Source organism: Triticum urartu, chromosome 1, assembly GCF_003073215.2.
Source record: "Triticum urartu cultivar G1812 chromosome 1, Tu2.1, whole genome shotgun sequence".
Classification (NCBI taxonomy): domain Eukaryota; kingdom Viridiplantae; phylum Streptophyta; class Magnoliopsida; order Poales; family Poaceae; genus Triticum; species Triticum urartu.
The window spans coordinates 478,504,747-478,576,458 of record NC_053022.1 but is presented as its reverse complement, the minus strand read 5'-3'; the positions used below and the strand labels follow the sequence as shown (position 1 = coordinate 478,576,458).

General features: G+C 46.8%; 2 protein-coding genes across 2 annotated transcripts; one reads left to right on the top strand and one right to left on the bottom strand.

The window, feature by feature from the left end:
- The first annotated feature begins 27,645 nt into the window (after window positions 1-27,645).
- LOC125520402 (delta-1-pyrroline-5-carboxylate synthase 1) lies at window positions 27,646-40,599 on the top strand. Its single transcript, XM_048685323.1, has 20 exons — window positions 27,646-28,047; window positions 28,723-28,794; window positions 28,877-29,083; window positions 29,173-29,334; window positions 29,493-29,770; window positions 30,377-30,527; window positions 30,642-30,806; window positions 30,929-31,006; window positions 31,086-31,175; window positions 31,285-31,371; window positions 31,463-31,549; window positions 31,621-31,717; window positions 31,836-31,939; window positions 37,697-37,772; window positions 38,610-38,760; window positions 38,874-38,942; window positions 39,094-39,160; window positions 39,242-39,312; window positions 40,239-40,318; window positions 40,400-40,599. Exons 1-19 carry the CDS (start codon window positions 27,988-27,990, stop codon window positions 40,315-40,317), a joined length of 2,151 nt encoding a protein of 716 aa, XP_048541280.1. The 5' UTR covers window positions 27,646-27,987; the 3' UTR covers window position 40,318; window positions 40,400-40,599.
- A 5,507-nt stretch (window positions 40,600-46,106) lies between these two features.
- Window positions 46,107-48,273, bottom strand: LOC125520391 (transcription factor ILR3-like). Its single transcript, XM_048685316.1, has 5 exons — window positions 47,885-48,273; window positions 47,675-47,752; window positions 47,038-47,115; window positions 46,748-46,910; window positions 46,107-46,659 (listed from the first exon to the last, which is right to left on the bottom strand). The coding sequence occupies exons 1-5, from the start codon at window positions 47,992-47,994 to the stop codon at window positions 46,366-46,368; spliced, it is 723 nt and encodes a 240-aa protein (XP_048541273.1). The 5' UTR covers window positions 47,995-48,273; the 3' UTR covers window positions 46,107-46,365.
- Between the last annotated feature and the right edge of the window lie 23,439 nt (window positions 48,274-71,712).

The window sequence follows — 71,712 nt, the reverse complement described above, 5'->3', positions numbered from 1 at the left end:
GTATATGGAGTTGATGTCCTACGGACTACAACCCTCCAGTTTATATAGACACCGGATAGGGTTAGGGTTACATAGAGTCGGTTACAATGGTAGGAGATCTTGAATATCCGCATCGCCAAGCTTGCCTTCCACGCCAAGGAAAGTCCCATCCGGACACGGGACGAAGTCTTCAATCTTGTATCTTCATAGTCCTGGAGTCCGGCTGAAGGTATAGTCCGGCTACCCGAACACCCCCTAATCCAGGACTCCCTCACTCTTCCCAGCTTCCATGGAGCTTTTGGGGAGGCTTTTAAGCCAGTGCCGAGCGGGCCCTTTGAGCTTGAGGGGTAAGTACTTGATGGCATGGAGATCGTCTCCTCGAGCCATATGGATATGGAGGATGTAGTCCTCAATCCAGACCCCAGGGTCTGTTGTTCCGTCGTACGCCTCTACGTTTACGGGTTTGAATCCCTCTGGAAATTCATGGTCCAGCACCTCATCGGTGAAACATAGGGGGTGTGCGGCACCCCTGTATTTGGGTGTACCGTGGTGTTCGAATGTTTGTTGTGTTGCATTGCATGCCGGAGCGCCCTTGCGTGGTCCGTAGATGGATCTGGTTGCGCCGTCATTTTGATGCGGGCCCTCGCGTGGATCGTGTACTGGCTTAAGTGCGGCATCGTTTGCCGCTCTATATTGGCCACGAGGTCGTCTATCCGACTGGATGGCCGTTTTATTTTTTAGTTGCGTAGGATCTAAGGCTTCCTCATCGAATTCAGGTAGCAACTTTCGCTTCGGGTAGCTCTTGGTGTGGCGATTACTGCCATATTTCGCTGCAGTGTTGAGTACTTCACTCCATCTGATTTTGAGTGTGCCTTGTCCAGCCCTGAGCCTTTGCTTCTGCTTCTTCAGACTCCTCGCAGTGGCAACCAGCCTTTGGTGGGCATTCTGTTGCTCCGGGTGCCTGTCCGGTGTGATGTTGTTCGGACTGCTATCTTCGACGGAGTCGGGTTGTTCGGTTTGATTCTCCGTGTTGCCCTGGCCGGGCGATGGTTCACCCTGCTCTATCGCTGGGTCTATATGACCATTGTTTCTGCCGAGGTGGGACTTGGAGCGGCACTTACGTCGCCGCTTTGACTGCTTCTCGAGGGAACAACCCTTCGTTGTGTCCTTCCGTTCCTCGTCGTCGTTTTTTTTGGGTGTGTCCACCATGTATACATCATATGATGAAGTGGGCGTCCAGTGCCCTGTGGGCAGTGGTTCCTCTTCGTCTCCCGTGTCGTCGTCCATACCGTCGATGTCTTTGGAGTCGAAGTCGAGCATGTCGGTTAAGTCGTCGACATTGGCTACTAAGTGGGTGGTGGGTGGGCGGCCAACTTCCTCGTCATCCGCATCCCAATCCTGTCGGACATAGTTCGGACAGGACTCTCCTGACAAGGGGAGAGACCTTAATGATTTCAGTATGTCGCCAAAGGGCGACTGCTGAAAAATATCTGCAAAGGTAAACTCCATGATCAACGCCCAGCCGGATTCGATAGGCACGGGCACAGGCGGTTTGGAGTCCGTGGCCGGAGAAGGATCCGGCAGTTCGGCAACACAGATCTCGTGAAAGGTAAGGTCGATGCTCGGCTCGATCGCTGATGAGAGTGCGGCCTCCGTGGCGGGGTCTATCCACCCGTCCATGGATGGCGCAACCGGTTCCGAATTGATGGTCGGAGCGGTTGCCGATGCGATCTCCTGAACACTGTTTGATGGTAGAGCTAAATCATACTCATCGTGACCATGTGGCGCACAAGGCAGGGGCTCGAATCCGTTGAAGATCAAGTCTCCGCGGATATCGGCCATGTAGTTTAAGCTTCCAAACCTGACCTAGTGGCCAGGGGCATAAGTCAGTTGGCCTGCAGTGCAAAGCCGCCGAATACAAAGATCTGTCCGGGGAGAAAAGTCTCACCCTGGACTGCATCGCTATCGGTGATTGAAGGAGCCATCAAGCCTAATGGAGACAACACAGAGGAACTCTCAATGAAAGCACCAATGTCGGTGTCAAAACCGGCGGATCTCGGGTAGGGGGTCCCGAACTGTGCGTCTAAGGCGGATGGTAACAGGAGGCAGGGGACACGATGTTTTACCCAGGTTCGGGCCCTCTTGATGGAGGTAAAACCCTATGTCCTGCTTGATTTATTCTTGATGATATGAGTAGTACAAGAGTTGATCTACCACGAGATCGGAGAGGCTAAACCCTAGAAGCTAGCCTATGTTATGATTGTATGTTGTCCTACGGACTAAAACCCTCTGGTTTATATAGACACCGGAGGGGGCTAGGGTTACACAAGGTCGGTTACAAAGGAGGAGATATACATATTCGTACTGCCTAGCTTGCCTTCCACGCCAAGTAGAGTCCCATCCAGACACGGGACGAAGTCTTCAATCTTGTGTCTTCATAGTCCAACAGTCCAGCCAAAGGATATAGTCCAGCTGTTCAGAGACCCCCTAATCCAGGACTCCCTCAATGTGCCTGTTGTTGTTGCCAATGTTACTATTTTGACTGACTTTGTTATACTTAAGATGCCCGAGGACGACAACATATCGATTATCCTTGGTAGACCCTTCTTGAATACTACAGGGGCTGTTATCGACTGCAATAAAAGCAAGGTCACTTTTCATATCAATGGTAATGAGCATACGGTGCACTTTCCGAAGAAACAATTCCAAGTGAATGGTATTAATGTTATTGAAAAATCTCTGACAAACACTACTGGAAGTTTTCAGCCACCTCTACCTACTGTTGGGGACATTCATATCCCCATTGAGGTAACTTAGTGATTTATGAAAGTTCTTCGGTTTCATGCTAATCGAAAGTGGTTGTTAATAAGACTTGATCAACCGTATTAATTGATCATTTTTTAGAGGTATGAAGTTGATGAATTTAGTGAGCACTACCTTCTGTCCCTACCTTTTGTTTTCTGTTTCTATTAGTTAAATAAAATAAAATGCCATGGTTTGTCTGTTTTTTGAATTTCCTATGCAATAAAAAAATGACCTATAAATAAAAGTTCTCAGAATGCTCTGAAAATTTAATATGATTTTTTCTGAATATTTAAGAATTTTTGGTGCAAATAACATCAGAGGTTGGTGCACCAGGTGGGTTGTGGTCCCCACGTAGGCCATGTCGGTGTCAAAACTGGCAGATCTCGGGTAGGGGGTCCCGAACAGTGCGTCTAGGCGGATGGTAACAGGAGACGGGGGACACGATGTTTTTACCCAGGTCCGGGCCCTCTCGATGGAGGTAAAACCCTACTCCTGCTTGATTGATCTTGATGATATGAGTAGTACAAGAGTTGATCTACCACGAGATCGAAGAGGCTAAACCCTAGAAGCTAGCCTATGGTATGATTATTGTTCTTGGTCCTATGGACTAAACCCTCCAGTTTATATAGACACCGGAGGGGGCTAGGGTTACACAAAGTCGGTTACATGGAAGGAGATCTACATATCCGTACTGCCAAGCTTGCCTTCCACGCCAAGGAGAGTCCCATCCGGACACGGGACGAAGTCTTCAATCTTGTATCTTCATAGTCCAACAGTCCGGCCAAAGGATATAGTCCGGCTGTCCGGATACCCCCTAATCCAGGACTCCCTCAGTAGCCCCTGGACCAGGCTTCAATGATGATGAGTCCGGCGCGCAGATTGTCTTCGGCATTGCAAGGCGGGCTCCTCCTCTGAATACTTCATAGAAGATTTTGAACACGAGGATCGTGTCTGGCTCTGCAAAATAAGTTCCACATACCACCGTAGAGAGAATAATATTTCCATAAATCTAATCTGCTGACGTACCCCCCAGTGTGACATCACACCACAGCCAGGTCTTTATTCGAATCGTTTTTCATAACCAATCTCAGCGTGTTTCGCGAGGCGGTTTCCTTGGCACGTCTTGTCGAAGCAGAGATCGTGTCCCCTTTATTACGAGATTCTCATCAATACGGACGTGGGTAACCCAACCGTGCCTATTGGTAGGACTCCTAGATCTTAGGCAAGTCCCAAACGGCCACGAGGAGGACGCTTGATATTCACCCTCTTTATAAAGGGGACAAGGCTTTTTCTTTTTTCCCTCTAGTGCTCAATCAAATCCTTCCCCCGCCTCGAGTTCTAACACCCAAAACTTAGGTCAGGTGCTTCGGACCTTCAACTATGTCCGGATCCAACCTTCAAGGTCGGTGGATGCCTTCCTCCGTCATGGAGGAGGACATCAAGAGGTTGAGAGAGGCCAGATATCTGACCGCCAAAATTTCGCATCGGCTGCCCGCCCGTGGGCAGATCGTCCCTACTCCCGAACCCAACGAGAGCATCGTGTTCGTCTCCCACTTCCTCCGAGGACTAGGCCTCGCTCTGGATCCCTTTGTTAGGGGCCTTATGTTCTATTATGGGCTAGATTTTCACGATCTGGCCCCGGATTCCCTTCTTCACATTTCGTCATTTATTGTCGTATGTGAGGCCTTCCTCCGCATTACCCCTCACTTCGGCCTGTGGCTCAAGACCTTCGATGTGAAGTCGAAGATGATCGAGGGGCAGCACGCAGCGTGCGGAGGCGCTTTAATAAGCAAAATTGCTGACACCCCATGGCCTGAGGGTAGCTTCCCAGAGGTGTCCGGATTGTGGTAGCGGGAGTGGTTCTACATCACAGCTCCCCGAAGTGCCAAGTGGGTAGCTGCCCCCACCTTTCGCTCAGGCCCCCCCACCACAACTGACGTCATGGATCAGCAGGGGCTGAGCTGGGGTCCAGCCAAGGACGTGCCAATACTGCAAAGCCGTATCCGAGATCTCTTTGAGAGAGATTTCAGTCTGGTTATGGTGTTGCAAGTTATGCTAGTTCGTCGAGTCCAGCCTTGCAAACGCTGGCCCCTCCGCATGTGGGAATTCAACCCGGAAGGACCGCAAGCTATTCAACACTTCCTTAGAATGACGCCCGATGAGATGTACAAATTGTTCTTCGAACCACAAATAATGTGTCCGAACATCACTAAGGATGCAGGTCTGAGCTGCAATCGCCCGGATACCCAAGTAAGTAGCCCCGCATCCGAACACACTGTCCGTTTGTTTATCGCAATGTCGCCCTAAAAAGCCGCTCTTTGAATAGGATTGGATAGTGAAGGCAAAGTTGATCAGGTGTCCGGCCCCCCTCCCTGAGACATCACCAAATCCCGTGCTAACCAGGATGCTGGAGATCGCGCCTTATCAAGCGCCCTCAGGAGAAGATAAAGGGGGGACAAGGAGGCTAGCGCCTCCGCGAAGGAGGTTAACCGGGGAGGAGGAACTGAAACTTCCTCTCCCCAGGGAAGGAAGAGGAACGCCTCTGAGGACCCGGAGACCATGGTCTCCAAACAGGGGAAGAAATCTTCGTCGGAGGGTCCTGCCCTGGGGGATACCCCGGCCGCACTATGCCCTCAAGGGGATCAGCCCTCCACCAAGCTGTAAGTAAAAGGGTACTTAATAATGAAAATATCTCGCCTTACTTCTGAGGAAAATAACCGAAGCATTTATCTTGCAGTTCGGATCTTAGCCCTTCTTAGCAGAGCTCGTCTTCAAGGGATCTTCTTCCAGAGATGATGGAGAGCGAAACGCCTCCTCCTGCCATACCGCCTCATGAGGCGGGCGACCCTGAGGTGTCGTCGCGGAGGGTTTCTCCTGATCCGGCAAGGCCAGAAGGTAATCCTATGGCCACCCGAAGTCCTCAGTATCCGGCTCTTGAAGAGGACAATCGAAAGAGTCCGGCACCGTATGGTGTACGGTCGGACGTACTGAGGGATCTGCTAGAGCAAGCGGCTATCTCAGAAGAGCACCACACATTGATGGGTACGGTGATTGAAAGGATTTCGTCCGCCGAAAGCGGGTTGCATGAAGCCTTTATGAGTCTACTGATGGGTTTTGAGGTACGCGAAATGGTGTACATTTTTTACAGTTTCGCACATTTTTTTAGATGTGCCCTGTGTAGATAGTAGCCCCTGAGACTCTGGGTGCTGTCGAAGACGACAGCGCACAGAGGATCATAGTCCCAGGAATAATCGTGCCGCCTTAATATGCAGGTGGCGGAGGGTCTGGTGGCCAGCCAGACTGATGAGTTTGCCGAGCTAAAGCGACAGCTTGACGTGGCAGACGCCGACATCGTACTTGTCAACAAGTGGCTTGACGAGGCACAGGGTATGTGATTCCTCCGGTGACACATGGGAAGAGGAGCATGATGCTAGTATCTATAACATGTGTGTGAATGCAGATGAAGCTGCGGCCATGGAGAACCTTCAGGCGGAACTTGCCCAAGCCAAAGAACAAGCCAGGAAAAGCGATGCGGCTGCCCTAAAGGCAATCGAGGAGCTGAAAGCCGAACAGGCTGCTCACTGCCAAAGCAAGGAGGAAATAGCCAGGATAGCTGTAGAATTGAAGAACGCCGCTGACCGTTATGAGCTTCTTGAAAAGGAAGATCGAGCGAAGAGGACAGACCTGGAGAAGGCCACGATGGCGACCAAAGACGCCCGCTCTGTAATGAGACCGATGAAGGAGGAGCTGCGTCAAGCCGGGGATATCGCGGCTGGGAAGCCCTTTATGCTGCGGATGAAGTTTGGAGATCCTCGGTACGCCCCTTTGGACCGGCTGTGGAGTTCTGCGGACGCATATCTGGACTTAGCGGCGAGTGTTGCCGATGCAGCCGAATACTTCCGAGATAAAAAAGATCGCGAAGGGGAAAAGCTGTTCTGGTCACAATTTAACGTTCCAGAACGTCCACTTCCATTGACTGATCGGTTGGCCGAATGGGCCGAGCTGAATAGATTGTCCGGACTCGCCATGAGGTCTGTTGTGGATCATCTGTGGCCGGAAAGGCCAAAGCCGAACAGTTATTTTAGTTTGGTGCAGTAGTTCCTTGGTGCGGTGCCGCACATCAACACGATGAAGAGGTCGGCGTGCGTAGAGGGTGCGGATGGCCCTTGCCCATGTGAAGACATACTGGGCGGAGATGGAGGCCACCGCCATTGCAGCCCAAGATTCGGACGAGAGCCGAGTACCTGCCGAGCACTACTTTCGAGAAGTTCTTGAGGGCGCTCGTTCGATATAAGCGCAGTGCTCGAAGAATATTATGTTCTAATGACATGTATTCCCATTGTAAAAACAATGTTTTATTGAGTTTATCAAGGCTGTATTTATACTTTTGCCCGAAAGTACTATGATGCCTCATGTGCGGCCGTTTATGTATATATGTATATAACCTGAAAGATGGTAGTCGTCGGCTTCAGCCCCCACGCATATAATGTGGGGGTGCGCGCAGAAGACGCATGTTCACACTTGATCCAACGTCTTGGTCCATTAAGGAGGTGATAGCGCAGCGAACTAGGCAATCGGACTATAATGCTTTAACACTTTCACTTAGCCAGAGGAGTTTGACAGTGGGGCTACTATATAGCCCCTGGTGGCTCCGCGCTCATCCGAATTCGGGGCGCGTACATGCCTGGCCGGGAAACGGCCCTTCGTTAAGGCGGAAGAATCCCGAAGATTCTGCTAGGTCATCGAGTGGTTGACCAGTCTCACGCTATATCATGATAGTCAGTTTTCGGCTTTCTCTACTGAGGTGCTCATCCGGATGAACCAGGGCACAATCGCAGTAGTTCTCCTGGTGCCGCCCTAGCCGATAGAGCGGAACGTAAGGCAGCAAAACACAGGAGCCGGGCAAACGCAACATTTCACCAAAGACATGATTCGGAGCTGATGCATATAAGGCCAAACTCGCGACGTTGAACACTCCCTAAGGTATCCGGTCTTTATGATGTAAACCGGGCTAAACAATGCCCTTTGTAATAAGCCCCCGGTGTCCAGGTACGTGCAATATTCTGACATGGCCACATGCCAATACGTCAGCATCCTTCTTAGTTGTACTGAGAATCTGGGGGATGTGTATCAACAAGAGACAGTAAAAAAGGTTTACGCAGGGTCTTAATCTAAAAAGAATCCTTGGAACGGGTCCCTGCTGCATGTTTGTGCCTGTGTCTCCATTGTGCCATATCCTGGACGGGTGTAGCACGATGGTCATCTGAAAAAGAGAGGAACTTAGTTGAAAAGTTGTCGTGCAAAAGGTAGGTTATACTAAATAAACCATGTATAGTTCTAGATGAGTAAAGTTGAGCCTAATTGTCACTTCTTCACACGCGTTGAGCCCCTTGTATTGTTGTAGGGGTATGGCCATCAAACCTGTATCAATTATATATAGCTACACCGGACTCGTCTAACCGTGTCCGTGGTCTTAACGACCTGTCAGATGCTCTAGTTGGTGAGGTCGTCTAGCATGCGGCTGCCAGCCGCACGGTCTTTCGCGCGCAAGGAGCGCTCAATATTTCCATTTACTATAATGATGCCACGTGGACCGGGCATCTTAAGCATGAGAGAAGCGTGATGTGGTATTTAAAGTGAGCGAAAGCTTCGCGTCCGAGTAGTGCTTGATGGCCACTTTGGAACGGAGCAATGTGGAAGGTTAACTTTTCGTTGCGAAAGTTATTGGGAAAGCCGAATATAACCTCTAGTAGCAGGGAGCCCGTACAATGGGCTTCTGGGCCTGGCGTTACTCCTTTAAAGGTAGTATTGCTATGGCTGATTTTTGTTGGGTCTGTCCCCATTTTGCGGACTGTCCTAATATATCATGTTTAAACTACTGTCGCCGTCCATCAGGACTCGTGTGAAGTGGTATCCGTCAATTATCAGGTCTAACACCAAGGCAGCCCATCCTGCATGCCGGATACTTGCCAAGTAATCCCAATGGTCAAAGGTGATCGGTTTGGACGACCAGTGGCAGAACTCCGCAGTGATAGGCCCTGGGGCATGTGTCTCTAGGAGTGCCGCTTTGTTTCTCCCCTTCATCACATGTAACACGTTTACTGTTTTGACTTTTGGTGGGAATTTCTTTTGTTCCCCAGTGCTTTGCTTGCGAGGCTCGTCCTCGTCTTTGCTTGGTGTATCCTGCCCCTTGTGTTCGGCGTTGAGTTTGCCGGACTGCTTGAAGACCCAACATTCTCTATGGGTATGATTTGCAGGTTTATCGGGGGTGCTGGATCTGACATAGTTTGTCCAGAATCTTGTTCAAGCTGGACAGTTCATCTCTGTTGCCTTTGGAGGGCAGCTTTTGCTGACCTGGCCGAGAGCTTATGAATCTGGCGTTTACCGCCGTGCTCTTCGGGCTGTCTTCTTTATTCTGGCGCTTGTTTTTGCTGCATTGTGGCTTCCTGTTTCCGTCCCTGACTTCGAATGTACTTGGGTCGCTGGTGTTGCCTCGGGCTAACCAGTTGTCCTCGCCCACGCAAAAGCGGGTCATGAGGCTTGTTAATGTTGCCATTGTTCTCGACTTGTCTTGGTCGAGGTGTCTGGCAAGCCATTCGTCTCGAACGCTGTGCTTGAAAGCTGCTAAGGCTTCGGCGTCCGGACAGTCGACTATTTGGTTCTTTTTAGTGAGAAACATGTTCCAAAGCTTTCGGGCTGACTCTCCGGGCTATTGAGTTATATGACTTAAATCGTCTGCATCCGGTGGTCGAACATAGGTCCCTTGAAAATTTGCCCGAAAAGCGTCTTCGAGCTCTTCCCAGCTTCCAATGGAGTTTTCGGGGGGGCTTTTAAGCCAGTGCCGAGCTGGCCCTTTGAGCTTGAGGGGTAAGTACTTGATGGCGTGGAGATCGTCTCCTCGAGCCATGTGGATATGGAGGATGTAGTCCTCAATCCAGACCCCAGGGTCTGTCGTTCCGTCATACGCCTCTATGTTTACGGGTTTGAATCCCTCTGGAAATTCATGGTCCAGCACCTCATCGGTGAAACATAGGGGGTGTGCGGCACCCCTGTATTTGGGTGTACCGTGGTGTTCGGATTTTTGTTGTGTTGCATTGCGTGCTGGAGCGCGCTTGCTTGGCCCGTAGATGGATCTGGCTGCGTCGTCCTTTTGATGCAAGCCCTCACGTGGATCGCGTACTGGCTTGTGTGCGGCATCGTTTGCCGCTCTATGTTGGCCACGAGGTCGTCTATCCGACCGGATGGCTGTTTTGTTTTTTGATTGCGGGGGATCTAAGGCCTCCTCATCGAATTCAGGTAGCATCTTTCGCTTCGGGTAGCTCTTTGTGTGGCGACTACCGCCGTACTTTGCTGCAGTGTTGAGTACTTCACTCCATCTAATTCTGAGTGTGTCTTGTGCAGCCCTGAGCCTTTGCTTCTGCTTTTTCAGACTCCTCACAGTGGCAACAAGCCTTTGATGGGTACTCTGTTGCTCCGGGTGCCTGTCTGGTGTGATGTCATCCGGACTGTTATCTTCGCCGGAGTCGAGTTGTTCGGTTTGATTCTCCGTGTTGCCGTGGTCGGACGGTGGTTCAATGCCGTGTTTGTCATCCGCTGGCTCACCCTGTTCTATCGCTGGGTCTATATGATCACTGTTTCTGCCGAGGCGGGATTTGGAGCGGCGCTTATGCCGCCACTTTGACTGCTTCTCGAGGGAACGATCCTGGGCTACGTCCTTCTGTTCCTCGTCGTCGTTTTCTTTGGGTGTGTCCACCATGTATACATCATATGATGAAGTGGGCGTCCAGTGCCCTGTGGGCAGTGGCTCCTGTTCGTCTCTTGCATTGTCGTCCATACCGTCGATGTCTTCGAAGTCGAAGGCGAGCATGTAGGTCAAATCGTCGACAGTGGCTACTAAGTGGGTGGTGGGTGGGCGGGGAATTTCTTCGTCGTCCGCATCCCGATCTGGCCGGCCATAGTTCGGCCAGGACTCTCCTGACAAGGAGAGAGACCTTAATGAGTTCAGTATGTCGCCAAAGGGCGAGTGCTGAAGGATATCCGCGGAGGTGAACTCCATGATCGGCGCCTAGTTGGATTCGATAGGCACGGGCGCAGGCGGTTCGGAGTCCGTGGCCGGGGAAGAATCCAACAGTTCGGCGTCACGGCTCCCGTGAAGGGTAAGGTCAATACTCAGCTCGATCGCCGCTGAGAATGCGGCCTCCGTGGCAGGGTCTATCCACCCGTCCATGGATGGCGCAATTGGCTCCGAATTGAGGGTCAGAGCGGTTGTCGGTGCGGTCTCCTGAACACGGTCCAATGGTAGAGCTAAATTATGCTCATCGTGACCGTGCGGCGCACTCGGCAGGGGCTCGAATCCGTCGAAGATCAAGTCTCCACGGATGTCGGCCGTGTAGTTAAAGCTTCCAAACCTGACCTGGTGGCCAGGGGTGTAACTCTCGATTTGCTCCAGATGGCCAAGCGAGTTGGCCCGCAGTGCGGAGCCGCCGGATACAAAGATCTGTCTGAGGAGAAAAGTCTCACCCCGGACTGCATCGCTATCAATGATTGAAGGAGCCATCCAGCCTAACGATGACGACACAGAGGAACTCTCAATGAAAGCACCAATGTCGGTGTCAAAACCGATGGATCTCAGGTAGGGGGTCCCGAACTATGCGTCTAGGCGGATGGTAACAGGAGACGGGGGACCCGATGTTTTTGCCCAGGTCCGGGCCCTGTCGATGGAGGTAAAACCCTACTCCTGCTTGATTGATCTTGATGATATGAGTAGTACAAGAGTTGATCTACCACGACATCGAAGAGGCTAAACCCTAGAAGCTAGCCTATGGTATGATTGTTGTTCTTGGTCCTATGGACTAAACCCTCTGGTTTATATAGACACCGGAGGGGGCTAGGGTTACGCAGAGTCGGTTACAAGGAAGGAGATCTACATATCCGTACTGCCAAGCTTGCCTTCCACGCCAAGGAGAGTCCCATCCGTACACAGGACGAAGTCTTCAATCTTGTATCTTCATAGTCCAACAATCCGGCCAAAGGATATAGTCTGACTGTCCGGATACCCCCTAATCCGGGACTCCCTCAGGCCCCCTCACTTATCTCTTCATCCCACATCACCACCTACCTCTAGAAAAAATCACCATTGCTCTCTCTCTCTCGTGTTCTTGCTCCCGAACCCGCGGATTTCGATCTCTTTGCACAAAGCTCTGTTTCTGAAACTGTTTCGGGGTATTGTTGCTTGATATGTGACTCCTCCGTTGGTCCAATTAGTTTTTACTTTAGTGGTTTGTATTTTGAATAATTAGCTACTCTTGGTGCTGATGTAGATGGGCTTGCATGTTGAATTCTTAGAGTTCTAAGTAGTTTGAATGCTTGATATGGCCTCTATGCATACCAATGAGTTGTTGCTACCAATCTTGTAAAGTTTTGTTAACAATTTTTTGTGACCCAATTTTTTAGAAAATTGTACGTGAATATGATGAACCTCTTTGGAAGGAGTTCTTCGAGGAGGAGATCCTTGGAGGCATCTTCTAGTAGCAGCTCCGCTCGTCGGTCTTATGTTGAACCAAGTGAAAGTTCCATACGAGATGCCGCCACCAAAACATGCTTATGGCCATGCAACAATTATATGGTGCGTGTAGGCACTAAGGAAGAATTTTGTCGGATTACGGGTTCCGGCAAACCCTTGTGAGGTTCGAACTCTGGGGTGCGCACGAAGAACACTCTCTTCCTAGCTCGCTCACTCAACGATCCCACGGCCTAGCTTGACGGACCCAAAGAACAAGAGACACAGGGGTTTATACTGGTTCGGGCCACCTTGCGGTGTAATACCCTACTCCAGTGTGTGGTGGATTGCCTCGAGGGGTAGAGGATGAACGAGTACAGTGGATGAACAGCCTCAGGAGGTGAGGTGTTCTTGGGCTCGATGAGCTGATGTGTGTGAGGATGATCTCAATGCTCTCCCTTCGCTACGGTGATGGCTAGGTCCTATTTATAGTGGCCTTGGTCCTCTTCCCAAATGTTAGGCGGGAAGGGATCCCACAATGGCCAAGTTTGAAGGGGACAACTAGTACAAGCTATCCTGATGAAAGGTGGTCTTCGCATGCCAAAGGCTCTGGTGGTGATGCTGTTGTGGGCTCCGCGATGACCTCCGTCCTATCGTCCTGGCGGTCTTGGTCTTGTTGCACTGATATGGAAACCTTTGCCTGATGCCTCGGGACACCGCGCCTGTGCTTGCCTCCTTAGCACCAAAGAGCAAACTGGTACACTGCGCCCCCACATGGCCTTGGTCGTCATGGCTCATGTCACGTGAACCTCGCGAGATGCCCCTTGCATAGATATCTTCGCTCCTCGGGAGCCGGCCTAGTGAGGCCACCCCCAGGGAGGTCTTGGTGTCGTCCTCCTCGTGAGGCCTGGCCCCTCGCGCGGGTCTTGGGTGGTTGCTTCTCAAGTTGGGTCGTACCAGGCCGTTGGTGTAGCCACGCTTTGGGCCGCAAGCAGGCAAGTCTGGGCACCCCCGGTCCCAGAACGCCGACAAATTTGAGCAGTATGTTCACAATGCCGAACTCGGTCCCTACATTTCAGATAAGTGCAACCAACACCTCAACCTCACTGAATCATTTACCAAAGGGTTTAAATTCCATCCCCGTGAGTCTAGGGTGTCATTTAAACAGTATGAAAATCCATTTACCATATCTCTAGAGAGATTTTCCCACTGCTGCAAAATCCCATTCTGGGGTTCGCTTGACGAACCACCAAGGTCCGAGTTTGAGATATTCTTGACTAGTCTTTGTTATGGTGAGACTAGGGGAGTGATGCAAGGTAGAATAAAGTGCATTCATTTTCCCTCAATCCAGTACTTTGCATTATTTAATGGAAAATGCATTGTAGGCAAACAAGATTGTAGTACAATTTGTGCTCTAGACTTGAGCCTCATACGCACCGCTCTCACCGGTGACAAAAGTTATAACCTTGGAGCTATTGTTGCATGCAGGTTGCAACACCACGCTGGTAGTGGATATTTTTATGATGGAATTTGTGCCACACGCTTAGCAAGAGAGTTGGGTGTTTCACCTTGTTCTTATGACCCTATTTTACCCACGTAGTACTTGAACTTTGATGCTATGAAACGTCATAAGATCCTTAGTGGTGAACCCCATAATTTCACTTATAACTTGTTGTTTAATAAAAGTTCCATGGTGGACACATATTTGTCTGCACCTGATCTCTTTGATGTTCACAGTAGGGGAAGATATTATGTTCTTGAGAGCGAGGCCCGAGCTCATAACACGATAGTCATGGCTGCACGGCGGGCTGAGGCATCCGCACCGAGAGCCTCCATGAGCTATCACTCCGACCATTATGCAGGCTACCGACTGATTACCAAGTTAGGCCAAAAGCCTAAGCTTGGGGGAGTACCTATTTCCACCAACATTACATTCATGTTCACAAATTTCATTCCAGTTGTCGGTGTCCACACTTTTTCATTGTATTATCCATGCTGGATTTATTTTCTCGCCTTCTTCTTGTGTGTTTGAAAAACTTTGAGAAAATACAAAAATATTTCCTACTTCTTTTTTATTTTTCTTTCTAGTGTAGTTAGTTGTAGTATCTAAAAAGAAAACTCAAAAAGATTTCCTTATTATTCTTTTACTTGTTGGGAGCATTCCCGGGTAAATAGTCTTTCTCGTTTTTGTTTTTCCTTTTTATTTGCTCGTTCAAGAAAAACCAAAAACTCCAAAAACATTTTAGTGTTTCTCATGCCATGCATAAGTATCTAGGAGTGGATAATGATTTATCTTGGATGTCAACATTCCGTTAAAATGATTGTGATGTAGTATGATGATATGGTATCCTCCTCTGAATGTTCGAGTGGCTTGACTTGGCACATGTTCATGCATGTAGTTGAATCAAAACCAACATAGCCTCTATTATATTTATGTTCATGGTGTCCATATCCTACTCATGCTCGAGTGGCTTGACTTGGCACATGTTCATGCATGTCTATTATGCATAATGTATGATCATGACCATCGTTGCTCTCCAACTGGCCGCTTCCCAACCTAATTGCTAGTCATCGCATGTACTAAGCGGAAATACTGCTTGTGCACCAAAATCCTAAAACCCAAGTTATTACAGATGAGTCCACCATACCTACCTATATGCGGTATTACCCTCACGTCCTAAGTAAATTTGCATGTGCCACATCTAAAAACTTCAAATAAATATCCTTTTTGTGTGCTTGGATTGTTCACAAAGTGATAGGAGGTAGTTAGTATCTTCCATGCTAAACGGGTTATTCTCATGACGAGTGTTTATTCACTTGTCCTTGCACGAGAGGGGCGGTAATATGGATCCCCGGTCCCAAACTGCAAAAAGAAAAGAGCTTACAAATAATCAAACAAAAACTCCTATGGAGTAATAATCTTTACTTTATCGCTTGGGAACTGCTACTAATGTGTTTAGCATGGAAGATATTGATAACTGATGGTCGCAAAGTAAATATGAAGGGTGCATCTCTCAAAATTTCATTCACCTATGTTTTAAAAACCTGATCTCTGGCACCTCTGCAAATCCCTGCTTCCCTCTGCGAAGGGACTATCTATTTACTTTTATGTTGAGTCATCACCTTCTCTAATAAGCGCCAGATCTGAGAGCATGGTTGTCATGCTCACGCATTGTGTGTAGTGAATGTTGGGTGTTAGCATGACTGGATTTTTTAGACCATGAATTACAATGTTTAGTCGTTGCTTGAACTTTGGAGGTGCTCTACATTTATGTTTTGCGGTCTCACAAAGGGCTAGCGAGATACCACTGTTGTCATATTATATCATGGTTGCTTTGACAAAGTGTTGATATTTGATATATCTTATTATTGCTCTCTAGTTGTTTATGTTATTGATATGGGTTAATATAATTTCTAAGAGTTATTGTTGACATGGTTAGTCATGATCTTTGCTGAAAACCTGGGTGCTACTTAAGCTTATTTATGTAAACAAGAGAAAAAGAGTTCGTAAAAGTTTTTCTTTTTCACTTCCAGTTTATCAACTGAATTGCTTGAGGACAAGCAAAGTTTTAAGCTTGGGGGAGTTGATACGTCTCCGTCCTATCTACTTTCTCTAACGCTTTTCCTTTTGTTTTGGACTCTAATTTGCATGATTTGAATGAAACTAACCCGGACTGACGTTGTTTTCAGCAGAACTACCATGGTGTTATTTTTATGCAGAAATAAAAGTTCTCGGATTGGAACGAAACTTTGCGAGGATTTTTTATATAAATAAAGAAAAATATTGGAGCCAAGAACCACCGGAGGGGGCCTCCTGGGTGAGAACAACCCACCAGGGCGCCCCCCTCCAAGCGTGCCCAGGTGGGTTGTCCCCACCTGGTGGCCCCGCAGACCCTGAAACCGACGCTATAAAACCACATATTTCTAGAAAAAAACAGAGAGGAAGAATTATCTCATTTCACGATACGGAGCCGCCGTCACCTCCCGTTCCTCATTCGGAGGCCCAGATCTGGAGTCCGTTTGGGGCTCCGGTGAGGGGAATCTTCGGTCTTCATTATCACCAACCCTCCTCCATCACCAATTCCATGATGCTCTCCACCAGGAGTGAGTAATTCCTTTGTAGGCTCGCTGGTCGGTGAGGAGTTGGATGAGATTCATCATGCAATCGAGTTAGTTTTGTTAGGGCTTGATCCCTAGTATCCACTATGTTCTGAGATTGATGTTGTTATGACTTTGCTATGCTTAATGGTTGACACTTTGGGCCCGGGTGCCATGAATTCAGATCTGAACCGTTTATGTTATCACCATTATATCTATGTTCTAGATCCGATCTTGCAAGTCATAGTCACCTACTACGTGTTATGATCCGGCAACCCCGGAGTGACAATAGTCGGGACACTTCCCGATGATGACCGTAGTTTGAGGAGTTCATGTATATGTGTTAATGCTTTGTTCCGGCTCTCTATTAAAAGGAGGCCTTAATATCCCTTAGTTCCCAGTAGGACCCTGCTGCCACGGGAGGGTAGGACAAAAGATTTCATGCAAGTTCTTTCCATAAGCACGTATGACTATTTACGAAATACATGCCTACATTATATTTATGAACTGGAGCTAGTGCTATATCACCCTAGGTTATGACTATTATATGATGAATATCATCCAACGAATTCACCGATCCAATGCCTACGATTTTCCTACATATTGATCTTGCTAAGTTACTACTGCTGTTGTTACTATTGTCACCGCTACAAAACTATTACTATCACTGTTACCGTTACTGTTGCTGCTACTACTACTATCAAAACTATCATACTATTTTGCTACTGATCACTTTGCTACAGATAATTAATCTCCAGGTGTGGTTGAATTGACAAATCAACTACAAATACTTGCAAGTATTCTTTGGCTCCCCTTGTGTCGAATCAATAAATTTGGGCTGAATACATTACCCTCGAAAACTGTTGCGATTCCCTATACTTGTGGGTTATCACACCATGGCAAAATCCCCTGATTTCGTTTTGAGTTGTTTCTACAACAGATTTAGAGCGATATGTCATCCCAAGATTCGGAGGGAGAGAGCCATGTAGCTGATTACATTGCAGACCCCAAGGTCTATGGGGACGTGGAGCATTATGGTTGGACCACGGAAGAAGAAGAAGACTATGATCCAACGGGAAAGGAGGAGACAAGCTCAGATGAAGATGAAGCCCCATTACCCCAACCTGGGGACATGCACGTGGAGTTCAAAAAGTCAAGTCTCCCTAATAAGACAAATAAACCTAAGATCGAGTTTATCCCTTTCCGTCTTTTGCAGGAGAACAAGCAAGAATTATGCAAAAATATATTAACTCTGGAACAGGAGACTGATGATTTGAGGGGGGGAAATCTCATCCTCAACTGTAAGATGAGAAAAAGGGATACGATTTCATCGTTAACAACTCCATCATCACCACCACTAAATAAAGAGACATAAATACTTGGGTATGGGCACCCCCCTTGGCAACTGCCAAGCTTCGGGAAGGTACCCCGGTATCGTATCACCATCATACTTTTACCCTTATCATTTTTCTTAGTTCGATCCTTTTGGTTATATTTTGATCCAGTAGAATAAAGTTTTAGTATGATCTAGCTTTGAGTTTTGCTGTATGTTCCCTCTATGTAATCGAGTCCATGAGTTATATATAATAAAAAGTAGTTTTGAGTTGAGGGCTTTGCTTTCTTGCTATGATCTTGAGGGAATAAAAATAAAAAGAAATAAAAGGATCATATATTGATCTTATGGAGAGTAATGACTTCACATATAAAGAGTATGATGAATAAAAGTTATTGAGAGTTGAGAAACATAATTTTGGTCATTGTTGCAATTAATAGGAAGTAATAACGAAAGAGAGGCTTCACATATAAATATACTATCTTGGACATCTTTTGTAATTGTGAGCAGTCATTAAAATATGATATGCTAAAAAGTTGATGTTGGACAAGGAAGACAACATAGTGGGTTATGTTTTCTTATATCTGAATAGAAGCTATGTTGTCATGGATCCTACAACATGTTGAGCTTGCTTTTCTCTCATATGCTAGCCAAATCCTTTGCACCAAGTAGAGATACTACTTGTGCTTCCAAACATCCCTTAAACCAGTTTTGCCATGAGAGTCCACCATACCTACCTATGGATTGTGTAAGATCCTTCAAGAAAGTTGTCATCGGTGCAAGCAATAAAAATTCCTCTTTAAATATCTATGATCTATTAGTGTGAAGAAAATAAGATTTATACGAACTTGTGATATGGAAGAAATAAAAGCGACCAATTGCATAATAAAGTTCTTTATCACAAGCGGCAATATAAAGTGCATCCAACCATAAAAGCGCATGACCACCTCTGCTTCCCACTGCGAAGGGCCTATCTTTTACTTTTATCTTCTACCCTTATACAAGAGTCATGGTGATCTTCACCTTTCCTTTTTACACTTTTTCTTTTGGCAAGCACTATGTCTTGGAGAAAGATCTAGACATATATATCCACTCGGATGTAGGTTTTCATAAACTATTATTGTTGACATTACCCTTGAGGTAAAAGGTTGGGAGGCAAAACTATAAGCCCCTATCTTTCTCTGTGTCTGATTGAAACTTTGTACACATAAGTATCATGTGAGTGTTAGCAATTGTGAAATACTAAATGATAGTTGAGTATGTGGACTTGCTGAAAAGCTCTTATATTGACTCTTTTTGATGTTATGATAGATTGCAATTGTTTCAATGACTGAGATCATAGTTTGTTAGTTTCCAATGAAGTTTCTGATTCACACTTTACCTTGTGAATGAATTGTTACTTTAGCTTAAGAAATTATATGACAATGTATGTTGCTATTCTAAAGATGATCATGATGCCCTCATGTACATATTTTATTTTATCGACACCTCTATCTCTAAACATGTGGACATATTTTTTGATTTCGCCTTTCGCTTGAGGACAAGCGAGGTCTAAGCTTGGGGGAGTTGATACGTCCATTTTGCATCATTCTTTTATGTTGATATCTATTGCATTATGGGCTGTTATTGCACATTATATCACAATATTTATGCCTTTTCTCTCTTATTTTATAAGGTTTGCATGAAGAGAGAGAATGCCGGCAACTGGAATTCTGGACTGGAAAAGGAGCAAATATTAGAGACCTATTCTACACAACTCCAAAATTCCTAAAACTTCACGGAGAATTATTTTGGAATATATAAAAAATATTGGGCGAAGAAAGCATCAGAGGGGGGCCACCTGCCATCCACAAAGGTGGGGGCGCGCCCTACACCCCTGGGCGCGCCCCCTGCCTTGTGGGCCACCTGGCAGGTCCCCGACGCCCATCTTTTGCTATGTGGTGTGTTTTGACCTAGAAAAAATCAAGAGGAAGCTTTCGGGCTGAAACGCCGCCGTCTCGAGGCGGAACTTGGGCAGAACCAATCTAGGGCTCCGGCGGAGCTGTTCTGTCGGGGAAACTTCCCTTCGGGAGGGGGAAATCGAAGACATCGTCATCACCAACGATCCTCTCATCGAGAAGGGGTCAATCTCCATCAACATCTTCACCAGCACCATCTCCTATCAAACCCTAGTTCATCTCTTGTATCCGATCTTTGTCTCAAAACCTCAGATTGGTACCTGTGGGTGGCTAGTAGTGTTGATTACTCCTTGTAGTTGATGCTAGTTGGTTTATTTGGTGGAAGATCATATGTTCGGATCCTTAATGATAATTAATACTCCTCTGATTATGAACATGAATATGCTTTGTGAGTAGTTAAGTTTGTTCCTGAGGACATGGGAGAAGTCTTGTTATAAGTAATCATGTGAATTTGGTATTCGTTTGATATTTTGATGAGATGTATGTTGTCTCTCCTCTAGTGGTGTTATGTGAATGTCGACTACATGACACTTCACCATGATTTGGGCCTAGGGGAAGGCATTGGGAAGTAGTAAGTAGATGATGTGTTGCTAGAGTGACAGAAGTTTAAACCCTAGTTTATGCATTGCTTCATAAGGGGCTGATTTGGATCCATATGTTTCATGCTATGGTTAGATTTATCTTAATTCTTCTTTCGTAGTTGCGGATGCGTGCGAGAGGGTTTAATCATAAGTGGGAGGCTTGTCCAAGGAAGGGCAGCACCCAAGCACTGGTCCACCCACATATCAAATTATCAAAGTAACGAACATGAATCATATGAGCATGATGAAAACTAGCTTGACAGTTATTCCCATGTGTCCTCTGGAGTGCTTTGCTATATATATGAGTTCGTCCAGGCTTGTACTTTTCTACAAAAAGGATTGGGCCACCTTGCTGCACCTTAGTTACTCTTGTTACTTGTTACCCGTTACGAATTATCTTATCACACAATTATCTGTTACCGATAATTTCAGTGCTTGTAGAGAATACCTTGCTAAAAACCGCTTGTCATTTACTTCTGCTCCTCGTTGGGTTTGACACTCTTACTTATCAAAAGGACTACGATAGATCCCATATACTTGTGGGTCATCAATAACCTTCACTGCCGTGCAGGGAGATTATCTTCGTCATTTGCATCAAACTCCTCGATGCTTCAGGGACCTGTTAATCTGTGTGCACTGGCAAACACATAACTCTCATATTGTTTATGTCAACCAACCCCAAAACATAAGGGGCCTATCATTGCACCAACACTAGGGGGTGCTAATCACGTCAACCCCCCAATAGTGGGCAGGGCCGAGGACCCCCGGATAATCAACAACTGGGCCACGTTTACCATACCCCATGGCGTGCTCAAGATGGAATCCTCTGAAGACTTAGCACATACTCCAAGACATGTTTAATCATCGACATGTTTATCCATATGCAATAGACCTACATGTAACCCTTGGTTCCCCCATTGTGTATATAAGGTGAGGGGTTTTAGACCATAGGGTAGAGAATAATCCATTCACATACGATCTCGAGGTAGATCATCCTGTACTTTGTACTTCATCGCAATCAATTTAATAGAAGCATGACGTATGGTTTTACATATTTGAGAGGGCTCAAACTTGGGTAAAACATCGTGTCCCTCTTTGTCTCGTTACCATCTAGCTCAGGGCCCCCTACTCGAGATATGTCAGATTCAACTCCGACATTGGTGGCCCATGTAGGTCCCGCTATGCTCGTCTTCGGATCGATGACACCATTGGCTGTGGGAAGAACTTATTTCTCGAACAACCTTTTGTTTCCAACAACGTCACGCTCTAAGTCGATTCGACTAGCCACCTCGGCCAGATCGAAAATTTCGCTCCAAGCCAGACCATCGGGTTTGAAAACATGGAATATGCTACGAATGCCCGCGACGAACTTACGTTTTTGGGCTAGTTTCAAACCAGTCCGAGCATCTCGCCAACACCTTCACTCCGATCTCAGATTCAATCTCGGATCAAGACCACGACAAGGATCATGCCTCAGATCTGGCTTCGAGCTTGGAGCCGAACACTACCTTGTCAGATCAGACGTCAAGTTTGGCCAACGAAACCCCCAAGACCATGTCAGATGGGACATCAGGCAAGCTTCAACTAAGCCCAACCTTAAGTCAGGATATGGGCGAGGCCGGCAAAGTGCTTCTAAACGAGATGTTAGAGTGGATTCAGAGCCTCGCAATCTCGGGCGGTCGGACCTCGGTGTACGATTAGATCTAGGATAAATCTGGAGGAGTCGGAATTTGCAAACCCACCCTCCACCCACCTAGTCGCTACCGTCTAGGACTTAACTGACGTTCTAGTGTACGCATCCGACGAAGAAGCTGACATGGATGAAGATGTCGACGAGATGTCAGACACAACCTCACCGCATGTCGCTACTCAAACAACGGTCTCATGCACCGAATCAAACAACTCGTAGGGCGACCAATTTTCTACGTGCATCAGCCGACTGACGGGTAGTGTGCACAATTTTCTATGCTTATTTGCACTAGTTTATTTAATGCATAGCTGGCCAAACGGGCCGCCCGACACGACACAGCTGATAGAGGCGAAGATGTCCCGATGTTTCGATGAGATATTTATCGTTTTCTATGGGAGTCGTCTTTGATGATCCGACTACGAACGTGCGAAGACGTCGTGCCTTAGCAATCGCTAAACCAACTTCCGAGGGGTTATTGGTCACGCCGGAGCACGATCGACCTGACCATGAGGGTCTATTTCCTGGGAGCAAACAAAGAACAAGCAAGAAACTGAGATTGTAATCGGGATAATGCGAATATAAGAGGAAATCTTTATTGATGAAAGTGGGGTCCTATGACGCCTTGGTCTGGTCGTTGAACACAAACGAAGTACGCAAAGTTGCAACTATGACGAACTTTTAATATAAACAAAACCCAATGTCTAAATGGTGCCCTAAGGGCTATGTATATGAAGAAAGAGGGGGGGATTTCGTGGCCCTTGGAGGAGGGGTCCGAAACCAACTCTATGTCTTGTTTCCCCACACATACGGATTCTAAAAACAGCCTATACTCAAGTATTTCGAAATTACATAGGCCTGACCCAATCATAAGGTGACGCAACACCTATAATAGTCTCTGAACAAAATTTATGAAGTGACATCTTGTATATATTTCGTCCAAGGCTTCATGCACTTATTATGGTGGCTTCAAAGTCCTGAAATTATCACTTGTAACTCCGTTCTTATTCCTCTTCTGCATGCCATCATATCCATGCTTGATCTTGCTCCAATGTCCATCCTTCTTGTCCAAGCTAGGCCCTTCATTTGTAAGCAAGACAAATATATATATGCAATTTAGACATCATCATATTCTCATGAGTATTAGAATCATTACCAAGAAACGAAAGTACCTGATAATTTAATTGGCATGCGCGAGCTCTAGTAATTGGTCCAGTATGTATAGCAGCAGGGGTTGTGGGTGTAACAATGGTATTAATGTCCTCATCAACAGCCTGGCCGATTGTAATCATGTCTGGCCCGGTCTGACCCGCTGAGGCACGATTACTATACGGACCGTGTCGTGCCAGCCCGTATCCTGCACCTTAGAGCCCAGGCACGACTCAGCTGCTAATCGGGCCGGCCCATTGGCATGCCAGGCCCACTGGCCCGCATGCTGTTTGGCCTACGGGGCGTTTTTAGCCTATTTTTACTTACTGAGCTAGTATTAGGCCTTATATAGGTATATAAAAAAATTAAAAAAAATAATCAGGTCGTGTCGTGCCGGCCCACGTGCTCAGCCTAGCAGCCCAAGCACGGCCCAAGGCGTGCTGCGTGCCGGGCCCGGCCCGTTTAACCCGTGTCGTGTCTAGCCCATGGCGGGCCGTGCCGGCGTGCTCGCGGGCTCGGCCCGTTTGGCCAGCTATAATTTAATGCTAACATTACGACATCTATTAGAACTTGTTTTTTGAAACATAGTACAGACATAGGCGCTCATATATGCGCACATACATTCATCTTTATAAACGCACGCATGTACACGCTAACCGAGCAGGCGAGCACCTTTGATAGACTAAACTGACACATCATTTTGAGATTGACGAAGTCTCCAACCATCTAATCACATATTGGTTCGTAACATCTATTAGAACTTGGCATTTGTTTTCAATTACCACGCGCTGAGAAAGCAAAGAAAGTGTCCGACACTTGAAATTTCTGTTGCGGCGGCCGTACCAACTGCCATGTGCGCTCGTCGCTACCGTGACAACCACCACGTATACAAATGTAGAGTATAATCTTATTGATCTAATCCTCACTCCACACTCATCAGCCAACCAAGGAAGCAAAGCAACATACGTGTGTTGATCAAGCACAAATTAAGCTCCCGCTGGTTACGGCTGGCGCTCTCAGAGGTTGCTTCAAACGATTCGCCGCAGCCAAGCTCAGATGGTTATCCAGTGTGACGGTGGAGTCGACTTCTACGACGGCACGACACGGGCCACAAACTGCACAAGATGGAAGGCCATGGCACCACCCTGAACCACACGAACGTGTTGGTGGCGTTACGCAATCATCATCGACAGTTTGTTGGTGTCAGACGATATACGATTCTTGATTGAGTACGTAGCGGAGCTACACACTATCCATGATCTTTTTTCCTTGTAGACACACTTCTTTGTTCTCCATTCACGTGTGTTTGAGAGGGAAAAATGCCGAGCCTAGCTAGGTGCGTGCTACTCTGAGCCGAGCACATGCGAGCTTGTGCCTCCCCCGCTACTGCCAACCAACTAGATGAGCCGTGCTGCCCTTCGGGTCTTCAAAACCCAAAAGTCTTGCGCCAACTTTGGTGTGTCTGCCACCTGTTCGGACGCGAGCGAATCCTGCGAGCCCTGTCGAGCTTTACGCCGGGAAGGGGCCAGCCCCCGCCGCGGCCGTGATGAGTGGGCGGATATCCTTTCCTTTCCGGCGGGGTGTCAGCGGCGCACGAGCGTGACCACGATCGATGTCGATCAGAGCCGCATCGTCGGGTTGCACACCGCGACGGATCCCGCCCGACCCGACCCACGCGATCCCAATAAAATGTTTGTCGCGCGCACAGCGAGGCACGGCCCGGCGGCCTCACACTTGTCGCGCCGCACGGGGAGCCAGATGTGCGCGACAGTCGTCCACTGACGGCGACGATCCACGTCGCCGGCCGCGGCGTCACCGCGTCCAGATCCACTCCGCCGCTGTCACGCCGGACACACGTTGCAAGTACGGTGCGTCCAACAGCGACCCGCCCATCTAGTTCCGTGGCGCTCACTCGGGTCGGGTGAAAAAGATGCCGTGCACGCTGGTCACTGGTCACTGGTCACTGGCTAAGGGCAACTCTAGCGAGAGTCGCTGTATTATCACGTGTGCGAAGTGTGTTTCATACTACTATGGAGGCCTCGAGACGAAGCGCAAATTTAGAGCCGTCGTAAACCAAGCATTCAATTTTGTCCATACAGGATCCATTTGACACTGGCCACAAGATCTCTTCCTTTTCCATCTCAGCGATAGAAGTTTTTCTAATGGATTTCGACAAAAGTTACAACTAGAAGTTCGACAAGCATTTAAACTACGGCTCTCTATTAGAATTTGAAATGCATGCTCTTCCTCCGTCTGGAAGTGACCTCGCAGACGAGAGAGGCTACGCTGCCATGACTTCCGCCACTACGCGGTCGACGAGTGCATGGGCGCCTTGATGCAGGAGAAGCCCAAAATTTTGAAGGTCGCCGTGACTGCGAGATCCATTTTGTCAAGGCGGCCGCCGACAATGGTCAAAGGAGCGGAGGATGACGGGGAGGCACTCTAAGCCAATGGTTGACCAAACCTTATATAGCGCACGCTCCTCGACCCACTGGGAGTAGTCTTATACCCTTCCCAAAAATCTCTCTCGGCAGTCCGACGGGGCTGAATGTAGTGACGAGAAAGGGATGATATGGTGGCAGAGTGGCGCATGTGAAGGGGTGCGATGGGAGTGAGTGTGGTGGCGACGAGGAAGGGGAGATAGGGGTGGAGTGGCGTCGCCGAGCCGGGTGCCCAGATTTATATACGCGCGAATGGGCGCGCTTCGGCAAAAGAAGGCCCGAATTTGGGGCGTCGGGTTGGGAAAAGGGTGAGAAAAGCGGCGACATCTATTAATTGACGCTCTTCCCGGTGAAAAAGCGAGTGCATCATAGGTAGTGGGTAAGCAACAGTCTTGTATATGACAATGACATTAACCAAGCGACGCGCGAAAGGAAGAGGTTGGACTGGAACCCTCCTCCCATGTGAGCGATTGCTTCTGGAGGCCATTACATATCAGCGTCCCCCAACCTTCAAATATGGAGACTCGCACGCTTAGTTTGCAGCGGCCTCCGTAAATTATGCAGTCTGAGGGGCGTATAAAGACTCTGCTAAACCGCCCATTTCGGTGGCAGTTCCCATACAAATCGTTATTATGGCGATCAATCTGATATGGCGACTCTTGTATAGTTGCTCTAACTGTGCGGTTGGCTGCATGTTGGTAAAGAGAGCGTATGAACCTTCAGGTGGCGGCCTTGTTCGCCACGCTGATCTGTGGTGGCATACAGGGGATGTATGACAATATTTATGAATTCGTGAGCATGAAGGAGGCGTTCTTGATCGAGCCCATACAGGTGATGGCAACAACGTCGTGCCGCCAGAGGCTGAGGGGCACCATGCCATGTGGATCAACTTTGACTTCTTGTATCCGGTTTCGACGACAACATGAAGAGTCCGACCTCGAGTTCGCTAACCGCCTAGCTTAGCGTTAGTTGAGGACACATGGCACCCCCTAGGAGATGCCAAAGTCCTCACCAAGGTTCAACCACTCTCGCTCCACCATCTTCTCCATCAGCTTTCATCACGTGATTGCCCATGGGCGTGTCAAACATGTCGTACTTGTACGTTGCACGCATGTGCCCTTGCGAAGCCATCGAATGTCGACTTCCTGTACTCGCGTCGATCAATGTCGTCGAGGAAGTTGAGACCGTAGAGCAGCATGCCCCATACCTTGATGTGGAGAAGGCTACATTTTTTAAGGTCAGCGTGAGTACTCTGTGTCGACAATTATTCATCCTTACGCATCCTCCTCAACCCAATGGGAGTATTGCCATACCCTATCGCAGAACTCTCTCTCGACGCGATTCTCTTGTGGCCGAAGGGCACAATGGCCATTTGGATCAACATCGACTTCTTGTACCCGGTCTTGGCGACAACGTGGAGAGCTCGGCCTTGGCCCGTTAACCGCCTAGCCCTGCATTAGTCGAGGGCACGCGGAACCCATTGTAGGAGATGCCAAAGCACACAGTGAGGTTCAACCAGTTTCGCTCCATCAACTTCCATCCAGTGCCCATGGGCATGTTGGACACTTATGTTGCGCCCTTGCGACGCCAAATTTCATATGAAGCCGACGAATGCCATGTTTTCCCACCAGTGTTGATCAACGTCGACGATGAAGTTGCGACTGTAGAGCAGCATGCTTCATGCTTTGACTACCAGCGGGACTAGTAAGGCGCGTTGGCAGCGGCGATGCGGCCCTCGTCGAAGGCTGAGTAGAGGGCGGGGCGGCGCTGGTCGGCGACGACAGCCTAGGGGCCCTCGAGGTGGCTGAATCCAGTTGGGATCGTCCTTTTTCTCGGTGCGCCAAACATGTCTATAGGTTCTAAAGAAGTGTAGGGACCCGCTAATCCAAGGTTTTCCCGACTCACTCGGCTCGTCTCGTCACTCGACATACGTTTCCCCGTGCCAGGTGTGGACCCGAACCTGAACCTGGACCCAGAAGAGATGATATACTCCAAGAGATACACGCCATCTCTCAGTCAGGAGATATACTCCAGCGACCTACCAAAAAACTCTATACGTGCTGCATCGTGCGCTCCATCCCACAAGAGATCGGACGGCCAGCGGCCTCCGTGGGGCACTCCACCCCGCGTCTCCTCCGTCGAAGGTGGGGTGACGCGCGCGGCACGCACGCCAACGGGGCACGGGGCGGCGGCGGCGGCGGACGCAGAGGATCACGGGGGGGTTCGTTGGGCAAGCAGCTGGAGCTGGGGTTTCTGCGCCCCTCGCCACGCTCACGGAACCAACCCCCCCTTTAAAACCGCTCGGCTCTATCCCCCTCCCTTTTCTGACCCCCCCACACATCGCGGCTGCGGCGACGAGGCGACGAGGAAAAAACTCACTGCAGATAAGAGAGGGAGGGGCGAGCGAGAGAGAAGGGAGAGGCGGCGCGCCGAGCCAGCCCACTTCCGCCCGCGGCCATGGCCGGCGCCGACCCCAACCGGAGCTTCATGAAGGACGTGAAGCGCATCATCATCAAGGTTGATTTGTCTGTTTGTTTGTTTGACTAATTTATCAGCCCGTCTCTGCTAGATCTAAGCTGCTGCTCTGCGCCGCATTGCTGCGTCTCTCCGAGGCCTATCTGCATCGAATCGAGGAGTAATCGTGTAGAGTTCTCGTGATTTGTTCTCGGGGAGGGCGGGGGGCGGAGGGGTTATGCCTGGGGTTTGGGTTTTAACTCTGACGCGTTGATGGCGGAGTTCTCGTCATGAATAAACTTTTGAGGCGCCCAGGATGTTTGGGGCCTTCCGTAACCAGGCATCGGAACAGCTTCAGGGGAAAGGTGATTCGCGTCAGATGGGAAAAGGTGATTTGTGTCAGATGGAAATGGATGATAGAAAGGCGGAGAGGAATTTTGGGATGTTTCTCAAATTTCGTTAAATGGGAGGACCTCTTTAGTTCGTGATTTCGTTGTTCAGATACGTGTTTTCATGGAAATCTATGGTGTAAAGGGTAGAACTGTGTTTCCTTGTTATGTTTGGAAAAAAGAACAGTACCTTTGTCAGTTTTGCTGGCTCGCCTCAAAGTGGTCCATTCTGGGAGAGCATCTTAGATACGCTTAAGGAATCTAGTCAAAGATGCAACACAGGAGACGTAGATGGAATCCTTGTCCCTATCACTTTTATTTTCTATTAATTCCTTTTTTTGGATGTCAGGTGGGCACTGCAGTTATCACCAGAAATGATGGAAGACTGGCTTTGGGCAGGATTGGAGCCCTGTGCGAGCAGGTAACATTCTCATCTCCTACCTTCTCTACTCTGTATATATGCAGTCTGAAGCGAATCCTGAATCAGCTAAATGGCAATGTAGGTCAAGGATCTTAATGCTCAAGGATATGAGGTGATTATGGTCACCTCGGGCGCTGTTGGTGTGGGGCGACAGCGGCTCAGGTACCGCAAGCTCGTCAATAGCAGCTTTGCTGATCTGCAGAAGCCACAGATGGAGCTGGACGGGAAGGCCTGCGCTGCTGTTGGTCAGAGTGGGCTGATGGCACTCTATGACATGTTGTTTACCCAAGTGTGTTTATTTAGCCTGGCATCAACTTTACTTGGAAGAAATTGGTACCTTGTGTGTCTGTTTGTAACATCAAACCTCTCATGTTGCAGCTTGATGTGTCATCATCACAACTTCTCGTGACAGATAGTGACTTCGACAATTCAAATTTCCGGGAGCGACTCCGCGAAACTGTCGAGTCATTATTAGAGCTTAGAGTTATTCCAATATTTAATGAAAATGATGCCATCAGTACGAGGAAGGCTCCATACGAGGTGCGTATTGTACAATACATTACCCTGTAATAGCGATATTGTGCTTACCTGTACAGTTTGAGCTTGATTGTTTGCATACATAAAAATCCATGTCTTTCCAGTTTCAATACCTTCCATCATTTTCATTGTGATGTTCATCAACAACAATTCTGTTACAGGATTCATCTGGTATATTCTGGGATAATGACAGTTTGGCAGGTCTACTGGCATTGGAACTGAAAGCTGATCTCCTTGTTCTGCTTAGTGATGTGGATGGCCTCTACAGCGGTCCACCAAGTGAACCTTCATCAAAGTTAATACATACTTATATCAAGGAAAAGCATTATCATGAAATTACTTTTGGAGACAAGTCCCGTGTTGGTAGAGGTGGCATGACAGCTAAAGTCCAAGCTGCTGTGTGGGCTTCAACGGGTGGTGTACCTGTTGTTATTACAAGGTAACTTGAATATTTGCCTTTTTTATTGCATGTGAAATATTGATGCCTAGCATTGCTCATATATATACTTCACACATTCTATGGTATTTATTTGTGCATCATATGCAAGCAATAATGTGCCATTTGGCTACTTGCAATTCTGATTCCATAGACACCAGATCTTATTGAATCAATTCACTGCTAATATTACAGTTAAGTCATATAATTTGACACTCATCAAGGACCTTAAAAGAGTCAGTTGAAAGTTTAAACCATGTTAACAATAAATCTGAAATAACATATGAAGTCCAATATTTAGTTATTTTTATATTAATGACGAACAGTTCTGATTATAACACCATGATAAATCTGCCGAAAATGTATTTGCTTTTGAGACCCATGCACCCTGCATGCTATTGTAATTTTTCTTGTGATGCTTACTGTCTGAACATGGTCTGAAATTATTGTTAAGTAAAGAAGCTTGATAATTGCATTTCTGTTTTTTTTTCTTAAAGAGCTACCAATGCTTCAAACCCAAATAATGAGTAGTAAACTCCATTTTTTGCAAGCTATTTTTGTTTTCCCGGTGAATGGCAGAGTAATTTGACTTGTTTACTGTTCTTGAAGTGGATGTGCATCTCAGAGCCTTGTTAAAGTTCTCCGTGGGGAAAAAATTGGTACCCTTTTTCATAAAAATGCAAGTTTGTGGGAACCATCCAAGGACACCAGTGTCCGTGAAATGGCTGTCGCTGCACGGGATTGTTCAAGGCGTCTACAGGTATATTTTTTTCTCGTACAAATTTCCTGCTCATTGAACGGTCCATACTGTCTTTTCGCTCTTTTTTGCCTGGTTCGTGATACTGATTCTATATTGTATGGATACCTGAAACAGAATTTGTCATCAGAGGAGCGCAAGAAAATGTTATTAGATGTTGCGGATGCTTTAGAGGCAAATGAGGATTTAATTAGATCCGAGAATGAAGCAGATTTAGCAGCAGCACATGAGGCTGGGTATGAGAGTGCTTTGGTTTCTAGATTGACTCTGAAACCAGGAAAGGTAGGCAGTTGGATAGTCTTGCTTGTTAGAACTAAATTGATTTGTTAGATAGGTGACACTTGCTTCTTTTCATTTTTGGATATTATTTATTGGTTGATCCTGCTTATATTCATCATTTGTAGATAGCAAGCCTTGCCAAATCTGTTCGCACTCTTGCGAATATGGAAGACCCTATTAACGAGATACTGAAAAGGACAGAGGTGAGTGCTTATATTTGAACTACACATTGGAACTCTGGGAAAAGCTTCCATGTTTGAACGCATCGGTTTATTTTTTCAGGTTGCTGATGGTTTAGTTCTTGAGAAAACATCTTGCCCTTTGGGTGTTCTATTGATTATTTTTGAGTCCCGACCTGATGCCTTAGTCCAGGTATTGTTTGTTGTTGATGTACTTTAGTTATTTTTTCTATAATCCACATGCTTGCATTTGGTTTGTACTCAAGTATATTAAGCAGCTTGGTTTGAACACCATTGTTTAGATTGCGTCTTTAGCCATTCGAAGTGGTAATGGTCTTCTCCTAAAAGGTGGAAAAGAAGCAATGAGATCAAACGCAATATTGCATAAGGTATTATCTTTTCCTATGTAGTAGCTTCCTTTTGGCATGGTATACTATTGTAGCCTTTAGTGTCCTTAAAATATCTATTCATTGTTTACAGGTTATAACCAATGCTATTCCTGACAATGTTGGTGAAAAATTGATTGGCCTTATTACAACTAGAGATGAAATTGCGGATTTGCTAAAGGTGAGCATTCGTTTCTATTATCTAAATAATTATTCTACCAATATGCCTAATAAACATATAACACCATACAGCATGATGATGTCATTGATCTTGTCATTCCAAGAGGGAGTAATAAGCTTGTTGCTCAAATCAAATCATCAACAAAGATTCCTGTTCTTGGCCATGCTGGTATTCTCTTAATGAACATTATTGTTGCTGCTACTACTGCTTTCTAAAATGTTAAATTCTTAGACTGCTGTTTAAGATTTGAGTTTGTATTGAATAAGTCTTTGCATCCCCTGTGCAGATGGTGTTTGTCATGTATATATTGACAAATCAGCAGACATGGATATGGCAAAACGTATTGTGATGGATGCAAAAATTGATTACCCAGCTGCCTGCAACGCAATGGTACTTGTCTAATTTGATATTCCCTCCGTTGACAAATATAACATGTTTTGGATATTTCAATATGGGCTACATACAGACTGAAATGAGTGAACAAAGACACTAAAACGTGTCTATATACATCCAATTCAGGAAAAAGTTGGAACATCTTATATTTGTGAACGGAGGGAGTAGCATATAATTGCATTGGATAGCTTGTTTTGTTGGTTTGAGGTTTTAAGTACTTCATAGAGCATCTTTTACCGTGAAGCAATGAACTATATATATATTCTTTAAATTCTGCTTGTTGATAATGGCTGCAGTTTTCTGTTGCCAATAAAAAACTTATTTAAATTGTTGATCCTGTCAACTCGACCAATCTGGGGCTAGCCTCTAGTGGCATTTCCCGAATAAGGAAAAACATGAGTACCCACCTGATGGAGTTTGAGCCTCAAAAGCTGGTGGGCAGGCCTGCAAAGCACATCAGCTTGCTCCAGCTAGCAACCTGATCAGACGCTCACTCACGTGTTCTGATATACTCCCTTCGTTCTGTTAAGTATATATGTTGTGTTTGTCTTGTACAGGCCCAGGCCCATAGTCTAGAGTGAGGCCCAGGCCCATAGTCTAGAGTGAGGCCCAGGCCCATGTAACCTTGTATATATCTCTCTCCTCAATACAGAAAACTGTTCGGTCATTCTCTCTTCCTCACGTTTTCTAACATGGTATCAGACCAGGACCAAACCCTAGTCCCTCTTCCAGCCGCCACCCATGAAATCGCCGCCGGTGAGGTGATTCAGGCGGATCTGTCTGGTGAGGAGACATCCACATCGCTGCCCCATCCCATCTTCGTCATCAACCTGTAGGAGCTGCTCTCCAGCAGCTCCTCTGTGTGTCCTCACAGCTACTCTGTGAGAATACTTCCCCTGCTCTCCAGCAGCCATCTCCAGCAAGCTCTTGGTGCCTTCCCTGCTCTACAGCAAGCTCCAGGCGTTCCCCTTCTATCCAGCAAGATCCAACAAGCTCCACCTTCTATCCAGTGAGATCCAGATCCAGCTTCTGTTTGTGGCTGTCTGCTGCTCTTCTCTTGTTGCTGCCTGCAGCTGCTATCAGATTGGGTGTTTCCAGCTGCTGACCGCTCACCACTATGGCAAGAAATGATTTCGGATTTGGTTCTTTGATCATAGATATCAAGCTTGATGGTTCAAACTACAGGGAATGGGCATTTTCTGCCCGGACTGTCTTGAGGACAGCTGGTTTTGTTTCTCATCTGACAGATGATCCACCTAGTCCAAATGATGATGCAGCAAGGAAGTCTTGGCAAAAGATCAATGATCGTGTGATGGGAGTTTTAATTCTGGGTGTTGAACCCTCACTCCGAATGAGTCTTGAGCATCACACTTCAGCTAAAGAGATATGGAAGTACTTTGAGCAGCGCTACCTTCAGCCCAGCAGTGCACTTCATTTCTCCTTGTTGCAGAATTTACACAACACTCGGCAGCCAGAAGACATGTCCATAGAAGAGTACTATGGAGCTTTCACTCGCATCACTGGGCAGCTAGGTTCCATGGTTCCAAAGGGTAATTCTGGTTGTGAGTCATGTGCAGCGAAGGAAAAGTATGACCATCAGACTCTCATGTTTCAGTTTGTGATGGGTCTCAAGCCAGACTTTGAGAACATTCGCACTCAATTGCTTGGTCGTACGACTCCTCCCACCTTGACAGAGGCACTTGCTAGCTTGATCGCTGAGGAGACTCGTCTCCGTTCTCTTGGGGCTACTTCTGCGCAGACTCTACACGCTAGTGTTCTGGCTTTTCCTCAGCGGCCAGGTGCCTCCAAGGCCACACCTTCAGCTGTCGTCTGCTCGTTCTGCAAGAAGGCAGGACACCACAGAGATGGTTGTTTCAAGCTTCATCCAGAGCTGTTAGCTGAGTTTCAGGCTAGACGGGCCCTCAATCAGCAGCGTCGTGCACCCCAGGCTCCTTATCAGCAGCAAGCAAGGGGTGCTTCTGCATCTGTTCTCTCTCAGCCCGCTGTTGCTACAACCTAGCCTTGGGTTCTGGACTTTGGAGCTTCTTTCCATGTGACCTATGATCGCTCTCAGCTTGTGTCTTGCCAGCCAGTGCAGGATGGTGCCTCTGTTCAGACTGCTGATGGTACACCTTATTCTATTACTCATCAGGGTTCTCTTTGCACATCCAAGTTTTCTGTTTCTGCCATCTCCTTTGCTCCAGAGCTATTGTCCATGAATCTTATGTCTGTTGGCCAGCTTGCTGATATGAACTACTTTGTTGGTTTTGATGACTCATTTTGTTATGTGCAGGACCGTCAGAGCAAGAGGGTCATTGGAACTGGCCATCGCCGTAGAGGATCCACATCCCTCTACATCCTTGACACCTTACACCTTCCTTCAGCTTCCACCACATCCGCGTTCCGGATGGCTGCATCAACATCAAGATCCACTTCGTCGTTTTCTTTTGCCCAGTGGCACCATCGCTTAGGTCACTTGTGTGGTTCTCGTTTATCCCCTTGTCAAGGTGTTTTGGGTCGTGTTATAGATGCTGGTTTCCACTGTAAGGGTTGTAGCTAGGGAAACAATACAACTTCCATACTCTTCCAGCACTACTTCATTCTAGTCATCCTTTTGATTTAGTGCACTCTGATGTATGGGGTCCCTCTCCCTTTGTTTCGAAAGGTGGTCACAAACATTATGTTATATTTGTTGATGATCACTCTCGAATACTTGGGTATTTTATGAAGCATCGTTCTGAGTTGTTTTCTATATATAAGGCTTTTGTACATATGGTCCATACTCAGTTTTCCAGTGTTGTTCGTGTTTTTCGTTCTGACTCGGGGGGGAGTATCTATCTACTGCTTTTCGCGAGTTTCTCTCATCTGAGGGTACTCTCCCTCAGCTTTCGTGCCCTGGTGCCCATGCTCAGAATGGCGTTGCTGAGCGTAAGCATCGCCATATTGTTGAGACAGCTCGTACCCTTCTGATTTCTTCCTTTGTCCCCACTCATTTTTGGGGTGAAGCTATCTCAACTGTTGTTTATCTTATCAATCTCCAACCTTCTACTCGCCTTGAGGGCAAGTGTCCTGGTGAGGTTTTGTTTGGTTCTCCTCCCACGTATGACCACCTCCGTGTCTTTGGTTGTACTTGTTATGTTCTTTTAGCACCTCGTGAGCGTACCAAGTTGACTGCTCAGTCTGCTCAGTGTGTCTTCCTTGGATATAGTCTTGAACATAAGGGCTACCGTTGCTATGATTCTTCTGCTCGCCGCATTCGCTTTTCTCGCGATGTCACTTTTGTTGAGGATCAACCCTTCTTCTATTCCCCTTCCACTAAACCATCATCCTCAACTTCTTTAGAGTCTACCTCGTTTCTTTCACTTCCACCTATCTTTTTAGATGAGTCCATAGCTGAACAACCTTCCTCTGTCCTAACATCAGAACCATCTCCACCACATGTTTCATCTCCTTCCTCACCAGCTCCTTTCTCTCTTCCACTAGCTCCACCTCTAGATAGTCTTCCTTTCCATTACACTCGTCGTTATTCTACTCCTCCAGTCAATACTTTCCATTACACTCGTCGTTCTAAAGTTCCATGTGACACGCAGTCATCTATGCCTTTGTCTTCTACTCCTCCAGCCAGTACTGTACTGATCCCTTGCACTGACGGCTCTTCTGCTAGCAACGCGATACAAAAAGGACTTATATGCAGGGGCTGTTTCTGAGCCTAGTACCTATCAGGAGGCAGTTGTGTCACCTGAGTGGCAACTGGCTATGTCTGAGGAGCTTGCAGCCTTAGAGCGTACTGGTACATGGGATTTGGTACCATTACCTCCTCGTTCAGTCCCTATCACTTGCAAATGGGTGTATAAGGTTAAAACCAAGTCAAATGGTTCTGTGGAACGCTACAAGGCTCGCCTTGTTGCAAGAGGTTTTCAGCAGTCTCATGGGAAAGATTATGATGAGACATTTGCTCCTGTTGCTCACATGACTTCAGTTCGAACTCTAATTGCTGTGGCTGCTACTCGGTCATGGAAAATTTCCCACATGGATGTGAAGAATGCCTTCCTTCATGGTGATTTACATGAGGAAGTATATATGCAGCCACCTCCAGGTATCAAGGTTCCATCAGGTCATGTTTGTCGTCTTCGAAAGGCTCTTTATGGGCTTAAGCAAGCCCCTCGTGCCTGGTTTGAGCGGTTTAGTTCTGTGATTCAAGCTGCCGGTTTTTCTCCTTGTGAACATGACCCTGCACTCTTCATTCATACATCTGAGCATGGCCGTACATTGCTTCTACTTTATGTAGATGACATGTTGATCACTGGAGATGATGTTGGGTATATTGATTTTGTTAAGAAAAAATTGAGTGAACAATTCCAGATGTCAGATTTGGGGTCTCTCAGCTATTTTCTCGGGATTGAGGTTGAGCATACTGATGATGGTTACTATATCCCCCAGCAAAAGTACACTCACGATTTGATTCTTCGCTCAGGTCTCACTGACACGCGCATTGCTGCTACACCTATGGAGCTTCATCTGCAGTTGCGTCCTACTGATGGCACTCCTCTTGAGGATCCCTCTCGCTATCGTCACATTGTCGGCAGTCTAGTGTACCTCACAGTGACCAGACCTGACATCGCACATGCAGTCCATATTCTCAGTCAATTTGTCTGTGCTCCCACCTCAGTTCATCATGGTCACCTATTCCGAGTCCTTAGGTATTTAAGGGGAACTACATCTCGTCGCTTGTTCTATGCTAATTCCAGTCAGCTCCAGCTTCATGCTTACTCTGATTCCACTTGGGCGAGTGATCCTATTGATTGTCGCTCGGTCACTGGCTATTGCATATTTCTTGGTACATCTCTCATTGCATGGAAATCAAAGAAGCAAACTGCTGTGTCTCGCTCCAGCGCCGAGGCAGAGCTTAGGGCTCTCTCTACTACTACAGCAGAGATTGTATGGCTTCGCTGGCTATTGGATGATCTTGGTGTCTTATGTCATACACCAACACCTCTTCTTTGTGACAACACTGCTGCTATTCAGATTGCTAATGATCCAGTCAAGCATGGGTTGACCAAACACATTGGTGTGGATGCCTTTTTCACTCGATCTCATTGTCAACAATCCACTGTCAAGCTACAATATGTCCCATCAGAGCTTCAAGTCGCAGATTTCTTCACCAAGGCACAAACTAGAGATCAGCATAGGTTTCACACTCTCAAACTTGGTGTATCAGATGCTCCTGACCCACCCTAAGTTTGAAGGGGGGTGTTAAGTATATATGTTGTGTTTGTCTTGTACAGGCCCAGGCCCATAGTCTAGAGTGAGGCCCAGGCCCATGTAACCTTGTATATATCTCTCTCCTCCTCAATACAGAAAACTGTTCGGTCATTCTCTCTTCCTCACGTTTTCTAACACGTTCCAAATTACTCGTCGTGGTTTTAGTTCAAATTTGAACTAAAACCACGATGAGTAATTTGGAACGGAGGGAGTACATTCAGTGTCAGGACATAAAATGCAAACAATATATTTTATGTTCCCAATGTTGAATGTAAAAATATTGTTTGCAATTGATAATCATATGTTTGTGTCATGCCTGCTTCACTGTTAATCTCTTGATATCGCAATGTATTCCCATCAATCACCCTTTTCTTTGCCGCAGAAGATTTACCTACTAATCTTGGTAGTTTTTTCTTCTAACATTTTTTGTCTTGATTGTAGTTTTCCATTCTATTTTTATATGTTGACTGATTTTGGCTGTATTGTCTGTAGGAGACGTTGCTTGTTCATAAAGATCTTATGAAGACTCCAGAACTTAATGACATACTAGTAGCACTCAAGACAGCAGGTTTATCTTTTGCTCTCATTCACTGTAGTTGTATCTTTTTTGGTTGATTCATATATAGTGTCCATTCAAGAGTTGACACTATCTTTCACTCACTTTTAGTATTCAGTTGAGTGGAAATGTTACATTCACATTTCACAGTATTATCATCCGCTTATGATTATGTTTGTTATTAACAGTATCGTGTAGAAGGAATTAATTGCCAAACATTAATCTTGTAGAACCTGACATCTACAATTGTAGTTTGAACTTCCAAGGTCTGTAGGAAAGTTCAAACTAGGATGCTATTGTCCTGTGAGATTTTTGTTACATAGGTAACTCCTGAACCATGGCTTCACAATGGGTTTCCTGGCAGTGTATTGAACTCGATTCTCCCATTTCTCTCTCTTTTTTTGCGCTCTTGAACCGCTCGTTTCTAGTATGGAAGTAACGGAAAACAGGATTATACCAGTTTGGGAAAAAATGTATTCTGAATCAGAATAACAGCTACCTTCACTGTGCTTGCCAAATCTAATAATCCACTTAGCAAGTACGACCTCCGTCCGGAATTAGTTGTCGCTGAAATGGATGTATCTAGATGTATTTCAGTGCTAGATACATCCAATATATGCAATTCCTTAGCTTTTTGCATAATTGCTGCTTGCTAGCAGAGTACTAGATGATTGGTTGTAGCTTGGTAAATGTTTGTAATTTTAGGTGCATCATATTCTATTAGTCCTTGTGATTTTTGTTCTTCCACTTAAAGCATGTGAGGTTTGGTTCAGTCAGTACAGTCAAACAAAATACTTTAGAGACATGTGGATTGATGATTCTCCTGTTTTAACTAATGATATATCGCAGGAGTTAATCTTTATTGCGGGCCTGTTGCGCATAAAGTATTGGGCTACCCGAAAGCAGATTCATTACATCTGGAGTACAGTTCTATGGCTTGCACAGTTGAGATAGTTGATGATGTACAATCAGCAATTGACCATATACATCGCTATGGAAGGTAGCTTAAGAGTTATTCTATAGTCTGTCTCCCCGATTCGATTTCTAAGTATATTCAGGAAAACTGAGATTTGGTTTTAACCAATTTCTCTCTGTTGTTTGTCCTATTTTCAGTGCACATACAGACTGTGTGGTCACTACAGATGATAAAGTAGCAGAGACCTTTCTACGTCAAGTTGATAGGTATTTCTGAACAAGTCCATGTCTTCAATTTTAGATCTTGTACAGTTTGAGGCAACAGATACCTTATTTCATTGTTTGTGCTACAGCTCACTTTGATATTCTGTGATGATTAAGTGTCTAACGATACTTTTTACTTGTAAAATTTCAATAGTGCTGCCGTATTATACAACGCGAGTACAAGATTCTCTGATGGTGCTCGTTTTGGACTCGGTGCTGAGGTACTTCTAACATTATATGTTATTTTTTTGATAATTTACTACTATGTCTGCATCTTTAATCCTTTGGAATATCTTAAATAGGTTGGCATAAGTACAGGCCGTATACATGCACGTGGACCTGTGGGTGTTGAAGGTCTTTTAACTACACGATGGTATGTTGCTAACTGGCTATTCTATGTAGTCCCTTTGTTATGTCCATTGCTGTATCTTCAAAAATTGATAGTCCAATCAACCAAACTTTGTAGGGATAAGATTATATGTTAGACTAATCATGTCACTAAGCTACTGAACAGACATGAAATATATTTGCTATTGAACAGTACAGACCTACTCCAAATTAATCCGGGAAGTTGATGCCTAAGTTCTGAAGTAATTTAAGAACATTTTAATAACTGGACTCCAATTTTGATATTCAAGTAATTTAAACTGTCCATCTATAGGAATTTAGGGGACTGCAAATTAAATAGTTATGGCTATTTAGATCTACTAACAAATAGATAAACTATCTGATTTTTTAATTGCATTTAGGTTTTAATCCCATCCATGGCTAGTATGATCAACATGTCCTCCCATACTGCTATGTCTTCTGGGAGATTGTACATCCCCTTAGCTATGTCGTTGTTCTACTGTGCAGTGCAAGCTGTTCATCATTTGAATCTTCGCTGGTTCTATTAGATTTTGAATCTTTGCTGGTTCTAGTTAGATTTTGCTCTTATAGCTGCAAAAACATTACTTTTAACCAACTGCAATACTGCCATGTTTTGGTCAATTTGTAAATCTTAAGTAGCTTTCTAATTATCTCATAAGCATTGTAATGAAGAAACTGTCATCCTTGCATCTAATGTAGTCAACAGGTGGCAATCACAAATCATATAGCTAGAATAAACCTCCCAATTAAATAGGAGTAATTAGCTTTCGTGATAGCAAAAGGACTACATATCAATACTAAAACTGCGCTGGTGGTTCAGTCTTTTATTACTTGTTCTACTATAGCTAATAAATTTTATTATTTTTGAAACAAAATGCAATGAACATGAAAGAATACTGATTGTTGGATCGATTGATTTTTGACATGTAGGCTCTTACGAGGGAAAGGGCAAGTGGTGAATGGTGACAAGGATGTTGAATACACCCATAAGAGTCTTCCTTTGCAATGAGGTGTGCTTGTGATCTCACATATTCTGCTTTAAGAATTACACTACTGTACTTTCTAATTCTCATGTTTGGTTAACTCTTCAGAAAATGGTGTGGTAAGGATTCCGCGAAAACCCTCTGAAGTATGAGAGTCTCATCAGACTAAGGAAAGAAAACCAGTCGATCAATTAATTTGTGTACAAACCATCTTATTGTGGTGGATCGGTGGATCAATTTGTATGAGCTTGGAGGCTTCGGCTCTCCGGTGTTATAATAAAAACAAATCAGCAATTCTAGGAGTGAGAGTACTAGTGTGCCGATACTATAAGCAGTATGTTTGTTGGTCCCGGTAATCCAGCAGATTGGTCGTTCTTGCTATTAAAGTTGTGCATTGAGGCCACCTCGGACGTGCCATCCTTCACTCGTACTCCCGGCCTGGTTACATTGACTGAAATGTCAGTTCAAATAGAACATGGCTTGGGCTAAATCAAATCAAGCAGACAGACAAAAATCTTGGCCCAACCGCTAACGCAAATGGACGTGTCTTTTTTTGCCTGCTGGCGATCCATTTCTGGCCCAAATTTTGGTTGGGTTTGTGTCGGTGTGGATGCACACAACGCCCACCCTTATCCTTCCCCTTTCTCGTCCATTAGTGACATGATGCCCATTCTTCCCTCTCGCTTCCTCCACAATCGACCCCTCTGGCCATGTTGCCATCTGCGCCGCCTCCCACTTTTGGCTGCTTGGACACTGCCCAGGCCGCCGCCCGCATCCACACTCTTCCCCCACCTTCATGCTGCATTCGATGCCTGTTGTTGCCAATGTTGGTTACTTGTTTTCGATGTCGTCTTAACACCTCCATGTCTGCGTCGCCCCCTCACCTTCTGTCTCCACGGTCGCCTCCACTTTGACAGACCAGCTGCTTGTATGGGGAATAGGCCCGGGGCACTTCACCGCCCTGTTTTTCCACCACGCCTGCAAGGTGTTCGACGTCTCGCCCGCAGGGTATCATGGATAGTGGGATGAGTTCTTTTTTCAAAATTTTCATGTGTTCATCGAATGATAAGGATTTTGTGGATACAACTATGGTCGTCAGTACCACATTGCTAGGCAGTGGTTGAGGTTTAGGGGATCGATCCCGGGCCATGCTCCGGCGTTGAACTGCAATAGAGAGATCGACCATTGCCTACTCTTCGCCGATTACTTTCAGTGCACGTACCCATTATTCAACCCCATGCTTTTGCGGGGCCGCTTCCGGATGGCGAGACATGTGTTCAACCATATTTGGGAGGGAGTGATGGCGCATGATGATTATTTCGTATGCAAGGAGGATGCCCTTGGAAAGGTTGGCTTCTCCTCTTATAAAAAATGCACTGCAACTATTCGGATGTTTGCATACGGAATTCTCGGTGATTTTATTGATGAGTATGTCCACATGCCTTGCATCATTGTACAAGTTCTGCAAGGTTGCGGTAGTAGTGTTTGGGCCGAGTACCCGAGACAGCCAAATGTTGCGGATACATCCCGGTTGTTGGTGATCAATGCAGATAGGGGCTTTCCGGGATGCTTGGTAGTATAGATTGTATGCAGCACCAAAGGTGGAAGGACTGTCCATCTACTTGGCAGGGGCAGTACAAGGGGCATGTCAAAGGTTGCACTGTCATACTTGAAATTGTGGCTTCACAAGATCTCTGGATTTGACACTCTTTTTTCGGCATGGCTGGTTCTCACAATGATATCAATGTGCTTCAACGCTTTCCAATATTTGGAAGGCTTGCATAAGGAAACTACCCAGAGGTCAACTTTGAGATCAATGGCCACCATTATAACAAAGGATACTATCTAGCTGATGATATATACCCTCAATGGTCAACTCTTGTGAAGATAATCTCCAATCCGGCAGGAGAGAAGAGGGCTAGGTTTTCTCAAGCACAAGAGAGTGCTAGGAAGGGTGTGGAGCATGCTTTTGGTGTGCTTCAATCTAGATGGGCCATCATTCCGTGTACTGCTAGAACTTGGAGCACCAAGAAGTTGCGGGGTGATGACTGCTTGTGTGATCATGCACAACATGATCGTAGAGGATGAGCGTGAGGACAAAATCTTCGACCAAGGGTTTCACTTTCAGGGTGAAAATGTTGTGCCTGAGAATGGACCGGCAACGTTTGCACAATTCACTCAATTTCATCATGAAATGCATGATTGGGCAACTCACATTCAACTCAAATTATTTGGTTGAGCATATGTGGAATCACCTCGGCAACCAATAGATGTATCAGATTTTTTTTCTATGTATTTGTGACAATTTAAATTTTATTTGGTTTGTAAACTATACATTTTATTTGGTTGTAAACTATTTATTATTGTGGTACTACATGATTTATTTGGTTATAATAAAACTATGTGCAATGTTGCTTATATATATATATGCACATTTGCCAGTCGGCTAGTTGGGTGCACCGTAGACACAAATACAGAAGCACACGGACGGCGCCCATTTGCCCTACCCAAACGAACGAAAAACGGACAACAACCATATCTATTTGCGGCGGCCGGTTGGAGTTGCCCTTAGGCCATAGACACGTGGGTCATGACCGCATGCAGTACCGGATTTTTTTGTTTTGTTTCATGAGAGGTGTAAAATTAAGGAGTTTGTTCTCTATTCATGAAGTGTCATAAATATTGGCGATAAATTTTTTTTTGGCATAACTTACTTTTCAATTTTTCCCTTTCAAACAACTATATTATCCGTGAGTTCAACATGATAAACTCAATTATATTTAAATATCATTTTGTTAGATTTTATACCTTATAAAAAAATAAAGTAGACGCAAATACTTTGTATTGATTTAAAACAAAAATAAATGAAATTTTGAGTAGCTATTTGAATTTTAAATACCACATGCTAGTTAATTACAAATATTTGAATTTATCGATAACTAACAATGAACATGTTAATTCTGGAAGGAAAAAGATATTTAAATTTGAGTTCAAAACACATATATTTGACAATATAATTAATAGTTAATTTTATATTTTATGTCTTAGTTGACTACAAGGACCAGTGAAAGCTCATTTATCAACTATTTGACTCTCTGCCGAAAGTGTTGTATATCCACACTTATTTTTATCCCACAAAAAATAATAATAAATTTACTCTCGTTCTAATACATGTCCAAAAGAACAATATTTTATTTTCATAATTCGTCATTAAACATTTTATTTTAAATAACACTGATATCTATTTATCCATTTTGATTAATTCAATTATATTCAAATTCATACTTGTTAGATTCTCGCATAAAATAAATCAAAATTTCCAACTTTTTTGTTTCTCTAATATTTAGATTCGTAATTTTTTTAAATTCTGAGCATGCAAACATGTGCCTAACTACTATTACTCCATCTGATCCATAAATAAGTGTTCTGGTTTTCGTTAAATTTGAACTAGAACCGCGACGCTTATTATGAATCGGAGGGAGTATTAAATATGCCCATACGTCATGGTGTAAACCTAATTGTACTTAGGTGCAAAATTATTTAATCTTTGGTGTGTTTAAGGGAAGTGTTTTGTTACAACAGAATTATCCAAAAATCTAAGCAAACCAAAGCATCATATTAATAAAAAGTTTAACCATGCGCCCTTAATGTATTATGGTGCATTGTATGTGTCTTTTGTCCATTGTATATTGAAATATCTATTGAACTTGGTAGAGCATTCTTCACTGTATTAATCAAAGAAATAAGCCGATATATGGGGATCTTCTACATGAGAAAAACTTTTTAACAAAATAGAGAATTCTAGATTACATTAACAAACAGTTTGTTCTCTTTGTTTTTGCGAGAACAAACAGTTTGTTCACGAAACCCCTCATCTTCTCTTGCTTGTTGGCAGCGGTCGTTTATTGGTCTTTTTTTAGAAATCATACCATCCGTAACATGAATGATATTCAGAATTCAAAGGAGCAGAATCCTTTTTGTGTACATTTGATCATTATAAATTGTTACTATCTATTTTTTTATGCACATGACACATTTTCTCCCAAAGGGCATCTTGTAACTGATGTTTATTAAGGAAAAATGGCAATTAATACAATGAAAAGATAACAACACATAAACAGCCAGAAAAATAAAATAAAAATATGACCGAAATCACACTAGCCGTCTTGTTTCTTTGATTGTACGCCACATACCGGAGCTTGAAAATTGCACCAAACCGACAGTTTAGGAAAGGGACACTGACAAACACCATCATCATATAGAAAATTAAGTAAAACGTTTGTAATTCTTTGAAGGTCTAGCATTATTGGGCATTACCCCATCTAGTGCAGACTTGCAATCCTTCACCATCTGTCTAGAGAGTTGAAGGAACTAGATCATGTTGCAAAACAAATCAAAAGAAGAAGTCAAAGCTGCCGCACCAAAAGTCAGCCAATTTTGATTTACACAACAACTATCCAGATGCGAACAGAGCCAACAAATCTGGGCACGCCTACCCTCATGGGACCTTAGTCAGCGCCGGATCGGACATCGTCGAGATAGGGAGAGGCTGAAGAGACCTTATTTCAACACGCCATCATCAGGACCACCTCACTAATGCTGCTGACGCGAGGGTACCAAAACATAAGGGAAAGAATGATCTACTAAAACTGAGGAAAACAAGAGGCGCCATCCCCACAAGGCCGCAACACAATTGTTACGACACGCCCACAAAGGGCACCTTCGGCCGATCTAGCTACCTACAAGACCCACGCATGCCATCGAGGATAGAAACACTGCCAAGGCCGTCCACAAATGTCATCGCTATTACTTCTCCCCGAGCAAGTGACTCCAACTTCAGTGCGAATAGCCAACAAGGAATCCCCGACCACGACGAGCAAACGAGAGCCATGTCAGCCACGCCGATAAGCTTGCAAATGTCACAGTAGAAGAAACAATGAGGAACGTACAAATGGTCGAGGGCGCTATTGAGGGCCAGGCGGACTAATTTGATGGTAAATAGACACGCCCACAAAGGGCATCTTCGGCCGATCTGGCTACCTACAAGACCCACACATGCCACTGAGGATAGAAACGCCGCCAAGGCCGTCCACAAACTGTCAACATTATTGCCTCTCCCCGAGCAAGTGACTCCAACTTCAATGCGAATAGCCAACAAGGAATCCCCGACCACGACGCAAGCAAACGAGAGCCATGTCAGCCACGCCGATAAGCTTGCAAATGTCACAGTAGAAGAAACAATGAGGAACGTACAAATGGTCGAGGGCGCTATTGAGGGCCAGGCGGACTAATTTGATGGTAAATAGACACGCCCACAAAGGGCATCTTCGGCCGATCTGGCTACCTACAAGACCCACACATGCCACTGAGGATAGAAACGCCGCCAAGGCCGTCCACAAACTGTCAACATTATTGCCTCTCCCCGAGCAAGTGACTCCAACTTCAATGCGAATAGCCAACAAGGAATCCCCGACCACGACGCAAGCAAACGAGAGCCATGTCCGTTAAGCTTGCAAATGTCACGACAAAAGAACAACGAGGAACATACAAATGGCCGAGGGCGCCATTGAGGGCCAGGCGGACTAATTTGATGGTAAATAATCACCTTCGGTAAGCTTGCCTGAATAAAGTTGGGTTACAATGTAGAAGAGCGGCATTATCAAAACTCAATGCACTCTTTTTCGTTAAGCTCGATTATCATTTTGTTTTTTCTTGCACGTGCATGATTCTTCCTACATTTGCGTTAATGCCATCCAAAGCAGGACACAATTTCCATCGTTCCCTATATAAGCATCATCATCTATCGACCCTATAATTATGAACCATATTCATCGCTATCACATTAGAGCTGTTACACAGACCGCTCCAATGAGCAATGATCACCAGGAACCCGCGTCAGGCGAGCCCTGGATCATTATATCCACAGCATAATCATAGCAACCGCTACACAATCATCAGCGACCCGGCGTTATCTCCGGGCGCGCGCTTTGGTCAACTTCTACGGTACGAGCAAGCTTCAACACACGCATATCCTCCGACGATCGCCGCCGCGCGTGCGTCATCGAGCTGATGAATCACGCGACCGGCGGCCAGTGCGCGGGGTCCTTGGACGTGTCCAGCGACGTCGGCGGTATCCACTGCCAGAACGCGGCCGGCGGCGGGTAGCCCGCGGCGTACGCCGGGACGAACTTGCCGGCGTGCGCGTACGCCGCCGCCGGGTGGAACTGCGGCGCGGCCGCGGCGGCCGGGTGCGGGACGAACTGCCGCGGCGCGGCGGCGGCCGCGCTGACGCCCTTGAGCATCTGCTCCAGCCTCTCCCTCTCGGCCTTCAGCTGCGTCTTCTCGTCCCGCAGCTCCGACTTCTCGGACTATATACATACAGCCACATCGAACCGTAAGATCACTGAGCTTTTCTGTGCCATGAATGGTGCAAAGTGCGACGAGTTGCTGGTTTACCTTGAGGCTCTTGATGGAGTCCTGGAGTGACTCGTTGGAGGCCTTGAGCTTCTGGGCCTCGGCGCGCAGCTGGTCCAGGAGGCGGGTGGCGTCGCTGAGGATGGCGACCTTGTCGGCCTTGGGTGGCTTCCCGGGCTCCAAGACAGCGCAGAGCTCATTGAACCTGGTGGATCAGAGCTGATCAGATTTGGTGGGGCTGCTAGTGTAACACGTCGACCACTGAAGCAGTGGGAGACTGTAATTTTCACTTTTTCAGTCATATAACTGAAACTCTCAACTCTGGAACATACCTCTCGTTGAGCCTGTCTCGCCGGAGCTTCTCGCGGCATGCCTTGGTGCCGGGCTGCGCGCTCGACTCTGGACGGGATCTGCAGATACATATACAGAATAATAACGTCAAACTTTGGTCTTACAATTTGTGATCTGTATGTCATTTAGCACCAGTGATTCGTCATCATTGACTAAGATGTTTTCAGTAACCGTGCTAATTCTGACAGACTTTCGGTTAAGCTGAATCCAGGCTGTGAAGACAGGGGAAAATAGCCACATCTGTAGGTTCCAGAATTGGGTCTAACTAGTAAGGGACATATCAAGTCGTCAGCTAATTTAAACTTGCCTCAAAAGTTTTGAGCCTTGTGTAACTTATCTAGCTGTGAGCTGATCTATTGGACCGACTCAAAATTGTCTCAGCAATCTAACAACCGGGTGCTTTTGGAGTGTTCCGCGAGTCAAGTTTGGTGGCCACTATTATCTCTAGAGGGGCCGGAAAGACAGACCGGCGTTCTCTCAACTACCACTCCTATGTTTCTCATCAATCAATCTAATCAGAGAGGCCCAAATGATCGAAACAGGAGCACCAAAAGTAGCAGGCAAATCACAAAACTCGCAACAAATTCGGAAGAGCGGAAGAACATCACTAGCCAGTACCTTTTCTTGGCGCCGGAGTTGTCCTGGGCAGCCGCCGCGGCGTCCTCCCTCCTGGGAGCGTCGAAGCCCAGTATCACGCTGCAAGCAAAAGTTCATCATCCAGCCGAATATTCGACCGATCGCCGACAGTGAGTAACACAGCCCACCATCCAGAACCCCGACCTCCAGATCGGCGGAAAGAGAAGCGAACAGGGAAGGAAGCTGACTGACCTGGAGACCGGCGGGTCGTCGACCATGTAGATGAAGTCGGAGGCCTGGATCTCCTCCTCCACGAGGCCGTAGTCCAGCAGCCACCCGCCCTGCCCCACGCCGCAGCTCATGGCCGAAGTCCCAGCAGGCCGGGAGCGCCCCCCGCCGCTATCCGGGGCAGATCTTTCCGGGCGTGGGGATGGCACGAGCCGGGGAGGGGAGGTAGGCGGGCGAAAGAGATGGGGACGCCGGGGAAAACCAGTAGTACTAGTCGTGACCAATAATCCGCATATGTATATTGGGCGCTGGCTTTTGGCGCGACCGAAGCAGCACGCAGCACGCAACTAGTATCGCTGGCCTCCGGCGAATGAGGATAGATGCGACGACGTGGGCGCGGGCCAATCGCTGGGCCGCTGGGCTTATTCAAATCGGGCGAGCTGAGTGGGACGGGACGCGTGCGCCTTTTATTCTCCCTCCCTCTGTTGCTCGGTGCCGTGCGTGCCCAGTGCGCGCCCGCGCTCCTTTTTCTTTCTCCCTTCCGTCAGATCGGATTGTGGTTTTTTTATCGGATTGTTTGCTCTGCTTTGTGCAATGATTTGGTTTGTTTTTGCTGGGTGTTTCGGTTTGGTATATGCAGCCGGTGGGGCTGGGCCGGCACTTGGGTTGAGCTGTGTGTGTGGACTGTCGAGTCAAGCGGTGAGGAGGACGTGCTGCTACGTAGCGTAGCGTATCAGCTGCAGTGCAGGCCACCGAGAGAAGAAGTACAGCCACGAACGCCCCGCGGCCACGTCTCGCGATTATCACCCCATCTTTCCACTCGTTTTCAATCAATCAAGAAGAATAAAATCGAGTCTGGACGGCAGTACATATACCCTTGGTCGAGCTACAGCGACCGACGCTTCCGTTTCGGAAAAGAAAAAGGAAAACTACAGCGACGTTTGCTGCTGTGAAAAAACGCCACAAGGGGACGAAAAGATTTGGGCGCGGCCGATTTTCGCGTTCGCGTAGCTCCTCCTCTCTTCTCCACGATTATGTTCGGGGAATCCGACCTCCCTTTCCCCGTCTCCCGTTGCGTTGCCCCCTCGCAAAATTCCCGGAGACTTTCGGAAGCGTGACGGAAAAGGCCGTCGTTACAACACGACGATGGCTAGGGATTCCACTACGTGCGTGGAGGCTTCCCCACCTTCGTCTCTCTCTGCCCATGACGACACCGTGTGTTGGAATTTTGCTAGTAGGCCTTTGGCATAAAACCCAACTAAAAATCTAAAATTCTTTTGGCCCATTCATGCACACATGTGAGTGAAGTGTGTGAGGCTAAAATTTAGTCCCACCTTGAAAGTTGAGAGAGAGTTGCACCTCTTTATAAGGTGAGCTCTTCTACCACTTGTATGAGCATGAGAAGAGAAGACCTGCACGCGCTCCTCCAGTCATTAATTAATAATTAACGGACGCGTTAATTACTGAACTGTTTCCGATTCTTTTGAATCGTGACGACTCGGACGTGGGGTTTACTCCCACGACCTACCCGGCCCGCACTATATAGTCAGGCAGACATCTACCCTATCCGCAGCCGCTTCGTATGGTTTCTCACAACCGTTCCAGGGGCGATCAGGTTTTTGGGGAGCGCTCTCACGCGACTGCTGGCAGCGACGACTTCTTCCCCGACCTCGGCAACCTCGTCCTCGACGACATGGGCGACAACGTCAATGCCGGCGGTGCTGCACCCGTTGCACCGTATGTGATTCTATCCTTCCTGTTTGAGATCGTGGTAGAATTCATGCTTCTAGTATGTGCCCTAGATGTGATATGTTCATCTGCTATGCTAGTTCGCATGATTAGTTTAATCTCTGCTGCTGTGGTCATGATTTATCTTCTGTTTATTCGGATTAAATCTCGTAGTAATTTGCTCATATTTCCAACAATCCAAAAACCTGATTATACGTAATTTACTCCGAGTGGTTTTGCTGCGCATCTGAAGCCGCCTGCCTTTAAGGGGGCGCAATATAAGAGGTGGCGCACGAGAGCAGTCTACTGGTTTCAGACCATGGGCTGCTATGATGCCACCAAGGGCAAGCCTGAGGGCGATCTTAATCCAGCACAGCTGGAAGCTTTTGAGAAGATCGATACCCTCTTTAAAGGCGCTCTTCTGAGTGTTCTTGATGACTCCATTGTGAATTCGTATATGTCGTTTGACAACGGTAAGGACATGTGGGCTGCGCTCGAGGCCAAGTTTGGTGCCTCGGACGCCGGCAGCGAGTTGTACGTCATGAAGCAATTCTATGACTACAAGATGACTGATGAGCGCCTTGTTGTACAGCAGGCTCATGAGATACAGTCGCTCGCAAAAGAACTTGAGTACTTCAAGTGTGTGTTGCCGGAGGCATCATTGCCAAGCTTCCACCTTCGTGGAACAATTTTGCTACTTTCCTGAAACACAAGAGACAGGAGTTTTCCGTTGCGGATCTCATTGGTACTCTTGATGTTGAAGAGAAGGCGAGAGCAAAGGACACACATGCTCGAGTTGCCGAGGGAGGTTCTAGTGCCCACATGGTACAGAAGAAGAACTCCCAGCCCAACAAGTTCAAAAACAATAAGAACAAAACTCAGGGCAAAGGCAAGTTTGATACAAAGAACAAGCCATCACATTCTACCAACTTCAAGAAGAATTCTCATAAGAAGGGGAAGGGACTTTGCCATGTCTGCGGTGATCCTAATCACTGGGCTCCGAAGTGTCCTAACCGCTTTGAGGAGCGCGAACATGAGAAGAGCGGCAAGTCCGCTAATGTTGTCATCGGTGATACTGATATGAAAGAATCAGGGTACAGTATTTTTCCTACCATCCTTTCAGTATTTTAATCCCCTGATTGGTTAATTGACACCGGTGCCAATGTACATGTTTGTGCTGACGCCTCCATGTTTTCTTCTTACCAGGCAACAGGGACTTCACCCGTGCTGATGGGGAACGGGCCACATGCCATCGTTCGAGGTGTTGGTACGGTCGATCTGAAGTTTACTTCGGGGAAGACTGTGCGTCTGAAGAACGTTCATCATGTGTCGTCCATCAATAAAAATCTCGTTAGTGGTTCCCGTTTATGCCGAGATGGTTTTAAGTTGGTTTTTGAATCCAATAAAGTTGTAATTTCTAAGTGTGGACAATTTGTTGGAAAAGGCTATGAGTGCGGAGGCTTGTTCCGCCTATCTTTGTCAGATATTTGCACTAAAGTTATTAATAATATTTGCCACAATAATGAGTCTGATATTTGGCATTCACGACTCTGTCATATTAACTTTGGTTGCATGACGCAGTTAGCCAATATGAATTTAATTCCGAAAATCTCTATTGTCAAAGGCTCCAAGTGCCAAGTATGTGTGCAAGCTAAGCAACCTCGCAAGTCCCATAAGACTGCAGAGGCAAGAGACTTGGCGCCACTAGAGTTTATACATTCTGATCTTTGTGAGATGAATGGCGTGTTGACAAAAGGTGGAAAGAGATACTTCATGACGTTGATTGATGACTCCACTAGATATTGTTATGTGTATCTTCTGAAATCAAAAGATGAGGCTTTGACTGTCTTTAAAAACTATAAAGCTGAGGCAGAGAACCAACTTGATCGAAAAATTAAATGGCTTAGGTCCGATCGTGGTGGAGAGTATTTTTTCAATGAATTTGATCTGTTTTGTGCGGAACATGGTATAATCCATGAGAGGACGCCTCCCTACTCACCCTAGTCAAATGGGGTAGCCGAAAGAAAGAACTGAACTCTAACTGATATGGTTAACACCATGTTAGACACTTCGGGTCTATCCAAGGAATGATGGGGGGAGGCGCTAATGACTGCGTGTCATGTCCTAAACCGAGTTCCCACAAAGCATAAGACCATGACTCCATTTGAGGAATGAGAAAGGAAAAGGTTGAAACTCTCTTACCTACGTACTTGGGGTTGTTTGGCGAAAGTCAATATACCAATTCCCAAGAAGCGCAAGCTTGGACCAAAAACCGTGGATTGTATTCTTCTGGGCTATGCTTTTCATAGTATCGGCTATAGATTTTTGATAATAAAATCTGAGGTATCCGACATGCATGTTGGTACGATTATGGAATCAAATGATGCAACTTTCTTTGAGGACATATTTCCTATGAAGGATATGTCGAGTTCATCAAATCAGGAGATACCTACTCCATCTAGTGAGGAATTCACTGTAATTCTTGAACCCACCATTGCGATGGAACACGTTGAGAATCCTGTTGAGGGTAACAATGGAACTCCTGTGAGGAGTAAGAGACAGAGGACTGCAAAGTCTTTTGGTGATGATTTCATTGTGTACCTCGTGGATGACACACCCAGGACTATTTCAGAAGCCTATGCATCTCCTGATGCTGACTGCTGGAAGGAAGCTATACGTAGCGAGATGGATTCCATAGCTAACGGTACCTGGGAGATCACTGGCCGTCCTTATGGGTGCAAACCTATAGGATGTAAGTGGGTGTTCAAGAAGAAGCTTAGACCTGATGGTACGATTGAAAAGTACAAGGCACGGCTTGTGGCCAAGGGTTATACCCAGAAAGAAGGTGAAGACTTCTTTGATACTTACTCACCCGTGGCTAGATTGACCACAATTCGGGTGCTACTATCATTGGCTGCCTCACATGGTCTTCTCGTTCATCAAATGGACGTTAAGACGGCTTTCCTCAATGGAGAGTTGAAGGAAGAAATCTACATGGATCAGCCAGATGGTTTTGTAGTACCTGGTCAGGAAGGAAAGGTGTGCAAGTTATTAAAGTCTTTATATGGCCTTAAACAAGCTCCTAAGGAGTGGCATGAGAAGTTCAAAAGAACATTAACTGCTGCCGGCTTTGTAGTAAACGATGGTGACAAGTGCGTGTACTATCGCTATGGTGGGGGTGAAGGAGTTATTCTTTGTCTGTATGTCGATGACATATTGATCTTTGGAACCAAACTTGATTTAATCAAGGAGGTTAAGGATTTCTTATTTTGCTGTTTTGAGATGAAGGATCTAGGAGTAGCTGATGTTATCTTAAACATCAAGCTGTTGAGAGATGAGAATGGTGGGATCACACTGCTTCAGTCTCATTATGTGGAAAAGGTCTTGAGTCGTTTTGGGTATAGCGACTGCACGCCTTCTCCAACTCCATATGATGTTAGTGTGTTGCTTCGAAAGAATCAACGGATTGCTAGAGATCAACTGAGGTATTCTCAGATTATTGGCTCGCTTATGTATTTGGCGAGTGCCACGAGGCCTGACATCTCTTTTGCTGTGAGCAAGCTGAGTCGGTTTGTGTCAAAACCGGGAGATGATCATTGGCATGCGCTTGAGAGAGTTATGCACTATTTGAAAGGCACTGTGAGTTATGGGATTCACTACACCGGGTATCCAAGGGTACTGGAGGGTTATAGTGACTCAAACTGGATATCTGATGCTGATGAGATTAAGGCCACAAGTGGTTATGTTTTTACACTTGGTGGTGGCGCTGTTTTCTGAAAGTCTTGCAAGTAGATCATCTTAACGAGGTCAACTATGGAAGCAGAACTCATAGCATTAAACACTGCCACTATTGAAGCAGAGTAGCTTCGTGAACTCTTGATGGACTTACCTATGGTTGAAAAACCAATACCCCCTATCCTGATGAACTGTGATAATCAAACTGTGATCGTCAAGATAAACAGTTCTAAGGACAATATAAAGTCCTCAAGGCATGTGAAGAGGAGACTAAAATCTGTCAGAAAATTGAGAAACTCCGGAGTTATTACGTTGGATTATATCCAAACGTCGAAAAACTTGGCAGATCCCTTCACACAAAGGGTCTATCACGTAATGTGATAGATAATGCATCGATGGAGATGGGTTTGAGACCCACCGCATGAGTTGTCCATAGTGGTAACCCACTCTATGTGATCGGAGATCCCGTGAAGTAGAAGTGGGAGACAAGCTGTTGGTCAGCTGGGAGGAGAGTATCCCTATATCAATTATCCCACTCCGTGAAGATGCAATACTCTCCTGATTTGCATGGCAGGTTGATACTTATCTTAATGTGTTCCAAGTGTGTTATTCGGGTAAGCAGAGATGTTGTCCTGCAGAACATCTTCTGAGGAACACACCTTTATGAATTTGACTGTTAATGTCGCAGTCTGTGAGAATTGCGTGTTCTCTAATAAATTCATGAAAGGCCCTGGAGTATGACGTATACGCTCCACCCGCGGGGAAGCCTTGCGGCAGCCCAGTATCGGTCAAGAATTTGTGTGAAACTAGTTTCACAGAAAACTTGTAGTTCAAGGCATAGTCCACTATTCAAGTTGTGATCTAGTGTAGCATAAATTTCTAAGTGGAAGTTCAACTTCACAGTCTCCACTAAGCACCGATATATAAAACAATGTTTTGGAACTAAATGATGAGATGTGCCAATGAGACTTTGTGGGGGATTGTTGGAATTTTGCTAGTAGGCCTTTGGCCCAAAGCCCAACTAAAATTCTGAAATTCTCTTGGCCCATTCATGCACACATGTGAGTGGAATGAGTGATACTAAAGTTTAGTCCCACCTCGGAAGTTGAGAGAGAGTTGCACCTCTTTATAAGGTGAGCTCTTCTACCACTTGTATGAGCATGAGAAGAGGAGACCTACACACGCGCTCCTCCTCCTCGCTCGCCTCGCTACGCCTCGTCACGACGCGCCGCGGGTTGCGGGTTTGAGCCGAGCCGAGGACAGAGCTATGCACGTTGTCTATATTTTTGCTGCATGGGAAAATTAATGAATCATTAATTAATAATTAACGGACGCGTTAATTACTGAACCGTTTCCGATTCTTTTGGATCGTGACGACTCGGACATGGGGTTTACTCCCACGACCTACCCGGCCCGCACTATATAGTCAGGCAGACGTCTACCCTAGCCGCAGCCGCTTCGTATGGTTTCTCACCACCGTTCCAGATCATTGCGCCGCTAAGCAAGTATTCTCCATCCCTCCTTCCGGCGTGCACCGCGAGAAGGGACAGCAGGCCTCCGGAACCCCGCCTCTCGTGATCCTGTACGGGAGAGGGGCGATCAGGTTTTTGGGGAGCGCACTCGCGCGACTGCTGGCAGCGACGACTTCGCGAACGACGACTTCTTCCCCGACCTCGGCAACCTCGTCCTCGACGACATGGGCGACAATGTCAACGCCGGCGGTGCTGCACCCGTTGCACCGTATGTGATTCTATCCTTTCTGTTTGAGATCGTGGTAGAATTCATGCTTCTAGTATGTGCCCTAGATGTGATATGTTCATCTGCTATGCTAGTTCGCATGATTAGTTTAATCTCTGCTGCTGTGGTCATGATTTATCTTCTGTTTATTCAGATTAAATCTCATAGTAATTTGCTCATATTTCCAACACCGTGGCCTCACGCATGGCCCGTCACTCAAGGAGAGCCGTGCCTCTTCCAACCGAGACCATACCTGCTTGCATGATCTTCACCTTTTTGTTTGTTTTGATTTTTGTTCTCTTTCTAAAGGGAATTGCACTAACGATCAACAGTTGATGCTTTTCTTCTTTAACACAACACACATATACTGCCTCTTACACACATCCTATATGGGCGCTTTCGTGAAGAGGCGAGGGTAATTCCCTTTTTAAAAGAAAAAATGAGCATATTCGAGAGACGGAGTTGGCACATCATCTTAAGATTAACGAAATCACGCTCAATCGATTGAGATGATCATCATTGAAAGACTCGAAATAAATTCAGAAAAATGCAAACACCAGTGCCAAGTGTAGAACTTGAACTCTAGTGGGCTATTCGTTGTGATATCACTTTTTTTTGAGAAAATTTTCAATCTATTTATCTTCAATCATGATGGTATAATGAAATTCAGAAATAATAAAAATTGCATCCAGATCTGTAGATCACCTAGCAACGACTATAAGCACTGAAGCGAGCCAAAGGCGCGCCGCCGTCATCGCCCCTCCCCCGGAGCCGGGCAAAACTTATTGTAGTAGATAGTCGAGAAGTCGTCGTACTAAGGCCCCATCGGAAAAACACCTTAGAACAACAACCGCCGCCAATGAAGAACAACATAGATCAAAAAGATCCAACCCAAAGGCACACGAACATAGACGAACAACAACCATATCTTTCATCGGAGACACACCTCCACACGCCCACCAACGATGCTAGACGCACCACCGAAACGAAGACTAGGCGGGAAGACCTTTATTCCATCTTCATAAAGCCGTCGCCGTCTCGCCTTTCTGAACTGGATACAAACCCTAACAAAACTTAAAAAAATGACTAACAACGAAGCCCTTCTGCCGGCTGTTGCAAGGATCCACCGTGTCCCATGGCCCTGGGGCACCGGAGACGAGGTGGACCTGCAGCGGCTCACTGGGATATCACTGACCTCCTAATCTTTCAAACCACGTGCTAGCGTGTGCCATACGCGGCATAACTGTATGACGTCTTCCTCCACGGGATTACTGGGATCGCACCACACGCCTTCCAAGAAATTTTCCATGGCATATAGAATCGTTTCTTTTGTATGAGCCTGTGGCGAGAGCACGCAGGCGGCAAAAGCCTCTCGAATCGGAGGGATTAACGTAATCGCTTACTTAGCACCGAGAGCGACTTTAGACAGTGCCCACTCTCCTGGCTTGTTCGAAAGAGCTTTTGGAAAACAGAAAGGCCAGCCTATGTGGCCAACTTGTCTTACGTATTTATTCGTTTTTTTTTGGGAGTGTGTGGCCGGACTTGTCAAGCCCTGTGATAGGGATAACACTGGCTCCGACACAGTACTGGCATTCTTCTTACCGAGACGCTATCCCGTTAGCAGAGCTAGCTGCGTATGATGGGTTTAGAAGCCCGGCTGGAGAGGCAGTCGTTGTCATTGACTTGTGCAGTGGTGGCCAAATTGGGAGGCTGCCTTCTGCCCAACAATGTCACTGGCCAAGTCGAGACCTTGTCAAAGGGTGCAAATATTCTCTTCTCTTTTTTTGCGAGAAACTTGTCTTTTTTTTAGCTGTTGAAACATGCTGTTTGTTCTTCCTCTGAGAAGGGTCGAGCCTTCGCTGAACCAACTCTGCCTTTCACAAGTAGATTGTATCACACTTAATTTGCTCAATCATGTGATCAAGCAAATTGTCTCTTTCCAAATGGTCCAAGCGACCAAAACGACCGAGCTATTGAGCAGCTTATATCGAGCATCGGGCCGAGAAAGAAACGCCAACAGGTGGAGCAACACCTGAAAGGCCAAGGGAACTTGGGGGTGACTTGCAAGGCATCGCTCCCCTGCTCGGTTCATCGGAGGGACTCTCGGTGTGTTCCCCTGCGCTCTACTTCTCATCTTAGGTGGGCGAGAACTATCTGGAGTTAGAAGGTGGGATAAGTGATATGGACCGGCACCTCATTCAGACTTTAGCAGGTATTGTGATTTTGTGCCGGAATTATCGAGGTTTGGGTATGGATTCCACGGTTGGTGAGCTGCGCTAGTTGGTGCACACCTATCACCCATTGTCGGTGTCAAAACCGACGGATCTTGGATAGGGGGTCCCGAACTTTGCGTCTAGGCCGGATGGTAACAGGAGGCAGGGGACACGATGTTTTACCCAGGTTCGGGCCCTTTTGATGGAGGTAAAACCCTACGTCCTGCTTGATTGATATTGATGATATGGGTAGTACAAGATTAGATCTACCACGAGATCAGAGAAGCTAAACCCTAAAAGCTAGCCTATGGTATGATTGTTGTTCGTTCTATGGACTAAAACCCTCCGGTTTATATAGACACCAGAGAGGGCTAGGGTTACACAGAGTCGGTTACAATGGTAGGAGATCTACATATCCGTATCGCCAAGCTTGCCTTCCACGCCAAGGAAAGTCCCTTCCGGACACGGGACGAAGTCTTCAATCTTGTATCTTCATAGTCCGGGAGTCCGACCGAAGGTATAGTCCGGCCATCCGGACACCCCCTAATCCAGGACTCCCTCGGTAGCCCCTGAACCAGGCTTCAATGACGATGAGTCCGACGCGCAGATTGTCTTCGGCATTGCAAGACGGGTTCCTCCTCCAAGTACTTCATAGAAGATTTTAAACACAAAGGTAGTGTCCGGCTCTGCAAAATAAGTTTCCACATATTGCCATAGAGAGAATAATATTTACACAAATCTAATCTGTTGACATATTCCGTAGCGTGACATCACACCACGGCCAAGTCTTTATTCGAATCGTTTTACCGTCCCACCTCAACGCGTTTAGCGAGGCGGTTTCCTTGGCACGTCTTGTTAAAGCAGAGATCGTGTCCCCTTATTCCGGGATTCTCATCAATACGGGCGTGGGTAACCCAACCGTACTCGTTGGTATATTTTCTCGATCAAAGGCGAGTCCCAAACGGTCATGGGGAAGGCCCTTGGTATTCAACCTCTTATAAAGAGACCAAGACCTTACTCCTTTCTTTCAATCTCAAACGAGTTCGCCCTTCGCCTCGAGTTCCAACACCCAAGGCTCCAGATTTCAGGCGCTTCGGACCTTCGACAATGTCCGGTTCTGACCTTCGAGGCCGATGGATGCCCTCCTCCGTCACGGAGGAGGACGTGCTGAAGTTGAGAGAGGCCAGGTTCTTGACCGGCGAAATCTCGCATAGGCTGCCTGCTCAAGGGCAGGTCATTCCCACTCCCAAGCCTGGTGAGAGTGTGGTGTTCATGTCTCACTTCCTTCGGGGGCTAGGCTTCCCGACGGATCCCTTCGTGAGGGGGCTCATGTATTATTATGGGCTGGAATTTCACGACTTAGCCCCGGAGTCCATCCTCCATATTTCCTCATTCATCGTCGTGTGTGAAGCCTTCCTCCGTATCACTCCTCACTTCGGACTATGGCTCAAGACCTTCAAAGAAGAGCCGAAGATGATCGAGGGACGGCACGCGGGGTGCGGAGGTGCTTTTATAAGCAAGAATGCTGGTGCTCCATGGCCCGAGGGCTCTTTTCAAGAGGAGTCCAGCTTATGGCAACGAGAGTGGTTTTATATTACCGCTCCCAGGGCCCCCAAGTGGGTGGCGCCACCTGCCTTTCGCTCGGGTCCCCTGCCACGACTGGCGTCATGGGTCAATACGGGGCTGGACTGGGGGCCTGCAAAGGACGTGCCCCTGTTGCAGGGCCGCATCCAAGATCTCCTAGAAAGAGACATCAGTTTGGTCGTGGTGACGCAGGTTATGTTAATTCGCCGAGTTCTGCCCTGCAAACGTTGCCCCCTCCGCCTGTGGGAGTTCAACCCGGAGGGACCACGAGTTCTCCAACATTTTCTTGGCATGGCGCCCGTGGAGATGTACAAATTGTTCTTCGGACCACAAGTAGTGTGTCCGGATTCTACGGAGGACGCAGGTCTGAGCTGCAATCGTCCGGATACTCAAGTAAGTAGCCTTGTGCCCGGACTCGCTATCCGTATATTTATCATAAAATTGCCCCTAAAAGAGCTGTCCTTTAAACAGGAGTGGATAGCAAAAGCAAAGCTAATCAGGTGTCTGACCCCCCTCCCCGAGACCACGCCGGGTCCCGTGCTAGTCAGGATGTTGGAGGTTGTGCCTTCAAAGGGAAGCGAGGGAGGGGACAAGGAAGCTACAGCCTCCTTGAAGGAGGTTGTTTGGATTCCTTCCTCTCCTCAGGGGAAGAAGAGGACCGCCTCTGAAGACCCGGAGACCATGGCCTTAAAGAGGGGGAAGAAATCTTCGCCAGAGGGTCCTGTGCTGGGGGATACTTCGGCCGAATTATGCCCTCAAGGGGATCAGCCCTCCACCGAGCCATAAGTAGAGATGACTTTTCTTTTTAAGAAACGAGAGAAATCCCTGCTTTATATCTGAGAAAAGTAATCGAAAATTTACCTTGTAGCTCGGACCTTAGCCCTTCTCAGCAGAGCTCGTCTTCGGGGATCTTCTTCCGGAGATGATGGAGAGCGGAACGCCTCCCCCTGCCGTACCGCCTTGCGAGGCGGGCGACCCTGAGGTATCGTCACGGAGGATTTCTCCGAATCCGACGGGGCCAGAAGGTAGTCATATGGCCCCCCAAAGCCCTCTGCGTCCGGCCTTCGAAAAGGGCCATCGGACGAGTCCGGCGCCGCCTGGTGCGCGGTCGGAGGAGCTGAAGGATCTGCTAGGGCGAGCATCTATCTCAGAGGAGCACCATGCATTTATGGGTATGGTGATTGAGAGGATTTCATCCGCGGAGAGCGGATTGCACGAGGCCGTCAGGAGTTTACTGACAGGTTTTGAGGTACGCGAAATAATGTACCCTTTTTGGACAGTTGCGCATAAATAAGATGCGCCCTGTGTAGATAGTAGCCCCTGAGACTCTGTGTGTTGTCAAAAGTGACGGCGCACAGAGGATCATAATCCCAAGTCTAATATGCCGCCTTTATACGTAGGTGGCGAAGTGTCCGGTGGCCAGCCGAACTGATGGATTTGCCGAGCTAAAGCGGCAACTTGACGTGGCAGATGCCGACATCGCGCTTGTCAACAAGCGGCTTGACGAGGCACAAGGTATGTAATTCCTTCGGCGGCGCCTGGTAAGAGGAGCTTTATGCCAGTATCTTACAATGTGTGCGCTTGATGCAGATGGTGCTGCTGCCATGGAGAATCTTCGGGCGGAACTTGCCCGAGCCAAGGAGCAAGCCAGGAAAAGTGATGTGGCTGCCGAAAAGGCAATTGAAGAGCTGAAAGCCGAATAGGCTGCTCACTGCTGAAGCAAGAAGGAAATGGCTGAGATGGCCGTGAAGCTGAAGAACGCTGCTGACCGTTGCAAGCTTCTTGAAAAAGAAGATCGGGCAGAACAGACGGACCTGAAGAAGGCCGTTGCCGATGCCAAGGATGCTCGCTCTGCGATGAGAGCTATGAAGGAGGAGCTGCGTCAGGCCGGAGAGATCGCGGCTGGAAAACCCTTTATGCTGCAGAGGAAGTTCTGTGATCCTAAACATGCTCCGTTAGACCAGATGTGGAGTACGGGGGACACCTATCTGGATTTAGCAGCCAGTGCCGCAGATGCGGCCGAACACTTCCGAGATCAAGAAGATCACGAAGTGGAAAAACTCTTCTGGTCGCAGTTCCACAATCCAGAGCGTCCACTGTCATTAGCCGATCGTTTGGCCGAATGGGCCGAGCTAAATAGGTTGTCCGGACTTGCCATGAAGTATGTCATGAGTCATCTGTGGCCAGAGAGGCCAGAGCCGAAAAGTTATTTTAACTTGGTGCAGCAGTTCCTTGGTGCGGCGCGCATATCAATGCGATGAAGAGGTCAGCGTGCATAGAGGGTGTGCGGATGGCTCTTGCTCGTGTCAAGACATACTGGGCGGAAATGGAAGCCGCCGCTGTTGCATCCCCAGACTCGGATGGAAGCCGAGTACCTGCCGAGCGCTATTTTCAGGAAGTTCTGCAAGGCGCTCGTTTAATAGAGACGCAGTGCTCGAAGGATACTATATTCGAATAGCATGTATTATTGTAAAACAATATTTTGATAAATTGTAGAAGCTTTTTATACTTGTGCCTGCAAGTATTATAATACCTCCTGTGCGGCCGTTTAACATATATGTATATATAATCTGAAAGATGGCAGTCGTCGGCTTCAGCCCCCACGCACATAATGCAGGGGTGTTCGTAGAAGGCACATTTTCACACTTGATCCAACGTCTTGGTCCTACAAAGGAGGTGATAGCGCAGCGAACTAGGCAATCGGACTATGATGCTTTATCAGTTTCACTTAGCCATAGGAGTTTGACATTGAGGCTACTTATATAGCCCCTGGTGGCGCCTGCGCTCGCCCGAACTCGGGGCGCGTATGTGCCTGGCCGGGAAACGGCCCTTCGTTAATGCGGAGGAATCCTAAAGATTTCGGTAAGTCATCGAGTGGTTGACCAGTCTCACGCTATATCATGACAGTCAGTTTTCGGCTTTCTCTACTGATGTGCTCGCCTGGCCGAACCGGGGCACAATCGCAGTAGTTCTCCTGGTGCCGCCTTAGCCGATAGAGCGGAATGTAAGGCAGCAAAACACAGGAGCCGGGCAAACCCAACATTTGACCAAAGACATGATTCGGAGCTGATGCATATAAGGCCAAACTCGCGACGCCGAACACTCCCTAAGGTATTCGGTCTTTATGAGGGCGGGCGGGATAACGCCCTTAGTAATAAGCCCCTAGTGTCTAGGTATGCGCAAAACTCTGACGTGGCCACATGCCAAAACGCCAGCCTCCTCCTTGGTTATACCAAGAAACTAGGGGATGTGTATCAACAAGAGACAGTAAAAAAGGTTTACGCAGGGTCTTAATCTGAAAAGAATCCTTGGAACGGGTCCCTGCTGCACGTCTGCGCTTGTGTCTCCGTTGTGCCGTATCTTGGACGGGCATAGCACAGTGTTCATCTGTAGAAGAGAGGAACTTAGTTAAAGAAAGATCGTGTCGAACATGAGTTATACTAAATAAACAAAGTATAAATCGAAATGGGTAAATTGAGCTTTATTGTCTCTTGTTTTATATGCGCGGAGCCCCTAGTACAGGGGTATATGGCTATTAAGCCTTTATTAATTGTATGTTTATGCCGGACTCGTCTAGCCGTGTCCGTGGTCTTGACGACCTGTTTAGATGCTTTGGCTGGTGAAGCCGCTTTATTGTGGGGCTGTCAAGGCAGCCGCACTGTTTTTCGCGCGGAAGGAACACTCAATGTTTTCCCTTTAATGAGATGATGCCTCGTGGACCGGGCATCTTAAGCGTAAGAGATGCATAATGCGGTATTGCGTTAAAGCGGGCGAAAGCTTCGCGTCCCAGTAGTGCTTGATAGCTACTTGAGAATAGGGCGATGTGGAAAGTTAGCTGTTCGCGACGGAAGTTATCGAGGGAGCCGAACATAACTTCTAGCCGGAGAGAACCCATGCAACGGGCATCCGGGCCTGGCGTTACCCCTTGAAAGGAGGTTTTGCTATGGTGAATTTTTGTTGGGTCTATCCCCATGTTGCGGATTGTGTGCTGGTATAACAGGTTTAGACCACTGCCGCCGTCCATCAGGACATTTGTAAAATGGAGTCCGCCGATTATTGGATCTAATACCAAGGCAGTCCAGCCTGCGTTCCGGATACTTCTAGAGTAATCCTGATGGTCGAAGGTGATCGGTTTTAACAACCATTGGCGAGACTCCTTCGGGATAGGCCATATGGCGCGTATCTCTGGTGGCGCTGTTCTGTTCGTCACGTGAAGTAAGTGTACTGTTTTGACTTCTTGTGGGAAATTCTTTTGTTTCCTGGTGCTCTGCTTGTGGGGTTCGTCGTCGTCCTCACTTGGTGTGTCGAGCCCCTTGTGTTCGGCTTTGAGTTTGCCGGCTTGCTTGAAAACCCAACAATCTCTGTGGGTATGGTTCGCAGGCTTCCTGGGAGTACTGTGTATTTGACATATCTTGTCCAAGATTTTGTTTAGGTTGGATAGCTCGTCCCTGTTATCCTTGAGGGGCGGCTTTCTCTGATTCTGCCGCGAGCTTTTGAATCCGGCGTTGATCGCCGTGCTCTTTGGGCTGTTTCCCTTATTCCGGCGCTGGTCCTTGCTGTGTCGGGGTTTTCCGTTTCCATCCCTAACTTCGGATGTACTTGGGTCGCTGGTGCTATATCTTGCCAACCAGCTGTCCTCTCCTACGCAAAAGCGGGTCATGAGGCTTGTTAATGCGGCCATTGTTCTTGGCTTTTCTTGGCCGAGGTGTCTGGCGAGCCATTCGTCTCGAACATTGTGCTTAAAAGCTGTTAGGGCTTCAGCGTCCGGACAGTCGACTATCTGATTCTTTTTAGTAAGAAATCTGTTCCAGAATTTCCGGGCTGACTCTCCGGGCTGTTGAGTTATGTGACTGAGATCGTCTACATCCGGAGGGCGGACATAGGTCCCTTGAAAATTTGCCCGGAAAGCATCCTCAAGCTCTTCCCAACTTCCAATGGTGTTTTCGGGAAGGCTTTTGAGCCAATGCCGGGCTGGCCCTTTAAGCTTGAGGGGTAAGTATTTTATGGCATGGAGGTCATCTCCTCTGGCCATGTGTATGTGGAGGATATAATCCTCGATCCAGACCCCAGGGTCTGTTGTTCCGTCGTACGCCTCTATGTTTACGGGCTTGAATCCCGCTGGAAATTCATGGTCCAGCACCTCATCGGTGAAACATAGGGGGTGTGCGGCACCCCTGTATTTGGGTGTGCCGTGATGTTCGGATATTTGTTGTGTTGCATTGCTTACTAGAGCTTGCTTTCTTGGCCCGTATATAGATCTGGCTGGGCCGTCTTTTTGATGCGGATCCTTTGGTGGATAGTGTGCCGGCTTGTGTGCGGCGCCGCTTGCCGCTCCATGCTGGCCATGTGGTCGTCCATCCGACCGGATGGCTTTCCTATTTTTTGACTGCGGGGGCTCTAAGGCCTCCTCGTCAAATTCAGGCAGTAGCTTTCGCTTTGGATAGCTTTTTGTGCGGCGACTGCCGGCATATTTGTCTGCGGTGTTGCGTACTTTGCTCCATCTGATTCTGAGTGCATCTTCCGCAGTTTTGAGCTTCCGCTTCTGCTTTTTCAGGCTATGCGCAGTGGCGACGAGCCTTTTGTGGAGGTTCTTTTGCTCCATGAGTTTATCCGGCGTAAGGTCGTCCGGAATGTTGTTTTCGCCGGGGACGGGGTGTTCGGTTTGTTTATCCAAGTTGCCCTGTTCGGATGCTTGCTCGAAGGCATGTTCGTCGTCTGCTGGCTCGTCCTGCTCTATGGCTGGGTCTGTATGGCTGCTGTCTCTGTCGAGGCGGGGCTTGGAGTGGCACTTACGTCGCCGCTTTGATTGCTTTTCAAGTGAACGATCCCTCGTTGCATCCCTGTGTTCCTCGTCGTCGCTTCCTTTGGGTGTGTCCACCATGTATACATCATGAGATGAGGTGGCTGTCCAGTGCCTTATAGGCGTTGGTTGATGTTCATCTCCTACATCGTCATCCATACCGTCGATGTCTTCGGAGTCGAAGTCGAGCACGTCGTTTAAATTATCGGCAGTGGCTACGAAATGGGTGGTGGGTGGGCTTTGAATTTCTTCATCATCCGCATCCCAACCTTGTTAACCATAGTCCGGCCAGGGCTCTCCTGATAAAGAGAGAGACTTTAGTGAATTCAGAATATCGCCGAAGGGCGAGTGCTGAAAGATGTCCGCGGCGGTGAACTCCATGATTGGCGCCCAATCGGGTTCGATCGGTCGGGGCGCGGAGGGCTCGGAGTCTGGAGAGGAGTCCGGCTCCTTGGAGTCCCGGGCTTCGTAGAGAATAGGGCTGGTGTTCGGCTCGATCGCCGTAGAGATTGCAGCCCCCGAGGCTGTGTCTAACCACCCATCCTCGATTGGTGTGATCGGCTCCGAGCTAGGGGTCGGAGCGGACACAGGTGCGGCCCAGGGCACTGTTCGGCGGCAGAGCTAAATCATGCCCATCGTGACAGTGCGGCGCGCTCGGCTGTGGCTCGAATCCGTCGAAGATCAAGTCTCCGCGGATGTCGGCCGTGTAGTTCAAACTTCCAAATCTGACCTGATGGCCAGGGGCGTAGCTTTCGATCTGCTCCAGATGACCAAGCGAATTGGCCCGCAGTGCAAAGCCGCCGAATACGAAGATCTGTCCGGGGAGAAAAGTCTCACCCTGGATCGCATCGCTGTTGATGATCGGAGAAGCCATCGGGCCTAAAAGTGACGACACAGAGGAACTCTCAATGAAAGCACCAATGTCGGTGTCAAAACCGGCGGATCTCGGGTAGGGGTCCCGAACTGTGCGTCTAGGCCGGATGGTAGCAAGAGGCAGGGGACACGATGTTTTACCCAGGTTCGGGCCCTCTTGATGGAGGTAAAACCCTACGTCCTGCTTGATTGATATTAATGATATGGGTAGTACAAGAGTAGATCTACCACGAGATCAGAGAGGCTAAACCCTAGAAGCTAGCCTATGGTATGATTGTTGTTCGTCCTACGGACTAAAACCCTCCGGTTTATATAGACACCGGAGAGGGCTAGGGTTACACGGAGTCGATTACAATGGTAGGAGATCTACATATCCGTATCGCCAAGCTTGCCTTCCACGCCAAGGAAAGTCCCTTCCGGACACGGGACGAAGTCTTAAATCTTGTATCTTCATAGTCCGGGAGTCCGGCCATCCGGACACCCCCTAATCCAGGACTCCCTCACCCATCCCTTCTCTTCTTGTCCGAGACAAAGGTGAAGGATAAAAGGGCAAGAAACTTCTTGTGGTCATTGGGATTTTCAAATTCCTATGCAGTTAGCAGTGAGGGACAAAGTGGAGGCTTGTGTCTGCTTTGGCTATCTTCAGTAAATGTTTCGTTGAAGTCTTTTAATAACAGATGCATCGATGTTCATGTCAAGCCTAATCAGGGACCGGTATGGAGGACGACGTGTGTATGGTCCATGGATATGTTTGTTTGGGAAACGTTGCATGGAAAACAAAAAAAATTCTATGCACACGCAAGATCTATCAAGGAGATGCATAGCAACGAGAGGGGGAGAGTGTGTCTACATACCCTCGTAGACCGTAAGTGAAAGCGTTAAACAACGCGGTTGATGTAGTCGAACTTCTTCACGCTCCAATCGATCAAGTACCGAACGCACAGCACCTCCGCGTTCTGCACACGTTCAACTCGGTGACGTCCTTTGCCTTCTTGATCCAGCAAGACGGCGAGGTAGTAGATGAGTTCCGACAGCACGACGACGTGGTTACAGTGATAGTGAAGTGATCTCCGCAGGGCTTCGCCTAAGCACTATGAAAATATGACCGAGGGAGTAAATGGTGGACGGTGGCACCACACATGGGTAAGACAATGTTGTGTCCTTGTGTGGCGCCCCCTCCCCATGTATATATAGGTGGGAGGGGAGAGGGGGGCTGCCAGGGCAGCCAGGGCGCACCCCAAGGGGCTGGCCGCCGGCCCTAGGGCTCTTGGCCTCCTGCGCCCCCCTTTCCTTGTATGGACAAGGGGGAAAGGAAAGAGGGAGGGAGAGGGAAGGAAGTGGGAGTCCAACTCCACACTTTCCTTTCCTCCTCCCCTTTCCTTTCCCTCCTATTAGGCCGACCCTATAGAGGGCGCACCAGCCCCTTGTGGGCTGGTGTGTTGTAACACCCCAGATGTAACATTCTATATTTGTAACTCCAACTCTTGCCATTTCCGGCTATGTGATATGATTCTTCCTTCGTGGTTGGGTTTTTGTCTTCATTTTGCTTTTTGCTCATGTCATGCATTTTTCCATGTCATCATCCACATTTCATCTGCATGTTTTCAAGACTCGCGTCCATCCCGGTCTCCCCATTCCTTTCGTTGTCCGTTCTGAGCCCAGACACACTTGCACGCGCCCGCGGCATCTCCGAAATATTATTTTATAAGTGGCCAGAAAATGTTCTCGGAATGGGACAAAAGTTGGCGTGCGGTCTTATTATAGTGTAGTTAGACCGCCTGGCAAGTTTCGTCGCATTCAGAGCTCGTTTGATAGCCCATCTGTTAAACATATAGCGACATTATAGTCGGTTTATTCGTCGGACGTTTCGGTCCCCGAAACTGCCGCCGGGACTCTCCTTCTCTTCTCTCTCTTTTCTGAGCCCGTCAAACCCCTCACCTTCGTTGACCATTCTGAGACCAACCGGGTTTTTGATTCCCTCTTGTCAAACCACCTAATCCCTCTTTGCACAGTGCATCGACCCCTCGCGTGCGCGTCCGAAACTCCCCCCAACTGACCCGGACAATCATGTCCGACGTGTTTGAATCATCTCCAAAATATCTTCGTTTCTCCATTGGACTCCCTAACCTTTTATTCTTAACTGTACGATCGCGATCTGATGATCAAATTTGCTCCAAACCCCCTCTAGTCCATATGCTATTTATAGCAGATGACCCCTAACCAAATTTGCCCCAACCCTAATTTCTAGGAGGTTTGTCCCCATCGCCGCCGCCACCCGGTCTCGATTCACTTCGGGATCCCCTTCTCCTTGTTTACCTCCACCCACCAACAGGAGCCCGAGCTCTTTCTCCCCGACCCCGAGCACTCGATCCACCTCGCCGGTGCCTCCTCCTCCAAATCCGATCGAGAGAGGAGCTCCCTATCTAAAGCTTCCTTGTGCCCGCGGTCCAGCGCGCCCGTGCCCAAGGCCTCGCCTCTTCCTCCTCTGCCCGAAGCCTACAGTCTCTGCCATGGATTGGGAGCCCGCCTCTGCTTCTGATCCGCGCCGCCCCAGGAACCAACGACACCGGAGCCCCTCCTCACCTCGTCACCTTCTTCACGGGAGCCGCCTCGTGATACGTCTCCGTCGTATCTATAATTTTTGATTGTTCCATGCCAATATTCTACAACTTTCATATACTTTTGGCAACTTTTTATACTATTTTTGGGACTAACATATTGATCCAGTGCCCAGTACCAGTTCCTGTTTGTTGCATGTTTTTGTTTCGTAGAAAATCCATATCAAACAAAGTCCAAACGGGATAAAAACTGACGGAGATTTTTTCCGAATATATGTGATTTTGGGGAAGAAGAATCAACACGAGACGATGCCCGAGGGGGCCACGAGGCAGGGGCGCGCCCTGGGCCTTCGTGGCCACCCAGTAATGCGGTTGCTGCCCTTCTTTCGCCGCAAGAAAGCCAATATCTGGATAGAAATCGTGTTAAAATTTCAGCCCAATCGGAGTTACGGATCTCCGAGAATTTAAGAAACGGTGAAAGGACAGAATCTGAGAACGCAGAAACAGAGAGAGACAGAGAGACAGATCCAATCTCGGAGGGGCTCTCACCCCTCCCATGCCATGGAGGCCATGGACCAGAGGGGAAACCCTTCTCCCATCTAGGGAGGAGGTCAAGGAAGAATAAGAAAAAGAAGAAGAAGAAGAAGAAGAAGAAGAAGAAGAAGAAGAAGGGGGACCCTCTCCCCCTCTCTTTCGGTGGCGCCGGGACGCCGCCGGAGCCATCATCGTCACCGCAATCTACACCGACACCTCCGTCATCTTCACCAACATCTCCATCACCTTCGCCCATCTATCTACAACGGTCCACTCTCCTGCAACCTGCTGTACCCTCTACTTGAACATGGTGCTTTATGCTTCATATTATTATCCAATGATGTGTTGCCATCCTATGATGTCTGAGTAGATTTTCGTTGTCCTATCAATAATTGGCGAATTTCTATGATTGGTTTAATTTGCTTGTGGTTATGTTGCTGTCCTTTGGTGCCCATCATATGAGCGTGCGCGTGGATCAAACCATAGGGTTAGTTGTATATTGATAGGACTATGTATTAGAGGGCAAGAGTGATATAAGCTTCAACCTAGCATAGAAATTGATGGATACGGGATTGAAGGGGGACCAATATATCTTAATGCTATGGTTGGGTTTTACCTTAATGAACATTAGTAGTTGCGGGGACTTGCTAATAGTTCCAATTATAAGTGCATAGAATTCCAAGTCAGGGATGACATGCTAGCAGTGGCCTCTCCCACATAAAACTTGCTATCGGTCTAGTAAAGTAGTCAATTGCTTAGGGACAATTTCGCAACTCCTACCACCAATTTTCCACACTCTCTATACTAAATTTATTGCTTTTTTTATACCTAAAACATCCCCTAGGTTTTATTTACGTTCTCTTTATATTCTTGCAAACCTATCCCGTTACACCTACAAAGTACTTCTAGTTTCATACTTGTTCTAGGTAAAGCAAACGTCAAGCGTGCGTAGAGTTGTATCGGTGGTCGATAGAACTTGAGGGAATATTTGTTCTACCTTTAGATCCTCGTTGGGTTTGACACTCTTACTTATCGAAAGAGGCTACAATTGATCCCCTATACTTGTGGGTTATCAAGACCTTTTTCTGGCGCCGTTGCCACGGAGCAATAGCGTGGGGTGAATATTCTCGTGTGTGCTTGTTTGCTTTATCACTAAGTAGTTTTTATTTTGGGTTTTGTTTTCTATCTTTAGTTATGGGTAGGAAACGCAAAATACCAAAAAAAATAGTTGTACATACTACACAAATGGTTGAAGAACCACTCAATATCTATCACACTCCTGAAGCTTTTTTACTTGGATCATCTTTGATCCAAATGTGCTCGTCCTGAAATCCCAACTAGATTAGTTGAGGGCAAATATTTAGATGAGCATGCTTGTTATGTGCGACACCGCTTATCTCAAAAGGGAAACTTTTACTGGATCAAATTCATCGTTTGCAATGCTATGCTTGGAATTTATGTGAAATATATGATGTTACTTGTTGTTCTGAAAACCCTAAGAAACACCTTCCCTACCAATGTGAGTTTACTGATAATGGAATCGTATCTTCGTATGCTAAGGGTGTTTATAATTACTATGATGTTCAACAAAATGAATACTTTTTTGCTTTTAAGGGTTCTTATGAAATTGCTTCTTTGATTGAAAAGTATGATGCTACTCTTTACAAGTCTAATTTTTTGCCATACTTAAATATTGTTATGATAATTATGCTTCTAATGCCTATGTTAAACCATCTATTGAGGACTCCTCCGCTGTCCAAGAAGAGACTAATATTTTGCAGGAGTCTATGGAAGAAGGAATTGATGAAACTTTGGGCTCATTGGATGAAAAAAGATGATGAGGAGAGCGAAGAACAAAAGGAGGAAGAGCGGATTAGCTACCTGTGCCCACCTTCTAATGAGAGTAACTCTTCAACTCACACATTGTTTAATTTCCCTTCGTGCTTACCGAAGGATGAATGCTATGATGATTGTTATGATCTCGTTGATTCTTTTGAAATATTCCTTTTTGATGGTGCTTGCTATTCTTGTGGCCAAGATGCCAATATGAATTATGCTTATGGAGATGAACTCGCTATAGTTCCTTATGTTAAACATGAAATTTTTGCTAGTGCACTCACGCATGATAGTCCTATTATGTTTTTGAATTCTCCTGACTACACTATATCGGAGAAGTTTGCCCTTATTAAGGATTATATTGATGGGTTGCATTTTACCGTTGCACATGATAATTTTGATAGATATAATATGCATGTGCTTGCTGCTCCTACTTGCAATTATTATGAGAGAGGAACTACATCTCCGCCTCTCCATGTTTCCAATATGATAAAATTGCAAGAAATTGTTTATACTATGCATTGGCCTTTACTATGTGTGCATGAATTGTTCTTTTATGACATGCTGATGCATAGGAAGAGAGTTATACTTTGTTGTTGCATGATATATGTTACTTTGTGCTCACTACTAAATGACAAAACATTGTTAATTAAAATTGGCTTTGATATACCTTGGGATCCGGGTGGATCCATTACTTGAGCACTATATGCCTAGCTTAATGGCTTTAAAGAAATCGCTGCCAGGGAGACAACCCGGAAGTTTTAGAGAGTCATTTATTTCTGTTGTGTGCTTTTATAAAGTTTAAAAACAAGAATAATGTGCCAAGATTTGCCTTTAGGATGTTTACATTGCTTGTTGGTTTGTGCGGTGCAAGACAGAAACTTTGGCTGTAGTGCGCGATTTTACATTTTTTACTGGAATGTCAAACGGTTATGAAACTTTTTGCACTGTCTTTCTATACATTTTTTTATTTTTCCTAATTGTTTCAGAATCTTTGGAGTACCAGAAGTATGGTGAATGTTCAGATTACTACAGACTGTCCTGTTTAAAACAGATTATGTTTTTGATGCATAGTTTGCTTGTTTTGATGAAACTATCGATTTCTATCAGTGGATTAAGCCATGGAAAAGTTGTATTACAGTAGCTACAATGCAAAAACAAAATATGAATTGGTTTTCAACAGTACTTAGAGTAGTGATTTGCTTTATTATACTAATGGATCTTACCGAGCTTTCTGTTGAGTTTTGTGTGGAT

Bases quoted from the DNA above. Each gene is read 5' to 3' on its own strand.
- LOC125520391 (XM_048685316.1), bottom strand. From the start codon at position 47,994: ATGAGCTGCGGCGTGGGGCAGGGCGGGTGGCTGCTGGACTACGGCCTC. The intron at 47,116-47,674 runs GTACTGGCTAGT...ATGTATCTGCAG, and splicing joins AACTCCGGCGCCAAGAAAAG to ATCCCGTCCAGAGTCGAGCG. The intron at 46,911-47,037 runs GTATGTTCCAGA...CTGATCCACCAG, and splicing joins CGAGACAGGCTCAACGAGAG to GTTCAATGAGCTCTGCGCTG.
- LOC125520402 (XM_048685323.1), top strand. From the start codon at position 27,988: ATGGCCGGCGCCGACCCCAACCGGAGCTTCATGAAGGACGTGAAGCGC. The intron at 31,372-31,462 runs GTATTATCTTTT...CATTGTTTACAG, and splicing joins CAAACGCAATATTGCATAAG to GTTATAACCAATGCTATTCC. The intron at 31,940-37,696 runs GTACTTGTCTAA...TATTGTCTGTAG, and splicing joins CAGCTGCCTGCAACGCAATG to GAGACGTTGCTTGTTCATAA.